Below are 72089 nucleotides of genomic sequence, written 5' to 3' on the forward strand. Positions count from 1 at the left end.
ATTTTTAAAATCTGACTGCAAATTTGTAATCAGCGACCCCGAATACCCCTATATACCAAGTAAAGTGAAAATACACCAAATTTTTAAATTTTGGCCGCCATATTGAATCCGCTATTTTGAATTTTTAAAAACTGACTGCAGATTCTTAATCAGCGATCTTAAAAACCCCCGAAAAACAAGTTTGAGAAAAATCTAATCAATTTTAAAAAAATTTTGTATTTTACATAAATTACATAAAATCTGACATGTTTTTTGAGGTTAGAAAAAAATCCTGACGTGATGGAGCAAATCTGACTTCGGATTCGTGTTCAGCGCATCAAAATACATAGGGGTATGGTACTGTGGGCTTTCGCGCAGGGTACTTTTCTTTTTTTGTGGGGCTGTGTAGTTAGACAGAATAGAAAGAGGTGTGAGTCGGTCGGTCGGTCGGTCGTACATTAACTTAATATAATATAGAGGATTTTTAATTGAAAATTCCACCACTTATAGTTCAATACATGTAATTTATGAAAAAAAATTGAACATGAGATTTTGTGCCTTTATTTTTTATTTATATCAAGTGAAAGTACTTGAATTTTTTTTTCAACCCTTGGACGGCGGAGTGGGGGAACTCGGTACGCGTGAATTTCGCCCGCCACAAACAGAATTCTTCTGTCAAATTCACAAAAATGGTCATAACTTTGTTAATTATTATCCGATTTTAATCATTTTTTTCTTAATTTGCCTTATTTTTTTACGCTGAATCCAAAAATGAGTTTATATTACTTTAAAATGCAATTTTTTTGACAGTAATAAAAAAAAATTTTAAAAAACAAAATTTTATTAATGTTTATTAAGTTTTACAAAAAAAAATTTTTCATACATATTTTTTTATTGACTTTAAAATAATATTATGGCAAAAAAAGAATGAAATTATTTATACATAAGCATGTAGCATTGTGTGTAATCGTTGTAGTAGTGAAAATAATTATTTTTTTTGGTTTAAAAATGTTATTAATGAATTTTTATTATATATACAAAGATGAGTCAAAACTGAAAAACTGGGAGTCAATATTGAAAAAACAGGACTCGGTCCAGTAAAATAACATTAATTCATTTCCATCAAGCATCTAGGGTATTGCGTATAGTGTATAGACGGCCTTAGTTCGAAATTTTTACAATAAGGGAACGCAGGCGCGGAACCTGTCAAAATAAATAGCCGACGCGACGCGAAACAAGTGTTTCCTTTTATTTTACTTCGTCAATTTTATATAAAAAAAACCAATAATTAAAAAAAGAAAAATATGTTAAATGCACTCTTTATATATATTCATATTCATTAATTCACAAGTTTTATTCTTCCCACATCCCATACTTACACAATTAACAACTAAATGCATCGGAAAATCTTACAATCATACGGGATTGAACACCTATCTAACCATACAACTAAATATACGCATCATAATTATAAATCGCACGATTTTACATTAAGCCTCTCGGCTACGCAATCGATGAGGGAAATTTCTTATTTAAGAAACATCCCTTACCAATAAAATAAATTAGATCATGCGTGATTTTTTTTGTAATTAATGTAAGTATGGATGTCAACACTATTCATAATATTGAATAAATAATATAAAGCTGTTGAATGTTGTTGTTCAATAATCCACATTTTTTTATTAATTTAAAAAGCGAAGCTTTTCATCCATACACGATGGACCTCATCAGGCATTTCAGTCACTGCAAATATGATAACTGTCAATACTCAAACAATAAATAAAAACTTTTACAAAAAATACATAGAAAGTGAAAATGAAAACGTATAAAAATATTTAAAATAATTTAACTTTGTATCTTTAGAGGCTAAATATTAATAACAAATTTTGGCATTTTGAAAAAGGAAATGATGATCGTACACATGCGAGTGCTCAACCAGAGCCGTACTTCTCTTATCTAATTTACAATCTCTCTTGTGCTCATAAAGTCTGTCCTTGATATACCTACTGGTCTCACCAATATAACAAGCCCCGCACTGGCACGGAATACTGTATACCACGTGATTTCTATGCTCAAAATCGGTAACATCCTTATTCTTTAGAAACACACCAAATGGGTCTTTCTCATATGTGGAAGACAACCGGACATTATATTCTTTAAATAAATTTTTATAAAAAGATTTTAATTCATTAACGAAAGGTAAAGCAATTATATTATTAGTGTTTAAAGGTTCTTTTGGAACATTGTTTTGGCTTGAAATATTATGAAATCTTAAATTTATATATTTTGATAAAAAAGAAGACGGATAATCATTCTCAATAAGGGTATCAAAAATGAATTTTAGATTATTATCGTGAAATCTAACGTCAGAAAATTTAACACCCCTGTCAACTAAGCCGTATATGATGGATATTTTATCTTTATCAGAAACGTTAGATTTAAAATTAACAAATCTGCCCGAGAATATATCCTTATGATACCAATTTGTAATGATACGGTTGTTTTCTCTTATGATGGTGCTATCGAGGAAGTTAATACAGTTATTTCGCTTAATCTCAATGGTAAACTGTATATGTTTGTTATATGTAGTTATTAAAAGCATTTAAAAGGTTATCAATGTTATTTTTCTCAATCATGACGAAAATATCATCCACATGACGATAAAAAGATATGGAAATTGAAACTTCCTTAATACCACCGACCCAAGCTTTTCCATCACGAGGTCCGCGATTATACCACACAGTGAGGAGCCCATAGGCGTACCAAAAACTTGTTTATAAAACTTCCCATTAAATGAACAATATGCGCTGTCAATACAAAATTCTAAGATTTCAAGAAAATCATTATCAGTTAGTTTAGTATGGTCACTAATTTTGCACCATTTAAGTTTTATACATTTGAGAACAAGAGATTTTGGAATATTGGTAAAGAGAGACTTTGCATCCAAAGAGACCAATCTAAAATTTAAAGGAACATTAAAACCTTTAATTTGTTTAATAAATTCAAAACTGTTACTTATATGTGCATCTGTTTTACGAATTACTTTTTAATAGGTATACTAATAAACTTGGAAAGATTATATGTAGGTGAACCACAAAAAGAAGTAACAGGTCTCATTGGACACTCGCTTTTATGTATTTTAGGGAGACCATAAAATTTAGGCGCAACAGAATTATAAGAATGTAAAAATTGTGAAGTTTATAAAATTTTTCAGAAGTAAGGAAGTCTTATTCAAATCTCTTTGTACTGATGGAGTGTGTTACGAATAGGATTTAATTTAATAAAAGTAAAATAGATAAATTATTTTATTATCAATTTAAATCTGTCGTGATAACGAAAAATGCTCTTCAGCAAATTAAATAAATTTGAATAGGTAGGGGACTTTTCCACTCTCACAATTATTGATATCAATTGTGTAGTTACAATTAATAAGAATAGAAATTATTGGTTAAATTAATATTTATTTAATTACCAGATTTACATATATTTTATAAACCTTTAATTTTCCAATATATAAATGTTCTGGGATTAAAATATAAATTATAATAAAAAAAAGAATGTGAATATTCTTTTTAGTAAAATCTCATGAAATCAACTTATGAAAATTTACGTATTTCTTTGAAAATTGATTTGTGTATATGAGTGTAATGTGAAATTATTTACTCACTTTTAATCGTTATGTTTGTTTCTTTTATTTGTATTTATATCGCAGCAATCTTCCTTTTCTCTTACTTGTATTTAGCCTCAAACTTGATATTCTTTAAAGTGGACTTAATCTCAATTCAATATTTCTGTTTTACAATAAATGGGGACTACGCCCTTTAATTCACAAAAGGATAAAAATTCTTTAGTCTTTATGACTCACAATATATATATCACGTTCAGGTACTTTGCCTGAATTAAACTGCCCAACTTAGTTTCGCCAAGTTTACGCGGGCAACTGCCTAGATTTCTCCTTGTCAATTCTTTTTATTGATTGACAATTAGGTGGGGAAATCCTCAATGCAGTTTATTCTGACAGCTTGCAGAATTTGGTACTTGCGAAATTTAGATTCTGACCACTTCGTTGTTGTGCAATAATTTACAAATAATTGAAAGAAACCCTGCCTTGCGATATTAACACAAAAAGAAAAATGTACTTTGCTTAATTTATTTGTGCTAATTACCCGATTAAAAGTGGGTTGTTAAGAATTTTGCTTAATGTTGGAATTTATTGGTGTTGCTAATAAATATGTATTTTTGTGTAAGAATGATAATTGTGTTTTTAGGTTACAAGTCAAAATTATTAAATGGATTCTATATAATTCAATTAAAATTCGTTGTTTCTATGTAAATATAAATGTTACGAAGTCATACGTAACAGAGTGGGGTCAGAATTTAGTTTTTCAATTTTTTAAAAAATTTAAAAATTTTTATTTTATTTTATTTTTTTAATTTATTTTTTTATAAATATTATTATCTTCAAGCAAGACTTAACATTTTTTAAGGTACTCCTCTTTGTCCAGAATGACCGTAACATTTCCCTTATCTGCCCTGCTTTATCCTTTCGTAAAAACGAGGTGCGTAAGATCGACTAACTTCAAGTGTAGAACTTTTTCTTGATTGGCTCTTTTTAAAAATCCTTTACTTTGATTCCTTTCGTAAAAACGAGGTGCGTAAGATCGACTAACTTCAAGTGTAGACCTTTTTCTTGATTGGCTCTTTTTCAAAATCCTTTACTTTGATTGGATATAATCGTGATATTACTTACTGATGTCAAAGCAGCTAACTTCAAGTGTAGAACTTTTTCCTCTTTGGCTGATTTTGTCCTTTCGTAAAAACGAGGTGCGTAAGATCGACTAACTTCAAGTGTAGAACTTTTTCTTGATTGGCTCTTTTTCAAAATCCTTTACTTTGATTGGATATAATCGTGACATTACTTACTGATGTCAAAGCAGCTAACTTCAAGTGTAGAACTTTTTCCTCATTGGCTGATTTTGTCCTTTCGTAAAAACGAGGTGCGTAAGATCGACTAACGGTGTTGGAGGTCGAGAACTGTCCAGTGTTGCCAACCCACTTTCTTACAGGTTCCTGTATTTTTTACTTTGAGAATTTTTTGTAAAAAAACTAAGCACTTAATCAAAAAAGTGGGCTTTCACTTGGAAGCGAAATTAAATGAAGAATTTATTAGAATTTATTTTGTCTCGATACGATGTTTCTACGAGCCACATTCTTATTTCCGCCACGAGAATTTACAACTGTAAGTGACTTGGCATAGGGAAAAAATGGCCGCACAACAGAAAGGTGGAGTAAAGCGGGTTGCCTACGTAAAGGCATAACAGTATAATAAAACAGGGCAGTAACTTGTAATTTGTTAAAAATTGTAAAACTATTATTTTGCAATAACAAAAATAAAACCAAAAGACATAATCGCAAGGCCGCCGCTAGAGGCGCCACTAGCGCTGCAGTCGGTAAATGGCGCGCATTTCAAATTTGTACATTATAGTTCATGCGACAGCCACCAACGTTGTGTCAGTTACCAACCCACAGTCGGTATTGCAGATTCCATCAGTATCAATGAATGGTAATGCAGATTCCTACCATAAATGTTGACTCGATCGGTAAAGTAGGGAACTGTTTTACCAACATGCTTCAACCCTCGTCTGTGTTATCAGTTGCATATGTGTTAGTGCAATTTGCTATGTGTGAATCTGTGTTATCACATATGCATATGTGTTAGTGCAATTTGCTATGTGTGAATCTGTGATTTGGGTATAAATATCAGGAATTCAATGGAGTTCGCATTCGTAGCAGCGTCTTCGAGTCAACCGGATCAACCAGCAGAAGCAGAGAGGGTCAACCAGCAGAAGCAGAGAGGATCAACCAGCAGAAGAAGAATATTATATGCAAAGTTGGAGAGAAGGAGAGAGAGCGAGAGAGAGAGAGTCTTAGCGTAGGAGAGAGGAGAGGAGAGCACCTTGGCGTGAGAGAGAAGGAGAGAGCGAGCGAGAGATAGACCCAGCGTAGGAGAGAGGAGAGAAGAGTACCTTGGCGTGAGAGAGAGCGAGCGAGCAAGAGAGAGAGAGAGAGGAGTGGAGAGCACCGTCAGAAGGAGTTGCCGTGAGAGAGAGAGTAAGAGGGAGATAGAGTCTCAGCGCAGCAGAAAGAGAAAGGCTCCACCGCTACAAGTCATGTAAAAGGAACTGAAATTAAATTTCGATTTATCAACTCTTTCAAATTCATGACATCATCTTTAGAAAAATTAGCATCATACCTTACAGAATATAAAACTGTCAAAGAAGCTTTTTCTAACTTCACTTTAGAGGAAATAAATTTATTAACGCGTAAAGGAGTTTTACCTTACGAATATTTAGATAATCTAGTAAAGTTGAAAGAAACTAGATTACCAGATAAAGAAAATTTTTATAGTACATTAAATGATAGTGGGATTTCTGATGATGATTATTTACATGCTCAACGTGTATGGTCTACATTTAATTGTTCTAATCTCGGAGAATATGTAGATTTATACATGAAAACTGATGTCTTGTTATTAACGGATATCTTTGAAAATTTCAGAGATCAATGCCTACTCGCTTATGGACTTGATCCTGCTCACTACTATACAACACCAGGATTGACGTGGGACGCGATGTTAAAATTTACTAAAGTGAGGTTAGAACTGCTTACAGACATTGATAAGCTAATGTTTTTTGAACGTGGTGTGCGAGGAGGTATTAGTCAATGTAGCAATCGTTATGCTTGTGCTAATAACCCTTTTATGGAAAATTTTAATGAGAATGAGGAAATCAAGTATATTATGTATTTTGATGCAAACAATTTGTATGGGTGGGGTATGGTTCAACCACTGCCTTATGGTGGATTTGAGTGGATTTCGGTTTCAGATGATTTTGATTTTAATATTCAAGATGATGATGCTTTTAGCTACATTTTAGAAGTTGATTTAGATTATCCGCAAGATTTGCATGACAGTCACAGTGATTTCCCATTTTGTTCTGAACACACAAATCCACCATCAGATTTAAAGCAAGCGAAACTTTTGACAACTTTGAATCATAAGCGGAAATATATTATTCATTGCAGGGTATTGAAACAGGTTATAGCTAATGGGTTAAAGTTAGTAAAAATTCATAGAATCATGAAATTCAATCAATCAACATGGCTTAAGTCATATATAGATTTCAATACTTCGATGAGAGCTAAGGCAAAAAACGAATTTGAAAAGAACCTTTTTAAACTCATAAATAATGCTGTATATGGAAAAACGATGGAAAATGTTCGGAAACATGTCGACGTTAAACTTGTAACTAAATGGAATGGTCGCTATGGTGCTGAAGCTCTTATTTCCAAACCCAACTTTCACAGTCGGTCAATATTTAATGAAAATTTAGTAGCGATTGAACTTAGAAAAACAGAAATTTCAATGAACAAACCAATTTACATTGGTTTTTCGGTACTTGATTTGTCAAAGACGCTTATTTATGACTTTCATTATGATTATATGTTAAAAAGTATGGTAAATCTTGCAAATTGATGTACACAGATACGGATAGCTTAATTTACAAATTAAAATGCGATAACATTTTTGCGGATATGAGGGAAGATATTCACAAATTTGATACGTCAGACTATCCAAAGGATAATATTTATAATATTCCGCAAGCCAACAATAAAATTCTTGGACTCATGAAAGATGAGTGTAGTGGAAAAATTATTACTGAATTTGTTGGCTTGCGGAGTAAAATGTATAGCATTCGTGTAAATGGTCAAGATTTTACGAAGAAAGCAAAAGGTGTAAAAGCGTCAGTTGTGAAAAAAATATAGAATTTGATGATTATACTGATTGTTTACATAACTATTCAATCCAAATGAGAACTCAACATGTTATCAGATCACGATTGCACAAAGTTGAAACTGTTAAACAAATTAAGGTAGCTTTAAGTCCGATGGATAACAAGCGTTATTTGTTACCAGAAAGTAGCGACACTCTCGCTTGGGGACATTATAAAATAAAGAGAAATGATGAATTATGAATGTCAACGACTTGTCAATGTGTGTATGTGTTTGTGTGTTAAAATGTAAATAATAATATTAAATAAACATATACTTGTAATATGTATAATTGGTTTTATTTATTTATAACCTTAAAAGTTTTACATTTATTTTATTAATTTAACATTGATGTATAATTAATTCATTATTAATTCATTGTTGATTCATTATTGATTCATTATTAATTCATTGTTGATTCATTATTGATTCATTAATGATTCATTATTGATTCATTGTTGATTCATTATTAATTCATTGTTGATTCATTATTGATTCATTAATGATTCATTATTGATTCATTGTTGATTCATTATTGATTCATTATTGATTCATTGTTGATTCATTATTGATTCATTATTGATTCATTAATGATTCATTATTGATTCATTAATGATTCATTGTTGATTCATTATTGATTCATTATTGATTCATTAATGATTCATTAATGATTCATTGTTGATTCATTATTGATTCATTAATGATTCATTATTGATTCATTGTTGATTCATTATTGATTCATTATTGATTCATTATTGATTCATTAATGATTCATTGTTGATTCATTATTGATTCATTAATGATTCATTGTTGATTCATTAATGATTCATTAATGATTCATTGTTGATTCATTAATGATTCATTGTTGATTTGCTTTATCTATCCAACTATTATGAGAATTATCAAAGCCTAACCATTTTACAAATATTTTATTTCCACGAGTCTTTAAAACTTTTTCTACAAGATATATATCCACATATTTTACTTTAAGAAGTTCTTCTTCATAGAATCCACCACTGATTGGTTGATCTTGGTAATCCTTGAGTTTGTAAGTCACAGGTGTAGTTGATGCAATTTTGTCAATGGTAAATATTTCAGTTGTCCAATTTGGAGTATAACCTTTTTCAAAGACGTTTTTGAATTTGCTGACTCGTACGTTATCACCAATTTTAAACTTTGGTCTTCGCTGCGGTATTTTCCTTAATTTTAAAAATCTTTCTTTTAAAGTATCAACATCATCTGAAGTTACATCTTTCGGTTTCATTCCAATTGTTCGATGTTTGGAATCATTATAATTAGCAATCAGATTTGATAATATATCATACCACTTGTAATTGCCTCGTAAACTAAACTGCATCCACTTTTTTCTCTTGAGTGTTCGATTAAATCGTTCAACAATGGACGCTTTCAGATTACTGTATGTTGAATAAAAATTAATTTTATGCATTTTCATTAATGCTTCAAATTGGGAATTGTAGAATTCTTTTCCCTTATCTGAATGCAGGTTTTTTGGAATACGTTTCTTTGCAAATATAGATTTCATTGCTTCAACAACATCTTTTCCACTTTTACTCTTTACTGGAACAGCCCAAGCATACTTTGAGAAAATATCTATAACTGTAAGTAAGTACTTAAATCCTTTATTTACTTTAGAGTAGGGTATCATTTCTACTAAATCAGCTTGCCAAGTATCATCAATACCACGCATTTCTACTCGACGTCGAGGATAATTTTTTCGAGCTTGTGTATGAAGCTCATGCACTACTGTTAATTTTTTATCATTCATTTTCCAAAGTTCTTAAACGAGCATCCAATTCACTAATTATTTCAGCGTTTCGATATGACAAATCTGGACTTATTTGTCTTTCAATATTTTTTAATTTCTCTGCTACGGAGTCCCCAAACGTCATTATCAACACTTGACTGTCGTCAACAATTAAAATATTTTTATTTAATTGTTTTTCAAGGTTTCTGATGTCACTTTCGAGAGCTCTTAAACGAGTATCTAATTCACCAATAATTTCAGCGTTTCGATAGGATAAATCTTGATTTATTTGTTTTTGAATATTTTGTAAATTTTCTACTGTAGACGATTCAATAATTTTTAACAAAACGTTACTCCTATCAATATCTGATCGTAATGAAGATGTGATATCATGCACTGGTCTTACTTCGTTTTCTATCATACTCCGAGCAAGAAATAAATTAACTACGTCTCCCTCCTCTTCAGCATTTGCAACGCTGCAAATTCTTCTTCCTTCAACTTCGTAGTCACCTTGTGAATTAATCTTAAAGCCAACTCCTGGTGGTCCAGGTGGTCCTCTTTTTGCTACAGTTGTTCCTCCTCGATTAAGAGGATGTCCGAATACATCGATGCTCATTTTGAAACTGATCTCAACTCGAGAAAACAATTACTAATATATAATTTTAGCTTCCCGTAACTCCTCAATAATGGACATAATTTCATTATTGTGACTTGGATTACCAGCTTCTTGAGATGCAGTAAGCAATTTTAAACGCTCAACTAACTCATTTGGATCATCCCAATAAATGTAGTCTTGTTGAAAATTTTGCTTTGTAATCATAAACTTTGGAAGAGATGTACCAGTTTTTAATTGCTCTTTAGAAGTTCCATTATTATTAGGAAAAAGTTTGGATATAATATTACTGTACTTTAAACTTTTACTTGTATTGATGGGTTCAGAAGATTTATATTTTCTTTTGTGTGCATTTGACATAATAAGAATTTGTTTATAACTATTCATGTCATCTTCACTAATGTATGCGTCTTTTGTTTTATTTTTAAATAAAAGTTCCAACAATCCAGTGGTAATATTAAAAAGTTTGTTTCCAACATTTACAACATTATCTTTAAATTATATTGGTGTATCACCCATCATAAGCGATCCATTTTCATTTTTGTATACTCCATAAATTTGATCCAAACATTGCTTTCTATTGTGATTTATCAAGTAAATATATTTTCCTAGTACTTTATCATATTCAAAGTCTGGAATTATTGTTTTATCAATCTCATTAGCATTCATAAAACCTATAAAATCATCTTCAACATCATCATAATCATTTTCACCATTATATTCCTCTTCAACTTTCTTTTCTCTCTTTTCTCTCTTTTCAATGTCGGCATTTTCAAGTTTAATATCATTTATAGAAATAATTTTTTGTAAAGGTTCAACTATAGGTTTGAATGTTGTAGTCAAGATATTTTTAGCATCTTCTTTTCCTAATTTAAACATGCGATGCTTACGTCTTATTGCCTCACTTGCTTTGGCAATTTGACGTAAATATTCTTTTTCTTTATTATACATCTTGATGTAACAAGGTCTCAACTTGAACTAAAATAAATTTAATAATTGTTCTTATTTATAGTGAAACAAAACAATCAAAACCTTTCCTATATCTTCCTTCATTCATATTTCTATCCTTATCAATTACAACAAAGCCATATTTGTCAGAATTCCAACAAGCTGAACACAATTCTCGAAATTGAGAAAATGTCATATCCGTATTTACATGATCATCATACACATGCTTTAAATTCTTTTCATCTTGACGAAAAAGAACTAGCAAATTAACATTATCTCGCACCAAATGCTTTGGAATTCTTGCATAAGTCTGACATAGATAGAAACTATCAACACTAACATGTCTACCCATGCAAAAGAAAGCCCTTATATTATCTTGTTTTTCACACGCAACATCATCAAATATAAATATAGAATTTGGCTTTGCATTTTGAGGAGAAATTACCTCTTCATGTTCACTAAATGGTAAATATTCAACCCCATCAACTTTACTCACAACTTGCTCCAAAAATTTATATTTTGGTTGTTGCAGTGATTTTGAGTAAAGATAAATATTGTCAAATCTTAAACCATTAGGCTCTAGTATTAGAGATAAAAGTACATTTGTTTTTCCACAATTAGATGGTCCACAGAATATACCGCGAATACTACCCGATAGTAAAATACCATGACGTTTTATTTTTTTCTCTTGTTGTTCAACAATAGTATCCAGATTTACAACTGGAAGTTTTTGAGGTTGTTTATCGAATCGCATCATAAGGCAGACTGATGGAAAAGTATAAATATTGGGTTTATATACTTTTCAAGTCATTCTAATCTCAACTGCCGTAGAGTACAGTATGATTGTACATCGCAGAATTCGAGGTAAAGGTCTAGTTAATAGTCTCATTAATAAGTTGCCATTTGAATTTCATCTGCCTGGTTATCAATACTGTGGACCAGGCACAAAATTAGCAAAACGTTTAGCACGTGGTGATCTAGGAATAAATCCTTTAGACGCAGCTTGTAAGCAGCACGATATTTCATATTCTCAGAATCGAGAAAGCGTTGAAGCAAGAAACATTGCTGATAGAGTCCTAGCGGATAAAGCTTGGCAACGTGTTTGGGCTCCTGACGCAAGCTACGGTGAGAGAGCTGCAGCTTACGCAGTAACTAACGCTATAAAAGTAAAATCTAAATTTGGTATGGGAATTGGAAGGGGAAAGAAGAAGAATAAGAAAAGAAGTAGAAGAAGAAACAAGAAAAGAAAAGGAATTTGTAAAAAACGAACTGCATTAACAAAAATTGTTACTGCTGCTAGAAAATCAATAATTCCTGGAAATGATGATCGAACCACAATTCTTGCTGCTGTTAAATCTGCTAAAATAGCTATCAAGGAAGCAGGTGGTAAATCGAAAATTTCACCACCTCGCATTTTATCAATACCTTCAAAAGTTGGTGGTATCTTACCATTAATTCCAATATTTGCTTGTTTAAGTGCTCTTGGAGCTCTTGCTGTAGGAGCTGCTGGAATAAAAAAAGCTATAAATGAAGCGAGTGCAGCTAAAGAACAATTGAAAGAAGCTCAACGTCATAATAGAACAATGGAATCTGTTGCACTTGGAAAAGGGCTTCATTTAAAACCATATCGACAAGGGTTAGGACTTCACTTAAAACCCTATCAAAGAGGACAAGGAATGCATTTAAAACCGTATCGACAAGGGTTAGGACTAAACTTAAAACCCTATCAAAGAGGACAAGGAATGAGAAAAAAAAAACGTAAAAATTCCTCAACGTGCATTAACAAACTATTATTTACTCAAGTACTCTAAGGAGTTCAATATTCCTTATTTTCGAGGTGTTTTTATGCGAAATGAATTACCAAAAAGAGGACCTCGAAAGATTGAGTCAGCCATTATTAACCTTGACGATAAAAATGGTCCTGGAACACATTGGGTAGCGTATAAAAAGGTTAATAACAATGTAGTGTACTTTGACAGTTTTTGAAATCTTCAACCACCATTGGAGCTTGTCAACTATTTTGGTGATGATATTTTAATAATGTATAATTATGAAAATTATCAAGATTATGGTACTTTTAATTGTGGTCATTTGTGTCTCAAATTTTTATGTAAACAAATTGAAGTGAATAAAAAGTCTATATAAATAAAGTAAAAAAGTTTTGTTAATCAGTTTTCAAAAAGACTTCATCATGGATGAATCGTTTACTATAACAATATCTGGTAGTTCATCCGTTTTAGAGGCTGAATATTTTCCACCAATTGAATTATTACCTAAAAAAACTATATTCTTGGACTTGTAGAACTTTTAACATTTAATTCAATTCCTAATATTGATGAAGGAAAGAATAAATTTTATATTGGTAATCAAGTAATCACTATTCCACCTGGCAGTTATGAAATTGAAGATATTGAAAAATATATTCAACATTCTGTTGCTAATGGAACTAAAGCTATAGGTATAAAACCTAATAATAATACCCTACGTAGTGAAATACGAAGCAGTCTTAAAATAAATTTTGAAAAAAAAGATTCTATTGGACAGCTATTGCGATTTGCACCACGACAATTAGAACCTAATAAAACTCATACATCTGATTTACCAGTATCTATACTCAAGGTAAATTCTATCCGAGTAGAATGTAGTATTACAACTGGTGCATATATTAATAATAAAAAAGTCCATACCATTCACGAGTTTTTTCCAATAGTACCAGCTGGATATAAGATTGTAGAAGTACCTTCACACGTCATTTATCTTCCAGTCGCCGTGAAGACAATACGTAATATTCAACTCAGAATTGTTGATCAGGACGGAGATTTAGTAAATTTCAGAGGTGAAACAATAACAATTAGACTACACGTGAAAACAACGTAATGGGCATTGTGTTTGACAGAAAATCTGGTGGAAGTTATATAAACGAGTCAAAATGTCAGAAAACATTCAGTCTCGATCCAGTTCGCAAGAGATTAACATCTCAGAACATACGTTTTCTGAATCAGCTCGGTCTGAAAATTCGTCAAGAGAGAAGAAGAAGAAAATAAAACCTTTTATTAGTGCACTTTTTATTTGCTGTTGTTGCAATCAAAATGGCAGAGACTTTGAATATACTAAGCCCTGTGAAATATGATGATTCATTAGCACATTATGAGATTCATTCTCATCAACCATATGTTTCATCAGCATTTAATAACAGTGATGAGATTAGAATTGCAGTACAACATCAAGATTTGTATATTTTACCCTGTAAAAGTACATTACATATACATGGAAGAATTTCAAAACCTGATAATACCAATGTGACAAACACAAAAATAACTAGCAATGGAATTTGTCATTTATTTAATGATATACGTTATGAACTTAATGGTGTTGAAATTGATGGTTGCAGAAATGTTGGTATCTCAACCAACATGAAATTTTACATTTCACAAACACCTAATCAGTTTATGTATGCTGAGAATGCTGGTCATCTAAATTTTGATGATACTAGTAGAGTAACGGATGATGCTGGATATTTTGATGTAAATATACCATTAAGCATGATTCTTGGATTTGCTGAAGATTATCGAAAAATTGTTGTAAATGCAAAACATGAACTTATTTTAACAAGATCTCGTACAGATTTTAATGCTGTGGTTAATATTCTTGGAGTAGAACGTGAAGAATTTAAAATTGTAATTAATAAAATTGAATGGATGATTCCATATTTGTTTGTTGGTGATCGTCAAAAAATTGAATTGTTGAAATTTATTGAAAAAGATCCACTTATAAGTATGAGTTTTAGATCATGGGAACTGTATGAATATCCACTTATACCTGCAACTCAGAAACATGTCTGGACTGTAAAAACATCTACACAGGTTGAGAAACCTCGATATGTTATCCTTGGTTTTCAAACAAATAGAAAAGATAATCATGCAAGATATGCAAACCTTTTTGATGCCTGTAATCTCGTGAACGTAAAACTTTTTCTAAACTCACAGTACTATCCATATGGTAGTTTAAATTTAAATTTTAATCAAAACAAATTCTCTATACTCTATGACATGTATTGTAATTTTCAAACGTCATATTATGGAAAAGATTCTGAGCCCATATTATCTAGAAAAGATTTTAAAGATTATGCACCATTGGCTGTTATAGATTGCTCAAAGCAAAATGAATTTCTTAAACAAGCTTCTGTATATGTGAGATTGGAATTTGAATCTAGTGTAAATTTTCCCGCCAATACAGCGGCATATTGCTTGATTCTTCATGATCGTATTATACAGTATAAACCAATCAGCGGTCTGGTTAAGAAAGTAACATAAGTAGTGGGGGTAAACCGCTAGTATAAAAGAGAAGAATTAACACAGAAATTCTCATTCTGCTGCAACCATGGACTTCATTGTGGACATCCAAGGCTTCAAGAAACCCTACAACGACTTCATCTTCAAGGAGCTGGCCATTATTCCTCTCGAAGAAGATGCTCAACCGATGGTATTCCTGTTTGAACCACCATGTAGTTGGAGTTCTCTACCTGGACGATATAAGAGTGAAAATATGTGGTTAATGCACAACTATCATGGACTAAAATGGACTGCCGGCGATGTGCCATATGACCAATTACAATCACTTCTACAAGATTTGTTAGCTGGTGCTCGTACGATTTATGTAAAGGGATTGGAGAAAAAGAAATTGCTTGAAAGATATGTAATTAATGTACGAAACCTTGAAGATTTTAATTGTCCTTCGCTTAAAAAACTTAAATTTGAATCATCGGCATATGTATGTACCTATCATACTCTATGTAATAAATGGTGTGCAGCAAGTAATGGATTAATGTTACGAAATTGGTTTTTCAAATCTGCAAAGGAATGTTTTGTAAGAAATGTTGATGGAGGTGTTGATGAAGTCGATAATGACAGTGAATATTTTACTGCGAGTTCTACTGAATCGCTTAAAGAATATTATGAAAGTTCTAAACATTTATATTAATAAAAAATTTTTTAAAGAAATTATAAGAATTTGTCTATAAATTTTATCCCATTATATTAGTTTAAGACTATTGCTTATGCGCAAAATATAAAAGTAGGGTATAAATTGAGTCGTCTTCAGTATATATGCTCATTAATCGTTAGACAGTTTATACAAAAACAATGAATTCTTCAAATCAACAAAAACCAGTGCCAGCACCAAGGCAGCCAAAACCAGTGCCAGCACCAAGACAATCAAAGCCAGAGCCTGCGCCAAGGACACCAAAACCTGTGCCAGCACCGAGAAAAAAGTAAAGTGGGAATATTTCATAGAGTGGGGATATTTCATAGAGTGGGGGTAACCGTGATGAGTGGGGATCAATTCTCTTGAGCATATAATTCTGCGCAATTTAGAGTGGGAGAGAAAATGAATTGGTGGGGTTATCTCGCCACGAAAGCCTTTAAAAGGGAACGCGAAAAGACGATTTCTCATTCAACTGCTCCAAGCTGAACGGCAACCACCTCCAAGGACAAGCCTGAGAAACAACATGGACTTCCAAAAAATCAATGCTGTTGGACGGATGGAGAGTAACTTCTTGCCCACGAAGCCGCTGTCCGAGCTATCTGCAGGAAGCGAATTCACTGTCACAAAACTTAAAAAAGTTCAATCCAAATATGGAGATAGGATTGTTGCTGAATTAAACAAAAGTTTCAACATTTTCCTGCCTGCCAGATTTCACAAAGTATTTGAAGTTGAGAGCGCCACCTGGATAGCAATGCAAGATGCAGCGGTGAACAATACTCTAACATTGGTCTACCTTGGAGGACCTTATAATAATATTGAATTCAAAAACAACCATTTAATGTAAAAAAAAGAAAAATTTAATTTTTTAATGTCAATTAATAAACAAAAACTATTAATTTAACAAAGTTTTTATTATTTTACCTCAACATAATCTTATTTTAGTAATAATAAAAGCAAACATTTCAAATATAAAAATTTATTTCAATAAAATATTTTTTTCTATATATAAACAGCATTTTGAATGGGAAAAAATTATCTTAACCTAATTTCAGTCTGAATTTGACAACAATAATACAGTTTTTTTTTAATAAAATAACTAATATATATAAACAATGAATCTTATTCTAATCTAAATATAACTTTGGTGTAAATAATGAAAAAAATTAATAAAAAAAAAAGAATTTCTTAACCTAATAAGTACACATTTGGTATAAAAAAATAAGTCTTTATAAAATCTATATAGAATATAAAAAAAATATATAGAAAAATACATATAAAAAAAACTATCATATAAAAATACCATGAGTAATACTAATTTTGCTTTCAAAAAAAAAAAATGGAAAAGAGAAGCGTCTCACTTTAAATCGTCTTTGGTTGGCTTTGGTTTCTTTAATTGTAATTTTTTAATTTTGTTTTTTAATGCAGTGATTTCAGTCTTTTTTATTTTAATTGTTTTTTGTCTTGGTGGAGTTTTTTTTAAGGGACTTATTGGAGCTGTAGGTGGAGTAGGGTGTGTTGGTACAATTAAACCGTCTATCTGTTCTTTGGTTGGTGTTGTTGGTGTTCGTGGAGGAGTCAATTTCTTAGAATTTAATTTTATATTTCTTTTCTCTTCTGTATAAATAAATCAGGTGTTTGTGTAGATTTGGATGTAGATGGCGTTGGATTTAATGGTGATGGTGGTGAGTCGGGTGCGTATGATTCTCGTAATGGTGCTAAATTATTGTCGATTTGTTCGTGGAGTGGTGCTGGTAGTAAAAATGTAGATGGCGTTAGTTTTAATGGTGATGGTGGTGAGTCGGGTGCGTATGATTCTCGTAATGGTGCTAAATTATTGCCGATTTGTTCGTGGAGTGGTGGCGACATTGGTGATAGTGAAAAGGTGGTAATTTTTTTCTTTGGTGGTGCTGGTAGTAAAAATGTAGATGGCGTTTCAATTTTATTATGTAGAATCAGTCGAGTACGATGTGGAAAAAGATTGTTGGATGAAACAAAAGATGAACCCATTTCTTCAGGAATCGGTTGAAAAATTTCACCTTCTACGGGTAGCGGAAATCGTGCAACCGGTTCTGCTACTGGAGGAAATTGGTCCTTGTCCTGTTAAAAAAATAAATTTTGTATGAAAAACGAAAAAAAATGGTTTCATAACTTTATTGCAGTAAAAGAACCATTATTCTATAAGAGTGAGAGAGAAGGAAACACCTTAAGATTACTCTTTCTCTCTTTAACACATTGCGTAGTCTTACGTTCACAGCTTGGACACCGCTTGCGTAGGCAACCGCAACGAGAGTAAGAGAGAGTATCTCTGTCTCTCTCACACCAATGCGTGCTGCTTTACGGTACACCCACAGCTTGTTACCGCTCACGCATGCATGCAAGCGGTTGCCATGTTCTGAATGCACCTTAAGTCAAACAACATAAGAGTCTACTCACTACATGTTACACTATCTATGTTTTAAAAATTTGAATTTAGAAAAACCAATTATTGTTTTTTATAATTTATACTATTAACTTTAAAATATATTTAACATTTAAAAAAAAAATCTTTTACTTACAATTTCTTTGACGTAGGCAAATGCTTTCGCTCCTGAGTTTATGTGCTCTGGCAATATTCTCAGGTCTGGTATGCGCGGTGCTTTCGAAATATACCTGACAATTTCCTCCTGTCGCAGTTCCTGAGGAATCTATAATATTTATGTTTTTATTAATTTTTAAAAATATTTACATCTAATTATTATTATAAAAAAAATGTTAAAAAATAATAATACATTTTTTATTTTCATTTGTTTATTAAAATTTGTTAGACTATAAAAATAATTTTTAAAAATATTACTTTAAATTTAAAACATAATTTTTATTATTATTTTAATTTTAATAATTTGTACTTTTTTCTTGTTTTAATATTTTCATTAAATATAACTAAATATTTTAAAAATAATTATTAAATACTTACTTCTCGAGCTCTCCTTTGAAATTCTTGTTGTAAAGTTGTTATTAACAACACATTAGCACCAAATGTAAATTTTGGTAATGGTAAATCCATTAGCTCTCTGTATCCATTTCCCGATTTTCTTGGATCTTTTAAAACAGTGTGTGTCACAGTCGAAGTCACTTTTGCTCTTTCCATTTTTTAAATTTTTTAATAGTAACTCTAATTTTTATAATAATTTTTAATTTTAATAATAAAAGAATAATTTTTTTAATAACAATTATAAATTTTTAATGCTAAATACAATAATATTTACGAGAATTTAAAGTTAAATAATTCTCCTATCAAAAAAAGAAAAATACTATTCCAGTTGAAAATCGCTTTAATACTGATTTTATTCATTACATCTCTATCATGTTGACAGATTTGTTTATGTGTTTCTCGAATTTGAAATTTGATCAGGCGCCACATACTTGAAAATTTTAGATGGTTTTGTCTATATATTTTTTAAAGGTATATTCGTATGAAAAATCATATACATGAAATGGACAGCGCATGTGCGACGGGCCTGATGCTTTAAGCTAGTCTCATGAGTATGCTGCCGCATAGCTTTAAGATAGTCTCACGTTGCTCTGACGTCACACTGGCAGCCGCAACTAGTATAGAGAGAAAGTTACTCTGTCTCCCTCACACCAATGCGCTGCGTATAACGGTAGGCTCACAACTTTGTCCAACAAAACTGCGCCACAGCGGTGATTTAGGGAAACACAATCGATCGATTTTTTAAGTGACAATCTATACAGTATAGCTACAGTCTTGATCTTTATTTTTAATGTTAGCAGAAGTCAATGTGCAATGTTTTTGTTTACAACATGAGTTTTTATTATTAATGATGAAACGTTTAAACGATAAGTATAATTTTATAAAAATTAGTTAATTAAAAATTATTATTTTAAAATTCTAAAATTATTATTTCCTTTGTAAACAAATTACTTCTAACCTTAAAAGATTTTGTATTATTTTCAATGTTTTGATATTTTCAATGGAAAATTTTACTTTTTTTTTATAAAGAAATTAATTGCAAATAATGAATTAATAATAGTTAAATAATTTGCATTCTTTATTTAGAAAATTATTTTAAGGTTATATTCTTCAAAATTTTTAATTAAAAATAGTTTATAAATTTGTATAGTTTAGTTTAAAAATGATTTTGAGGTTATGTTTATAAAATAGTTTTAGGTTATGTAAAATGTCAAAAGTATATATATTTTCTTGAAAAATAATTTTCTTTTTTATTTAATATTTATAGATTGACATTTTTTTTGTAGTTGAGAATTAAAAAAGAGTATTGTTATTTTTTTTTTAAAAAATATTTTAATATTTTTATTTTAAAAAATGTAAAAAAATATACTGAATTTTTTTTTCTTTTTTTAAATTTCAGATGAAAATTGAAAAAATTTAAATCCGATAATTTTGATGGGATCGATGATGATTACGATCGCGACGATGATGATTGCGACGATGATCATGACTCTGACGACTACGATGATGATTATCTCGAACATGATGCCTACAGTAATGGCAACGACGATGATGCCTACGGTCCCTGCGCCTACGCCTGCAATGGCATTTGGTACACTCCTCTGATATATTCTCCTTATCCTCATCAAATCGAGAAGTAGGAACTCGAATTGGAGAAATAGCTGCTTCCGGAGTAATTGGACGGACTGGTGACATACTCATTGCTCGAAGCTGAAAATTTTAAAATTTTTTATTTTTCATACTATACTCGAAAAAAGTATGAATTTTCTTTTAAAATTAAAAAAAAATTACATTTTCAGCTTTATCGTCTTGTTGATCCGTCTGTGTAGACGAATCATGGACCCAGACAACTCTCAAGGAGCCCGGAACATCATCAACAGCTCTCGACTCGTCCGGAACATCATCAACAGCATCGTCAGAGTCTTCCCAATTCAAAAGTTCCTCATCCCGGTACAGAGCGCTGCGAGATGGACTCCAAATATCGTCATCATCCGAAGTCAGGAGAATCGTTGTTGCCGGGCTGCTTTCCATCTCTGCTGCTGCTGAGTTCTGCTTGGTGCTCTGCTATCATATGCGAAGTGATTCGCTTCGCGGATCTCGCTGCCTTTTCATAGCACCGTCCACTCTCCCACCATTCGCGAAAGACCCCACCAGCTCTTGGTGGGTGGTGATCACAGCCCCACCACAAGTGAAAGGTGTAAAAAGGGTTAGGTAGAAATTTAACAATTTCAAATATACGCGCCATAACCGACTGCAGCGCTAGTGGCGGCCTCGCGAACTAATTTCAAAAACGCGCGCCATTCACCGACTGCAGCGCTAGTGGCGCCTCTAGCGGCGGCCTTGCGAACTATCACCGAGATCTCACATTGTCTAACTACTTATAATTATGCACATAATATAAAATATGTAAAATTAAATAAAATAAAAATAAAATTTTTTTTTTTAAATTTTGATATTTTATTAACATAATTTTTTACAAAGAATAAAAATATAAATTGCTAATTAGTACTTATAGAGGTACAATTTATTAAATTGTAATCAATAAAAATATTACAAATGACAAACATATAGAATTTTAAAAAATTAAATTATATCTAAAATTTATTAAATGTTTTTTATTGTTTGGGAAAATTAGTTAATAAGTAATTGGAATATTAGATAAAATTAAAAATAATCTATTAATTACAATAACTTAAAAAAATAAATCAATTTTTACCTTATATATTGGTTTAATTATCTTTAATCATGTTTTTTAATCTATAAAAATTTATTTACTTTATTTACTTTTTTAAAAATAATAAATTTAATTATTTCTTCTTATTTTTCAATTATATAAGATATTAAACAAAAAAAATGTCGCTAATTAATTTTTTATTCTAAAATAATAATGACCTATTCTACTATTGTAAAACCCCATTCTATAGGCAACAAGTGTAATAAGGTTATTTTCGACGGCAAAGCTGTAAATTTGTATGGCGAAAATAATATTGACGCTCGTAAAAACATCGTATTATTGCAAACAAATTTTTACTTAAATTCTCCTTTCATATAGAATTCCAATAAAGAGCCCTTTTTTCTAAAAATTTCTGCTTTTTTTCTTTCTTTTTAAATTATCCAACACTTTTGACTGATTTTTACAAAACTTTTTACATTTGACAATTTTTAAAAAAATAATTTGACGCTTTCTTTTAAAAAAGGGCTCTTTACTGGGAAGTAAAAATAAATAAAGAATTAATTAAAATTTATTTTGTTTTGATACGATATTTCCATGAGCCACAATCTTATTTCCACCATAAAAATTGAGAGCTGAATGTGACTTGTGGAAGAAAGTGTCTAGAAATGTTGTGAAGGTTGCCTGAGTTATCATAATACTCACACTAGTTTCGGGCAGGATATGAATATCAAATGTGATTTGATATCTAGTTTCCAGTTTAAGATATTAAACTGTCTCGCGTGCACAATCTCGGTTTTCGTCCCTAACGTTATCTAGGGGGTTAATACTAGTAACTACCCCTCGCGAGTATTTAGCGTCATTTATTCATAATTTATTTATAATTCTTTTACAAACATATTTCATAAATCATTACAGAGCGAACGGAGACTAACATCAGCGTTGGCGTAGCCTTGGGCCAGTAACGGCAGACCAATAATTTCTTTAACTTTCTTAATTGCTTTTTATAGTTTTCTTTCTTATTCAGTTTTGCATTATATCGAGTTTTATATTTTATATTTTTATATTTTATTGTTATCTAATTTTTACTACGTTTTATATTTTTCTTCATTACTTTATGTTGTTATTCTTTTGTTCTTTTACTATTTATATTTTGTTAAAATATACTTTCTTACGAAGGTTTAATTTATGTCTTTTTACTGACTTTACCTAACCTCATTGACGTCACAAATTCTCTCGATAAATTATTGTAATAATTTATATTTAAGTGTAATTTAATAATAATTTAGGGGAGGGTAGGCTACATTGAACCGGGTATTTTATAAAGTCCAAGAACTAATTAAATTTTACTAATTTCGATCAGGTTTTTGTATCAAAATTAAGCTGAAGTACTCCTTTAGTTAATACACACGTTACAAACACAAATTATTATCATTAAATAATTAAATTTAATTTTTTTCTAGCCAGTTACACTTTTCTTATTTTGAAGAATGTGTGTCTACATTGAACCACCTGTAATAAAACACTACAATTTACTTCAAAAATAATATTTCCACTTACACATTGTAAAAAATCTTATTTTCCACTCAAAAAAATAGAAAATTGTTATTTAATTGTTATTACTTGTTAATATAGGAGATTAATGTATTTTAATGTCAGGTTAGTTAGGTAAAGTGACAGTTTGAGTTTTTCTCGTTCACAATTGTGATGAAAGCATGTCTTCCAGTATTTTTCTTACTAATTAGTAGAGCAGACAATTTTACAACTCTTAAAATTGAAAATTCTTTGCTTTTTCGGGTGGTTCAATGATGCCGCACTCTTCACATGACATTCACAACAAAAATTGTTTATAATAAATTTGTGTAAGATTTAAAGTTCTTTATCACATCGGAATATTGAAGTTGACACCCTAAGCGAAATAAATCGCAAGTTTACTAATTTTTAAAACTTCCTACTTCAATAAAAAAACGTCATTATAATTCCACCAAATTTTTTGTTTTGTACGTGAAAAACAGTTTTTTTAGTTTTTCTTTGTAAATAATAAACCTACGTGCCCGAAATTTTTGGACATAGTTTGTTTCAGTAAAACTAACTTATATATTAAATAAGAAAAAATTTCACTCAGTCATTTCTCAGAAAATTGAAGTGGTTCACTGTTGACGCTGGTTCAATGTAGCCTACTCTCCCCTAATTGTAAGAATTTAACTATTCTAAGTACCTGGACTCCATCCGGCGAGCAAATCCTTTGGCAAATTTTAAGATCATTACAAATTTTAGATATAATTTAATTTTCCACAATTTTTTGACATTAGTAATTTTTTTAAATTTTTATTTCTTACAAATTAAGGGTATGTGGAATCAGCCAACTTCAATTAATACATGTATTAATATTCCCACCGGTTTTCTAAAAAAATATTAAATAAATCTTGACAAAATATAAGAAAAATAATATTTTATTTATTGAGGCATGGATCTCTAGTCCAATTAATACAAAAATTTGCTTTTAAATATTATTTTTCATTTAATAAAAAGTTTGATATTTTTTGAGAAAAAAAGACAATCAAATACAAATTAATATTGAAAAAGATGAATAAATTTATATTTTTCTATGTTAACATTCATTTTTTTTAATGGCAATTTGTATTCGATTGTCTTCTTTTCTCGAAAATTGTCAAAAAACATGAAAGTTTGAATAGAAAAATATAAATTTATTCATTTTTTTTAATATTAATTTGTATTTGATTGTCTTTTTTTCTCAGAAAATATCAAACTTTTTATTAAATGAAAAATAATATTTAAAAGCAAATTTTTGTATTAATTGGACTAGAGATCCATGCCTCAATAAATAAAATATTATTCTTCTTATATTTTGTCAAGATTTATTAAATATTTTTTTAGAAAACCGGTGGGAATATTAATACATGTATTAATTGAAGTTGGCTGATTCCACATACCCTTAATAAATCCCACGTGAAAAAGTTCCCGGGAATTGGACCGAGAAATTCCCGGGAGTGAAAAAAACAAATGAATAAAAAAAATTTCTTTTGTTTTTTTCACTCCCGGGAACTTTTTTACCTGGGATTGTACCTTAAGGGCATCCGGGAAAAAAATGGTTTCGTGATAGACATCTCATTTAAAAAGAAAAGAATATTTTGAGTCGGGATTTTTTGGTAAATATAGAGAAATGCTCTGGGACCAGCGGTCCTCTCGGAATTTAGAGAAATTTTGATAAATAATTATTGAAAAAAATTGTTTAAATATACGGAAAAAAGAGGTTTTGAACGGTTCAGTATTATAGACGTCTCATTTTGAGAGGATAAAATATTTCTGGTTCATATTTGGAGGGATGATAGAGGAAGACTCTCCGAGGAGCGGCCCTCTCCGTTTTTGCAATAATTTTGCGAGAAAATTATTTTATTAACGATTAAAAGTGGAGTAATTTGAGATTAATACATTTCCTTAGTTCAAGTCGCGAACACTTCCGAGAATTGGCGCCACCTCCTTGACAACTGACACATAGATCCACTTGTCTGTGTGCTCACCGCCATATTGTCTCTCACTTTGGCCAAAAATCCAACTTTTGTAATTTCGTTTTTCAATATTTATTTCAAAAATTACTTGCAATTTTCGAGCATATTCTTTATTATCATGAATTCCCCTAATTATCATGATAAATCCGAACTAAATATCTCTAATTATTTAGGAGTGAGACGACACGCAGGAAAACACTTTTTGGGCTCGATTTTTCCCGGATAAATTCTTAATTAGTACAATAAATAATTTTAAATTTCAATTATTATTAAAAAATTCATTAAACTCTCGTTTTCAATATTATTCATAAGAGATTTGTTTTAAAATTTGGCGCGCATCATTATGATTGGTTCGATTTTCTTTATCGTCAACTATCTGTATTTTTTCTGCGACGTTGCTATGTTTCTACTAAGACTTTTGAGAAACTTGTGTATCTTTTTGTATTTTTATTATTTTCTGTTAAACTAAAGTCGGGGACAAAAAAATAAAAAAAATAAATAAATAAAAAAATTTATGAAATAATATTTTTATCCAGAACAATTTTTTAAACAAAACGAAACTTTATACATAGTTTATGCAAAATTAATTTTGCATACTACATTTTTAAAAAGTTGCACTACATTTTTATAGTTTTATGCAAATTTGATGTAAAAAATTTTATTTTGCAAAATCAGTTTTGTAAAAAAAATTTTTTAAATCCAATTTGCAGTTTTTTTTGCAATATCCCAAGTAGAACGTAATATTACTGTAATATAACATGTAATATTAGTAATATTCCAATGTATTGGTAATATTATTAATAGCATTACAGTAATAATACATGGTAATATTACTGTGACATTACAGGTAATGTTACAGAAATTTTGCAGTAAAGTTACACGATAAAAATAAAAAGTTTCGAAAACTCTTCTTATACAGTATTTTGCGTACTTTTTCTAAAGTTTATAAAGATTTAACAGTTTTGAGTTTCTTATTAAAATCGCATTAGTGAAAGATGTCTATTACCTGGATATATATATATATACCTTTAATTTTATGATTAGTATACATATTAGACTGCCAATGGCGCCTGTGAAGCCTTCATATTACCTTATTTCTAATTATTTTTCAATTTTCTTTTGCTTGCTTTAATATTTTCTTTCAGTTTACTCGAAACTACCAAAACTAAAAGACGAGTTTTTGGCTTTAAGAATTGGATTTTAGTTAATTTTAGAAAATGGTGAAAACAATTTCTGTGAACGATTGTGAATTTAATGTAATTGAATTAGGTGGTGCTGGTGATTGTTTATTTAAATGTCTTGCTAGGATACGTGATACGCGCAGTCATTATAGACTTCACCAAAAAATTGTTTCACATGTCGCTTTAAATTGGTCGACTTATAGCACTGACGTAGCACAACATTTAAATTGCCATTCTCGTGAAAAATATAGAAATTTAATGGGTCAAAGTGGTGTCTATGGATCTCTTATTGAATGTCGAGCAGCGTCGGAACTTTTCAATATCAATATTTTTGTTGTTCGTTTATTACAAAACGGGGAACATTTTGTAATTGAATTTTTTATTGACGACGAATTTTCTAATGTTTATTTGCTACCCACATAACACATAATATTGCAGCAATATTGCCGCCACATTTTTTTTCAACATTTGAAATATTCGCATGTAACATTGCAATAATATTACAGGAATATTGTTATGTCCGACTCATTAAATATTCCAAAATAACGTTCCAGCAATATTTCAATAAAACTTTACATAACAAATTACTTGAATGTCTTAGGAATATTACAGTAAAATATTGCTGAAATGTTTATTTAAAATGTTATTAAAATAATGTTTATTTTAAATTATTATAAAATTTTTACTAAAAATGTTTTTCAAAGGTTTCAAATGATCATGTATTTTTAATATAAAAACTATTTCATTTTGATTTTGTTATTTCCACTAATTATCTTGAAGTGTCAAAGGAATTATTTCATTTACTTGAATTATATTAAAATTTTTGCATAAAGAAGAAATTTATGTATTTTTAATTATATTTTATATAAATTTGAAAACTATTTATTATTTTGTTGCAAAATATCATACTAAACAATATTTAGAATAAAAACATATTTCTTTATTAAGCAAGCCTCAAGTAATTAAATACAATAATTATAATAATCGTAGTAGATAGAAAAAAATTAGAAACGTGTTAGTATTGCAATTATTAATTTTCTTCATCGTCAGCATCAGAGTCTCTTAATGATTCTTTCTCTTCTCCATTATCGTCTTCTTCATCTCCTTCTTTTGCTCTACAGAATAAAATATTAGTAAATAATTATAATTTTAGTAAAATTATTATAAAATGAATCGGTGAAAAGTAAATTATTCACTCGCTAAACAAAATTATTACTAAAAATTTATGCACTGTAACTAATATTTTTAAAAGATGATTGTTTTTACCAATGATAATTGATTTTTAGTGAAAGTTGATAAAAAATAATTTATTAATAATATATATTTTTCTTTTAAGTGAGATGTCAGTTTGAGAATTTAAAAAATATATTTTATTTTGAGTGTAGAATAAATATTTGTCAAACTTAAATCCATAAAGATTATAAACAATGACAGCAAACATGACTTTTCTTACAACTCTCTCTTCAATCTTGTTTTGGCTTGAGCGAACCATTTAGAAACGATAATTTGAATTGCATAATCATCTTCCTTTGGGCAGGATACTTTCACGCTTTCTGAAAAAAATTAAATCCCTAAAATGTTAATTAAATGCTTCTTTGATTCTGTATATTTAAATATTAAAATTTCCTTGATTTTTGGAAAAAACTTATTTGATTTGAAGAAGCTTTCTTTAAATAAAAAAAACTTTTATGTTTTGATTTTTAAATTAACTGCGTATTTCGATAGCTTGTAATTATAAAATGATTTAAATTTTGAAAATAATTATGTATCTATTATGCCATACCAATAATTAAATTTGCAAAGTTGGTATTAATCAAAGGCAGTTTGGACTTTCTTCCTGACCAACTGTATAGGAGAGCGAGTTTATTTGTAAACAGCTTGCTGCACACGTTCGCCACAACATTATTAACATCTCTTCCTCCAATGGATCCTAATGCGTTTATCTGGAATAAATTATATTGTGTAAAATATTTTCTAAAACTAAGAGTATTCAAAAAAATTCTTAAAACTAACAGCTATAATCATTTTAATGTGTTTACAATTGGTTTAATTTAATACAAAACCAAAATGAGACAAGGTTTATCAGTATTTTTTAAATTAACTTTAAAAGCATTTAAAAATATTTAATAAAAAAATAATAAATTAAATAAGTTAATAAATTGAAAAAATAGAAAAAAACAATGTTAATCATTTACATACATTTTAGCATAAATACAAATACAATACTGACCATTTTAGTTTTAAAATTCTTATCATTTAGTTTGTCATTTGTTGCTATTAGGTCCTTTTTGGAATTAATTGGCAACTTCGGGCATTTTGTGGAATCAAAGAAAGATCTATTATTTGAAGTTCCGCAACTACTTTGAGACTGAATTTTCATGTTTCTAAAAAGTAAGATTATTTCATTTAATTTTGATAATATTAATTCGTCACTTGAAAGACCTGTATAAAAATAAAAAAATTTATTAACTCAAAAAATTTATAGAATCTACTTTTATATTACATTACCTGTTTTTGAATCTTGGTATTCAAGACTGGCCAAAGCATTCTCTAAGTTTGATGAAAATTTACTTTTGGATGCATTTGGATTGTTATCATTATCAGGTAAAGCCGATGCTGTGTTGAAATTATTTAAGCTTCGCATTTTTTCAGTTGATGTGCTTGGATCAAAAACATCTTTGGTTTTAAATCCTATAAATTAATAATAATTTTTTTAAATTCTAAACTATTAAAACTTTTAATGTAAAATATATTTTGAAAGATAAACTCAAGCAAGATCAGTAATAAAAAATGGTCTAAATTGTCTATTAGATTTCGTCTTAGTCAGATTTTAAGTATCATGTCAAAATCAATCCATTTTAAGACTATAATATATAATCATGTAAAATAGTTAAGACTTAAATTAAAAACTTCATTGTGATTGAAAATAATATCTTCAAATTTGAAAAAAAAATTTTAACAGCGAATCTTGTATTATTGAAATCTGTCTTAACAAAATCTAACCCTTATGCTTCGAATTTTCCAATAATCCTGGTTTTGCGAATTCGTCTGTATCTGTTGATGATTCATCAGAATTTGAATCTTTAATGGTAGAAGCATCAGTAGGGATTTTTTTCGGAAGAAGGTTGCTTGTGAATGTTTTGCTTCTAAAATCTGGTACAAATATCAGTAACAATAAATTAATTAAAAATAATTTAATTTATACATTGATTAAAAATAAATTATTATTAGTGAATATTTCAATACATTTAATTAGAATAATAATTTAATTTATCAATAAAGTTAACACAATGAATTTAATAAATATTTCATCAATATTTAATTTTTTGTTTGATAAAAACACTAACCGCTTTGTATTGAGTTTTTCGGTGATCTCAGTGTTGAATCTTCAGAAATTGGATTCTCAATGGCTGATTTGGCAATTCGAATTTCGTTTAGGAGAAGGTCATTTGTGGATCCCGGAGATCTTGTGTCACTAAAATCTGGCAAAAATAACAGCAAAACAAAGTTGATTAATTAAAAATAATTTATTTATTTTATACATTTTTTAAAATAAATTAATATTACTCAATATTTCTATAAAGTTAATTAATGTATTACTTAAATTATTCAATAAAAATACTTATCTTAAAAATAAAAGTTTATATTTTTTATTTGATAAAAGAATAACCTTTTTGTTTCGAATTTTTTGGTAAACTCGGTGTTGCAAATTCAGTCTCAGTTGGCCCAGCACGAATTCGTTTCATAGGTGGAAGTGGAATACGAGGCTTTTGAATTTGTTCATCATTTATTTGAGGTTTTTGCCGCTTCTTTTCTGATGTCGACACGATATTTTTTAATTTATTAACCTCTTTAATAGAAGCATTTTGTAAAGAAGGGGATGAAATCACTTTAGCACGGTTGTTTCTAGATCTTTTATAATTTTCGGAGTAGTTGTCAATCACGTCGCTGTCAATTTCAGACATTATTAATGCTTCGTGCAATTTCTCTCTGCCTTTTTCGTATGTGTCTACAAATAAAAAATATAAATGAATATAAAAATAAATTTGAAAAACCACTCTCTGATTTTATGAAAGAAAAATAAATTATATTATTACATAACTCAAAACAATTATGTAGAAAAAATTGAAATATTAATAGAAAAATTTATTAACTGCTTGCATAAATGGATGGATTTAGATAAAAAAGACGCGTGTGTGACATGTTTGTGTCATTTAATATTATTATAAACAGATTCTCTTATAAGAGGCATTATTACTGAACTGCCCCAAAAATAAAAAAAAGTTCTTGGATTTCCTTTATACTTTGGAAATATGTTACCCTAGTAGGTACAAGTTACTACACCAATTTACAGGTCCAACCCCCCACCCCAATCAAAAGGGTGGGGGGTTGAAATTTCAGCTTCAACTCGAACATGCATTCTTTAAACATTTGTAGTTTCTAGTTAAATTATTCAATTAAAAAAAGTAAGTAGTGTTTTAGAAAGGTTTTTTTGTGTACTTTTAAAATATTTTATTTATATAATAAAAAAAAAATTTTTTTTGCAAAAATTTTTTAAAATAAATAGTTATTTGCAATTTTGTGCAAGTTCGGTAGTTTTTATTTTCTTTTTAATAATCTCAAATGAAAGCTTGGGAATTCCCCTAAAAGAAGATATAAGTCTGAAAATGGGCCGAAACAATTTGCCAAAGATATAGTGTAATAAGTAAAATTTGTCCGTCCGCTCGCGCACTCCAGCGCGATGAACAGTGGGATTTTTTTTCAACTTACTATTGAAAATTGTCTAGAAACTACAAATTTTATCGGATGTTGATGTTCTTGATTTAAAATTACTAAGAGATCCATCAAAGTCGATTTTTGAATTTTTAATTGTTTATTTTTTTCTTGTTACTCAAAAATTTGACAAATTACAATATTTTTAGAAAAAATCATGTTAGTTTTTTTATTTTTCCATTACACATCATCGAAATCAATTTAAATTAGTCTAGTATGACCACCGGACAATTAATAAAGCATAATACAATTTATTTAAATTGTTGCAAACAATGTTAATTAACAAATAGATTACTTCGGACCTTCTTCATAGAAAAAATTGGTTTTTTTGCAGACAAGTTTAAATTTATGTCTAATTTAGTAAAAAACTATTTTACAGTTAAAAATTATCATTAATATTAACAATTATATAAACAATAATCAACTTCCTTTTGTATTTGTAAACATTTTCGTCATTTTTCAAACTTTAAATATTTATATCATATGTACATTCTTTCAAAAACTTAAAAAAATTTATTTGCTTAAACAATTACATTTGTTATAAACAAATTTTTCATTTTTAAACAAATAATTAGCTTTTTTTATCAAACAAAATTTTTCCCTTTTTTATATTTACTATCATAAAAAAGAACTCCTTAATGAAATGGGAATACTATAAATTATTCATTTAATTTTAATAAACATTATAAGTTAACAAATATTTAACTTCGTTCTTTTTTCACAGAAAAAATATATTTATTTATATGCATTTAAATGTAAACTGTTTTAACTGAATAATGGTTTACTTCATTAAAAATATAAATATTTCTTAACTTATAATGTTCGTTAGAATTAAATGAACAATTTATAGTATTCCCATTTCATTAAGGAGTTCTTTTTTATGATAGTAAATATAAAAAAAGGAAAAAATTTTGTTTGATGCAAAAAGGTACTTATTTGTTTAAAAATGAAAAGTTTGTTTATAACAAATGTAATTGTTTAAGCTAATAAAGTTTTTATGTTTTTGAAAGAATGTACATATGATATAAATATTTAAAGTTTGAGAAATGACGAAAATGTTTACAAATACAAAAGGAAGTTGATTATTGTTTATATAATTGTTAATATTAATGATAATTTCTAACTGTAAAATAGTTTTTTACTAAATTAGACATAAATTTAAACTTGTCTGCAAAAAAACCAATTTTTTCTATGAAGAAGGTCCGAAGTAATCTATTTGTTAATTAACATTGTTTGCAACAATTTAAATAAATTGTATTATGCTTTATTAATTGTCCGGTGGTCATACTAGACTAATTTAAATTGATTTCGATCATGTGAAATGGAAAAATAAAAAAACTAACATGATTTTTTCTAAAAATATTGTAATTTGTCAAATTTTTGAATAACAAGAAAAAAATAAACAATTAAAAATTCAAAAATCGACTTTGATGGATCTTTTAGTAATTTTAAATCAAGAACATCAACATCCGATAAAATTTGTAGTTTCTAGACAATTTTCAATAGTAAGTTGAAAAAAAATCCCACTGTTCATCGCGCTGGAGTGCGCGAGCGGACGGACAAATTTTACTTATTACACTATATCTTTGGCAAATTGTTTCGGCCCATTTTCAGACTTATATCTTCTTTTAGGGGAATTCCCAAGCTTTCATTTGAGATTATTAAAAAGAAAATAAAAACTACCGAACTTGCACAAAATTGCAAATAACTATTTATTTTAAAAAATTTTTGCAAAAAAAATTTTTTTTTTATCATATAAATAAAATATTTTAAAAGTACACAAAAAAACCTTTCTAAAACACTACTTACTTTTTTTAATTGAATAATTTAAGTAGAAACTACAAATGTTTAAAGAATGCATGTTCGAGTTGAAGCTGAAATTTCAACCCCCCACCCTTTTGATTGGGGTGGGGGGTTGGACCTGTAAATTGGTGTAGTAACTTGTACCTACTAGGGTAACATATTTCCAAAGTATAAAGGAAATCCAAGAACTTTTTTTTATTTTTGGGGCAGTTCAGGAATAATGCCTCATAAATGAATATTTACCAGTTCTTTTTAAATATTGGAGAACATCGTACTGTTTCCAATTTAATTCTGGCTCAACTGATTTTGATATCATCTCATTTATTTTGGAAGCTCTTTCAGAAGGCGGGTAGTAACATTTCCGTTCGTCATTCTCGAGACTGATTATCTATTTCGTCGGAACTAATACAACTCCGTCTTCCAATTCTACTACAGAAAACGGCATGCTCCTTTTTGTATTTTTAATTATGAAGTATAATTTAATTAAAACGCGTACCGAAAAATATTAATCTACGTCAAATCTGTAGTTTGTTTTAATAAAGTGAAGTATGCCAAACTAAAATAATTGAATGTTGTTTAATTGTAATTGGAAACTGAAAAACCGATGACAGCGCTTTAATGTCAATTTGTTATATTAATTTAAATTCTGATAACGACGTTTTAAAAATATAAAGAAGAATTTATTTGAAAAAAAAAATCAAAATGAATATTTGCATTATTAAAAATTTGTCATTTATTATTACGAATATTTTTTACAGAGGTAAATATAGTAATTTTCATACTGAAAAATATTTTTTATTGGAACAGATAATTTTGAATTTTCTATTTATTTAAATTTCGAATAAATTTTCAAACAGCTTCATTTGTGTTGAAATAACTTTTATAATAATAATTTATTTTATTTATTTATATAATATTATTGTTTAAAATAATTAAAAATAAAAACACAGAATGAAAAAATTTAAAATTAATTAATTTAAAAAAAAAGAGGTTGGATGCTATAAGGGAATGCGCATAGTTTTCGTTATCCCCTCGCGCAACCACTGTCTTGCTGTACGTGGAGACTTCCACTATCACTATCACTATCAATTGCATTATTTTTAATTTTTACATGTGAAAAATAAGATGAAATATTTTACAAAATTTGATTGAGTATATTAAAAAGTTACTAATATTTGTAATTTTTGCTAGTTTAAGAAAGCTTTTTAGTGTTTCTTTTTAAATAGAAGTTAACTTAATAGATTATCGATTTTCTCACAATTGTTTTCTCAAAAATGTATTTTTTATAATTATATACGTTTCTTTCAGGTTATGAATTTGTTTTTGTAGCTTAGTCTATCATGCCAAAAGTAAGCTCTCACAATAGTTATTCTAACAGACATATTCGTCGATTACGAGACAACCTAACGAAATTGGATATAAAACGCTTAAACTCTCAGAAATGTAACGCAGATTCAATCGAAAAAAATACCGAAGACTTAAACACAAATAAAAATGTTGCCTTTAGCGACGAAAATGACTATGATTATATTCCTACAAATGAGAATGAAAATGAATATATTCACTGTAATGAATATATTCAATTAGATGAAGAAAGTGAAATTAATAATACAGTTATTACTCAAAGGAAAGAAGAAGAAGAAAGAGTAGGAGTAGAAGAGAAATTACCAATAGAAGAAATAGTAGGGGTAGATGAAGAAGAAGGAAATGAAGAGGAAAATGAGTTGGAAAAGTTGTTGGATTTTGATTTCGAATTTGAAAATGAACATAATATTTCAGACGGTGATAGCGATTGTGGAAATGAATTTTTTGAATCCAGTTGCTCTGAAGATGAAGAAGAAGAGGAGAAAGATGAAAAGCATAATAAAAATAACAAATTTAAATCTGCTTTATGTCAATGGGCATTATTATATAATATCCCATTAATTGCACTAACTGCACTTCTCTTGCTTTTATTAACATTTACAGATTATGTACTTCCACGCACAGCTCGAACCCTACTAAAGACACCCATAAATACGAAAACAACAATTTTGTCTGACGATGGAGAATATTTACACCTTGGTTTATTGCGGGCGCTGCAAGCTATTTTAAAAACTCAAAAATCCAAGGGAATTAACAAGAATAATTTAAATTTGTATATTAACATCGATGGTTTGCCAATATACAAAAGCTCAAAGAAGTCTTTATGGTTAATTTTTTGTTCTGAAGTAAATTCAAAAAGTGTGTACTTAATTGGCGCTTACTTTGGTGAACATCATCCTGCTAATTCGAATGAGTTTTTGTCAGAATTTGTTAAAGAAGCAAAAATATTCTGTGAGTCCGGCATCATCTTCGAAGGGCGAAGAATTACTGTAAATATTTATGGACTGATTTGTAATGCTCCTGCCAAAAGCTTGGTGTTAAAAGTAAAAGGTCACACTGGATACCATTGTTGTCCCAAATGCAAGATTAAAGGAGATGGTATTCTACCTGAACAGATTGGAAAAAACAAGAAAAAAAAGAGACGAGTATGCTTTCCTGGTTTAGGGCCATTTTCTAAAAGGACAGACCTAGAATTTGCCAGTAATGTATACCTAGGTACTTATCAACAGGGAGAAGCAACGGTTTTAACTCAGATTCCTAGATTTGGAGCTGTCTCTAATGTCCCAATTGATTATATGCACTTGGTCCTATTAGGAATAATGAAAAAATTAATTCTCTTATGGTTAACGGGTCCAACTAAAGTCAGACTTTCTTCATCAGATATTGATAAAATTTCAATTAATTTAATAGAATTAAAGAAAAGTCAACCAAGCGAGTTTGCAAGAAGGCCCAGATCATTAAGGGACGTAAAATATTGGAAAGCAACGGAATTTAGAAACATCTTATTATACAGTGGTCCAATTGTTCTGAAAAATGTCTTGAACGAAGAACTCTATACTAATTTTTTAGCTCTTCATGTGTCATTAACTATTATTTCAAGCCCAATTTTGATTAAAATTCCAGGAGAAATCGATTATGCTCAAGAACTCATTGAATATTTTATTACAACTTTTGAGATTATTTACGGAAAAGAATACATGTCATACAACTTACATAATTTACTTCATCTTTGTGAGGATGTTAAAAAATATGGGCCTGTTGATGAATTTAGCGCATTCAAATTCGAAAATTATATGACCACGGTAAAAAAGAAATTAAGGAAAACGAATAAACCTTTGCAACAATTAGCAAGAAGATATGCCGAAGAACAAGCTGTCGAAGAAATGAATATTAATCAACCAGATATAGTGCTAAAACATTCCCATTTTGAAGGTCCTTTGATTAATAATGGTTTGAAGATTAAGAAACAATATAAGACACTTTAAATAAATCATTTTCAATTGATTGTAGTAGCACAAAAAATAATTGCGTTTTGTTTAAAGATGACTCTGTAGCAACAATATATAATATTATTGAATCAGAAGAAGGTACTATTTATTTGATAGGAAAAAAACACATTTCTAAGGGACCTCTATTCACAACTCCTTGTAATTCAACTGATTACAATATTCAAAGAATTTTAAACAATAACGATAAATATTTTTATTCATGGCCTCTATTCGAATTAAAATCAAAAATGTGGATGATTCCTGAAACAAGACAAGTAGCAGTTGTGTTTCCAGTATTGCACACAACTTCTTGAAAGTCACAAGTAATTTAAATACTTATATTTTTATATTTATTATTATTGAAAATAATTTTAAATAATTTAATAATAATAATTAATAAATAATTATAATTTCACATAATAATTGAAAATATTATTCTGATGATTGTAATAATAAATAATTATTTTTCGCCCTGAATATATTTTCGTGAAATTAGTCTCCAATTTAGATTTTACAGTTCAAATAGTTTTAAAATTCAAAAAAATTTAATATTTTATTTCAGATACAAACATTAGGATTCATGAGTGGAAGGAATTCCAAAAGAGATTTCATTCACGCTAAATGCTTTTTAAAGAAAATTGTTTATTTTATATAATACGTTAGGAATGAAGCCATGACCAGCAAGTCGAACAGCTGAATCTTACAGAATCGATAATAATTAGCGACATAAAATTATAGTTAAAATTTCTAATTGTGAATTAGTAGATTTCCAATAATTATATAATTAACAGGGAGCTATTAAATTTATTTTAGTTGATTTTTAATAAAATTCAACTAATTTTCTAATTGTAAAATGGTACTAAATTACTAATTTTAAAATGGTACTAATTTAGAGTGGAAAATTTACTTTCAAATATTGAAACTCTATTTTTTCCAAGTATTTTTGCTTTAAAAATTTTTGTATTTTATTCTTTAATTTTTCTTGATAAAATACTTATAGGTATTTTATATAATTTTTGTATTTATTAAAAATATTGTTATAAATATTGTAGTGATATTGTTATAAAATTATTAAATTGATTACTTACCTGAATGTAATTGAGAGTTGTCGATAATAAATAAATATGTTCACAGTTAAAAAATTCTTCTTTCTTAAATTATATCTTTTAGAATGAAATAGATTTGTTTTCTTTACAAACATATTGTTCCATTTTATACCTATTATTAAATGCTTCAGTAAAAATAAAAATCACAGTTTCTTGGAAAAGGGATTTCAAAATACAATCTTCTTTGTAAAAATTCTGTAATATTTCAACAATGTATAAAAATAATATTTCAACAACATTTCACTGTAACATTCCTGAGACATTTAAGTAATTTGTTTTGTAAAGTTTTATTGAAATATTGCTGGAATGTTATTTTATAATATTCCATGAGTCGGACATAACAATATTCCTGAAATATTATTGCAATGTTACATGGGAATATTTCAAATGTTGCAAAAAAATGTTGCAACAATATTGCTGCAATATTATGTGTTATGTGGGTATTTACTGGCAGCGATAGTGATGGACATTTTCAATTGTTAAATAAAAGATTTGAAGAAGAAAATCTTTTGCACCATAATCATGAGACAGGCAGCCATTCTCATTCAAATATTACTGACCAAGTTATTAATTCTACAATAATGTTATCACAAAACGCCCCTTTAGACACAAGAACAACTGAAAAAGAATTCAAATTTGTTAATGATGGCGATGAAACGAAGAAACGGAGATATTATGATTACAAAGATAGGTGTTTTATTGTAAATGCACGGCTTTATTTTCAATCTGAAAAAGATGTTGGTAAATCAGAAGATGTAAATCAAGTTACCCTTAGGACTTCGAAATGCTTAAAAGTATGTGAAACTTCAGTGAAACGTATTTTTAAAGAATGGCAAAGTGGAGAACTGAATGATCCTAAAGAAAAGTGTGGTAGACCGAGGATTGAGTGCGACGAGTTTGATCAAGGAGTGATTAGAAGGATAGTACACAATTTCTATGCTGAAAGGCAATTTCCAACAATTTCAAATATTTATAAAAAATTAACAGACAATGTTGATGATTTATCAGCCTTCAGTGAGAAAACTTTGCAGCGTTGGTTAAAACAGATGAATTTCTTCTACATGAAAATTCAAAAAAAGCCAATATGGATGGAAAGCTCAAGAATAATTGCTCAAAGAACTGAATACTTAAGAAGTATAAAGAACTATAGACAAAATGGTTACAACATTTTTTATACTGATGAAACATGGTGTGTAAAAAATCACACAAAACAGTTTGGTTGGGTTGAAAAAATAGTAGAAAAGGATTTATCAAATTTTAATTACTATTCTGATCGAGTACAAGAAATAAATGGTTATTTGGGTGGTTTTGTCACCCCTTCTGGTGCTGGTCAAAGACTTATAATCTTACATATTGGTAGTAAGGATGGATTTCTTCCGGGTGGTCTGGATTGTTTTATTGCAAAAAAATAGTCAAGATTATCATAATGAGATGAATTCTCAACACTACGAAGAATGGTTCATCAGAATTCTGCAAACAATTCCCTCAAAATCTGTAATAGTCCTCGATCAAGCTACATATCACAAAATGCTTGATCCTGAGTATAGGAATCCTACGAGAGCTTGGAAAAAACAAGAAATTATAGATTAGGCAACAAAACGAAACGTGCCTTTACCAGCAAATGTAACATCATTCCAAGAATTATTGAAACCCGAAATATTGAAAATGTGCAAACCATATTTCAATCCAAAGACTTATCTCTTAGATACAGTACCCGGCTGAAAATCCTTGCTCAAGATCATACGTAAGAACATGTGCAAGAACGTTGATAAGATGATCTTGCACACGAACTTGTGTATGTTCAGCCCAAGGATTTGGAACAAAGAACATGTGCTAGAACATGCATAAGAGTCCATACCGAGAGTAAGTAAAACTATCTATTAGACTCATGAACTTGTACAAATCATATATAAGTTCATATGCAAGATCCTGTACAATTTAATTAAAAACTTTAAAGGCTGCGCAGTAGTTTTCTATGGCTTCTGCAGCTGCGCAGTTATTTTTAGATCGTACATGTGGAGAGTGACTAAAGACAATGTTAAAAATTTCCTTCTATTTTGCATAAATAAAAAACTTAATAAAAGATAATAATAAGATAATATTATTAATTATACATGAACTTATACATGATCTTGTACAAGTACACAAGAGAGAACTAGTGTTTTTCGTTATCTTGAGTTATATTTGCAAGAACATATACATATTCTTGTATATGTTCATTGCTCCAAATCCTTAGGCCGAACGTGTGTAAGTTCATACAAAGTACTTGTCAATGTTCTTGCATAAATTCTTTCTTGCTCACTGTGAATTTAACCCAATTGAACTTATTTGGGCATATGTGAAAAACTATGTCGCGAAACATAATACTACATTCAAACTGCAAGATGTTCAAAATTTGTGTCTACGCGCAATGGATGAGTCGACAAAAATTTATGGGAAAAATGCGTAGAACATGCTATAAAAGAAGAAGGAAAGTACCGCTTAAGTGAACCCCAAGTACAACAAAATATTGACTCAATGATTATTGAGATAAACAACGAAAGTGATGATTCTGATGAAGAATTTGATACAGACTCGAATTGAGAAAATTGATATTATTTCATCTGTTTATGAGAACAATAAGGTAAAATAATAAAATTTATATTAAGTAACATATTCTTAATTCAGATAGCACAATAATTTTAAGCAAATTTTCAATAAGTTTGCAATGCAAAACTCGAAAGTTTGCATCGCAAGTTTGCAGAAAATAGCAAAATGTCGTTCAGTGGCAAGTTTGTAAACATTAGCTTCATGCGCAGTAGTTTTCTAAGGTAGCTAAAGCTTTGCACTAATTTTTAATTCCCTTCCCGAGGGGAAAGGTTTGCATGCTCTAAAGTACATATGATTTATAAGAAAAAAAATTTTCAAACTTTTTTGGAAAGTTTGCCAAAAATATTATGCAAGTTTGTAATGCAAACTTTCCACCCAACGACATTTTGCTATTTGACACAAGTTTTCTGCAAACTTGCAGTGCAACTTTCAAATTTTGCATTGAAAACTTGCTGAAAACTTGATTAAAATTATTGTGCTATATCTGGGAACCTTTATAAAATAAACTATTCTGTATTGTGTTATAGGTTTTTGAGTTCCTTAATGACTGACCTCCACGTGATGCATCTTTGGAACACTATCCTCCAATATGTTTTTAAGTTGTCAAAAAATTTTATTATTTGATACTTAATGTGTTTTATGTAGTCAAATTTTCCTTAGAAAAAATATTAAATAATAAATGTATAAAATTTCGCTTGGAAATATAGCATAATTTATTATAAATTAATAAGTAGATAATATTATAAATTACAAATATTAATTAATAAGTAGTAGTTTAAAAAATTGTTCTGGTTAAAAATATTATTTCATAAAGTTTTGTCTCATTTATTGGGAGCCACTGAAGGATTTTCTTTGTAAAGCGTAGAGACAGCCCTGAGTGCAATCCCACATCTGGCGATTTTCTTCTGGGTTTTCTATTGAACACTCGAAACTCTTTTTTTTTCTACAACTTTTTGCTTTATGGCAGACACACGTCGATTCTCATTAAAGCCCAAAATATGTATATTCATTTTTTGAGAAGAATATTCAATTTATTTAGTTTTTCATTTATGTAATTTTATCCTACTATAAAATTGCACATTTTAAGCTAAAAAAACGTCATTTTATCTCTATTTGTTTAAAAGATAGCATTAAGCTGAATAAAGCTGTGTAAACAATAAATTAACTATTATTTTTTAATTTCAAAAACAAAAATTAATTGTACACACCTTAAAGAATATCTGTGAATTTTTTCTTCCTACTAGCAGTTTCGCTTGACTATAGACTTGAAAAAATGGGCTGAAAAACTGTGTTTTTTGGCACATTTTGTGTCATAGCTACTGCAAAAAATTTTTTGTGGTCTCGAAATATACTTTGTTTCATTCTTTAAGACTTCAAGCTTTCATAAATTTTTTACCAGAATGTTTAGAGATTTTTTTTAATGAGATATAAACAAAAAAAGCCAGAGTCTCTTTCTTTTGTCCCCGACTTTAGCTTGTGAAGACACACAAAATTAATTATTTATTAAAACTGTCATCTTTAGCTTTCATATATATTTATATTAAAAAAAGTTGAGATTTTTAAACAGTATTTTTTCGTTTGTGAAGATCCAATTTGTTGGTTTATCCATAAGAGACCATGTTAAATTTATAATTTTATAACTTTTAAACTGTGCAGTGAAAAATTCTGAAATTTTTGGTACTTATTTATTATATCAAAAGAAAAAAACCTCAAAATTTCAAGAATTTCTGAGAATTTCTAATATTTATCCAGTTCCTCCTTAATAAATTGTACCTTAAAAGAAAATAATTAGCAATTTTAATTTTAATCATTTTAAAAAATTATTTTAATTGAATATATCAAAATTGAAAAAATAAAAAATTTATCAAAAATTTTTGTTTTTTATTTGACATATTTATATTATGTACATTTCTCATAAATAAGAATCCCTTTATTTATGTTTTTTATATTTTCTTTCATTATTACAAAATATCGTTTAAATTACTTGACAAATTGAATTACTATAATTCCTTGTTTTTTGCGATACTGTAAATATTTTACGTAGGCAACCTTCACAACATTTCTAGACACTTTCTTTCACAAGTCACATTCAGCTCTCAATTTTTATCGTGGAAATAAGATTGTGGCTCATGGAAATATCGTATCAAAACAAAATAAATTTTAATTAATTCTTTATTTATTTTTACTTCCCAGTAAAGAGCCCTTTTTTAAAAGAAAGCGTCAAATTATTTTTTTAAAAATTGTCAAATGTAAAAAGTTTTGTAAAAATCAGTCAAAAGTGTTGGATAATTTAAGAAAAAAGAAAAAAACCAGAAATTTTTAGAAAAAAGGGCTCTTTATTGGAATTCTATATGAAATGAGGATTTAAGTAAAAATTTGTTTGCAATAATACGATGTTTTTACGAGCGTCAATATTATTTTCGCCATACAAATTTACAGCTTTGACGTCGAAAATAAACTTATTACACTTGTTGCCTATAGAAAGGGGTTTTACAATAGTAGAATAGGTAATTATTATTTTAGAATAAAAAATTAATTAGCGACATTTTTTTTGTTTAATATCTTATATAATTGAAAAATAAGAAAAAATAATTAAATTTATTATTTTCAAAAAAGTATATAAAATAAATAAATTTTTATAGAGTAAAAAACATGATTAAAGATAATTAAACCAATATATAAGGTAAAAATTGATTTATTTTTTTTTTAGTTAATTTTTTAATTTTAATTTTTGATATAATTTAATTTTTAACAATTCTATATATCTGTCATTTGTAATATTTTTATCGATTACAATTTAATAAATTGTACCTCTATAAGTACTAATTAGCAATTTATATTTTTATTCTTTGTAAAAAATTATGTTAATAAAATATAAAAATTTTTAAAAAAATTTCATATTTTTATTTTTAATTTTACATATTTTATATTATGTGCATAATTATTGTTACAGCCAAACTCCGTAACTTATGAATCGTTAAAACATATTTTAAAATACTTAAATAAAAACTCTACACATTACTTAAATTAAATACACACAGATTGAATTTCCTGTACATCATAAATGAAATTGCATGTATCAAATAAACATCAACATTTGCACAAATAACTCTTTGTAAACTCACAAAAGAAACATTCTTTTATCTTGTTTCTTTGGAACAAGTTGTCAAAAACAAACATCCAAAATAATAAAACAATATTTGATAATAATACACATTTCAAGGGTAGAAATCTTAAACAAATTGCAAAATTTCTTGATATATTCTTTTTCTATTTTAAAGAGTTTATTAACCTTGCTTTTGAGGAAATAATTAAGAAATACTAAAATATGTGAATTGCCCAATATGAAGAGTGGTGCACCCAAGTCACTGAACTCGGAGTTCGCCACTGCCTAAAACTGCAAGCTTGCAGAATTGGCTTGGCAACAGTCAAGTGCAATGAACTTAACATGCGATTTCTCCTACTAAATTGTCATTCAATAAAATCAATTGACATAGGGAAATCGGGGCAGTTTAAACCAGGCCGTTGTAGCCGGCAGTTAGCCCAGGCAGTTTAGACCCGCAGTTCAGTCGAGGCATAGGTAGTCTGAAGTTCAAGACCGTCAATTTTGACCGTGTTGATCGCGCAGATCTGTTAAAGTTAACATCCCTGAGCAAGGGATTTTCTTGAAAAAAGTAAAGGAATAAAAGTTTATACAGAAAGTGAAAAATTAAAGTAATCGTGCAAATTAAATAAAGAAATAAAGTTGAGTTAAAGAAATATATCGAATACGTAAATTGAGTCAAGAAGCTAAAAAATTGTCTGAAAAGAATCTAGAAAAAGAAATCAAGTAAAGTAATAAAGTGAATAAAATAAAATACAGAAAAATAATCAAAGAGAAAATAAGCATTATGTTAAAAAGTCAAAGTCAGAGAAAAGAATAAATTCATCATTTTAAAAGAATATCTAAATCCTTGAAACAACTTTATTCAGTTAGTTTTCGCGTCCTTAAATTGTGTAAATTTATAGTTCTCGTCTAAAAAGTTCTTAGTGAAAATATCGATCTAGTGATCCTAGATCTGGTATTTCCCGAATTTTCGCGACAAGTTTACACACGAAGATATTTCGAAGCCCAAGGAGCCAAAAATTGGAATAAAGTAACTCGTGAACAGAATTATCCAGTTGTGAGTATCGTATTTCTATGACACGCCACACACATACCACTCTTTTTATACACACTTCACTCTCATTCATTCAAAAAGACAGAAATTAGATATTTTATGTATTAGGGATTTCTGGGATATAATATACTTAACATTTATCCATAAAATCAATTGTTTTTGTTCAATTTAAAATACCCCATAAAACTTCCGCTCTTTCCAATCCAAAGAATAAGGTTCTCTATCTATTGGTTGAATAATAACCAAGTAGGGAGAGAATCCACTACCTATACGATTTTTGTCCGAAGGACACGTTCGTTAACCCTTTAACGCCCAGTGGTACATACGCTGTACCACAAATGCATTAAAGTCATCATAACTTTGAAACTAATACATATTACTAAAAATTTTAAATTCTTAGCTCTAGTAAAACTCTTTCAGCAGATAATTAAAAAAAACAAAAGTAAAAAAATAATAATAAATAATTAAAATAGTAATAAATAAAAAAAGTGTCAAGATACATTTTCTCCTATGACGGACGAAAAAAATTAAAAAAATTAATCAGATTCGTTTAAAACTTGTTACTCGGGGGTTTTTGGGGTCGCTGATTACGAATATGAAGTTAAAATTGCAAAATTCAAAATGGCGGATCCAATATGGCGGACGAAAAAATAAAAATTAATGGGATTTATATGAAACTTGTCACTCGGGGGTTTTCGGGGTCGCTGATTACGAATATGAAGTTAAAATTGCAAAATTCAAAATGGCGGATCCAATATGGAGGACAAAAAAATAAAAAATAATGGGAGATATATGAAACTTGTCACTCGGGGGTTTTTGGGGTCGCTGATTACGAATATGAAGTCAAAATTGCAAAATTCAAAATGGCGGATACAATATGAAAAACAAAAAAATAACAAATTAATGGGATTTACATTAAATTTGATGCTTTGGGTTTTTGGGGTTTCTGAGGTTAAAATGTTAAGAATCATAATGGTGGATTTAATAGTGCGAATTATGTTTAATAAAAGTAAGAAATTTAATCCATTTGTGAAAGGAAACCTGGAACGCTTGACTCGAACGAAAAAGAACAAATGATAATCAGCTGGCCAATCAATAAAAACAATTGACAACCCTGGAGCGCATGACTTGAATGAAAAAGAATAAATGATAGTCAGCTGGTAACAATATTCAAGTAAATCCTATTTAATTTTTAATTCTTGTCCGCCATTTTGGATCCGCCATTTTGAATTTTGCAATTTTGACTTCATATTCGCAATCAGCGACCCAAAAACCCCCGAGTGACAAGTTTCATATAAATCCCATTATTTTTTATTTTTTTGTCCGCCATATTGGATCCGCCATTTTAAATTTTGCAATTTCGACTTCATATTCGTAATCAGCAACCCCAAAAACCCCCGAGTGACAAGTTTCATATAAATCCCATTATTTTTTATTTTTTCGTCCGCCATATTGGATCCGCCATTTTGAATTTTGCAATTTTGACTTCAGATTCGTAATCAGCGACCCCAAAAACCATTATATACCAAGTGTGGTTGAAATCGAATCGGTGGAAATAATTCGGGATTTAAAGGGTTAAAGTTTTGTATCGCAACTTTTGGAAATTATTCTTAAACTTCTTTTTATTAAAATTAAATTTCAAAACCCTACTTTAACAATTATAAACAAAAACCTCATTATTTATGTCTTTTGGTTTAATTTTTGTTATTGCAAAATAATAGTTTTACAATTTTTAACAAATTAAAAGTTACTGCCCTGTTTTATTACACTGTTATGCCTTTATGTAGGCAACCCGCTTTACTCCACCTTTTTGTTGTGCGGCCATTTTTTCCCTATGCCAAGTCACCTACAGCTGTAAATTCTCGTGGCGGAAATAAGAAGGTGGCTCGTAGAAACATCGTATCGAGACAAAATAAATTCTAATAAATTTTTCATTTAATTTCGCTTCCAAGTAAAGGTCCACTTTTTTGATTAAGTGCTTAGTTTTTTTACAAAAAATTCTCAAAGTGAAAAAATACAGGAAAGTGTAAGAAAGTGGGTTGGCAACACTGGACATTTCTCGACCTCCAACACCGTTAAAGGAATAAAAGACATTTGCCTGCTATTTTGATTTCTGAATGTAGAATATTGATTGATTTTTTTAAATTCTGATGTTTGTACATTACATAATTATATTATAGTGGTAATAATTGTGATTTAATATTGATTTATATTTGTTTTCTTAATCTTAATTATTGATTTTTCAACATTTTGGTAGTTAGTTATTATTATTTGGAAAAAACTTTATAAATATTACAGATAAGTACTAAAAATAACATGTGATTACGAGATACCAGATACTTGATAAACAGAGATTTAGTCAAGAGGTACTAGATTAACAGATACTAAACAGATACAAAACAGAAAAGCTTACAAAAAATACGCATATATTTATTGTTGATAAAATATATAAAAATTAAAGATAAGTACTATTGATAACATGTGATTACGAGATACCAGATACTTGGTAAACAGAGATTTAGCCAAGAGCTACTAGATTAACAGATACTAGAATAAAAGATAAAAAAATAAGAAATATAAACAGATACAAAACAGAAAAACTTTCCAAAAATATACTTATATTTATTGTTGAGAAAGTATAAAGAAATACATAACAAATTTAGATGAAAAGATGAATAGATACCTTCTTTTCATTCTTGAGATAAGACGAAATTAGATTAATAGATGAAGATACATTCTCTACATTCTTAATAATCTTCAATAAAAAAGGAAAAGATAAAAATTCCAGTTACTGTTAAATGTGACAGTAGTAACATTATTTACATGTGTTCTGAATTAATTAATTTTATGAAAAACTATTTTTTAGAAGCGATATCTTTTCAATAAATTGAAAGAAATCATGTCGAACAAAGAAGAAACTGTTAATTTAAGTGTTACAGATTTTAATATTATACTTACTGAAGGAGGAATGTTAAATGATACTTATATTGATGAATTCGAAAAATTATTGAGAAGAGAATCAAATTCTGCTTTTAGCATGCAAAGCACTTTGTATTTATATACGCTTGAATTTATTAGTCCGATTGAAAAAGGTAAAAAGCATATTCAAATACTTTTTAGTAGACCTATCAAGAAAGGTCATTAGATTTGCACTTATTATGATGGAATGAGACTTTATATTTATGATAGTCTTAATGAAGGATGTTTAAATGAAGATCAAAGGAAATATTTAAGTAGATTATATCCTTTTAAACCTCCAGTAGTTTTCACAACTGTTGATCAACAACCAAACAATAGTCTTGCTTGTGGAATATATGCAATAGCATTCGCATAATTAGGAGTGTCATCTTAGGAATCGAGCTAGAGAAAGAAGTTTCCAAAATGAAGAAAATAAAATTGTTGAAAATAATTTATCATCGTTGAATTCAACCAGCAATGTTTGTAAAAAAAATGTTGTTGATAGTTGTTTAGAAAATTTGCCTTTAATTCCAGCAAATGATGTTAATAATATTTCTATTGATTCAAGCTATAGAATAAAAGATACAAGATTAATAATAACTGAGAAGCAACGAGAAAAAATAGCTATAGTTCATTTTTCTGAAGAAGAAGAAAAATATAAAATCATAAAACGTCAAAAAAAGCTGCTTATAAAAAAAAACATCGACAAAAAAAGGGAGAAAATAATAAAATTGTTCGCTCTGAATCATTGGATTCTAATGAATTCATTAGTGCAGAGCAAACTTTAAATAGGAGTCCCCAAAGCACATCCACAGCTTTATCATCAGCAGAAGAAAATATTTCTACTTCTAAAGTTAAAACGTCAATTCGTGACAGAAATGTTGCTTACAAGCGCACCTCTCGACAAAATAAACATACTTCTGTTTAAAAACAAAATCAGTCTGATATTATTTCAAAGTCACATATAGAGACAGGTTATTGTAATGAAATGAACATTATACGTGATCATTCTTATGTAAAACTTTGTGAACATAAAGCTAACAGTGAATTATTTATAAAATCAAAAACTAATATAAATGAGGGAGAAATTATTATAAACAGAAGTTTGCAAAGTATGCCTTCAATATCAGCGCAGAATAATAATAATAGTACATTAGGAGAAGTAATACACAAAGGAAATTATAAAGACAAAGATAATGTAATTATTGAAAATGCAACAATTAATTCAAAAATCAACAGTTCAGAGGAAACTTTTAATAATAGACAATTACAATGCATGACTTCGAGATCATTAGATAATTGTATTAATTCAAGAAATGTTACAAAATATACTAATTTAAAAAATGAAAATCAAGTAAAAAAAGAATAATAATACGTTCTTTAGAGGAAGAAGAATAAAATCAAGTCATGAAACATCAAAAGAAAGCTGCTTTTTAAAGAAATTTTCGACAAAAAAACAAGATAATAATAGAATTCTCAATCCTCAATCAATCCAAACAAAGGATAGTATTATTACAGTGGATAAACCAAATACAAATTCAGCAAAATTCTCTACAACTGTTAATACATCTTTAGCAAAAGATAATGTAACTGTTACAGCTTTATCAAATACTAATATTTCTGGTCGTCAAAAAAATGCAGCTTATCAAAGAACTCATCGCCAAATAAAACGGAATTCTGCACAGAATCAAAATTTCTCTGACAGTATTTCAGTCTCGCATATAGAAGAACATTTTGCTGGTGCGATGAACATTTCATGTGAGCATTGTAATGCTAAACATTTCCAAGCAGAAAGAGTATCTAATAAAAAAAATTCATTTCATGATTGTTGTAAACATGGCGAAGTCATTCTTAAAGATCTACCTGCTCCTCCACTCATATTACAAAATTCATTTGATGGCACCCACGAATTATCTGGGCATTTTCTTCATAATATATACGACCTTACAATAATTCATTTGGTTTTGCTTCTTTCAACGCTAACTTAGTTAATTTTAACAATAGACGACCAGGACCATATTGTTTCAAAATACATGGTCAGGTTTATTATCAAATGAATACATCTTTGTATGCAGAAAGAAACGAGACGCATGCTTATTTCCGAAATCTTTTTTAACCAAATAGTTATTTGATATAAAACTACTTAACTTAAAATTCACATAATATGCACATTATTTGACATAAATTTCATTGCACACAAAAACCATTTAACATAAATATCATTTGTCATAGAATTCATTAAACAGAAATATTATGTTACATAAAACTCAGATAACTTAATTCCCATTTGACATAAAAATTATGTAACATAAATTTGTATTGACATAAAAATCATTTAACATAAATTTCTTTTGACATAAAACTCATTTAACGTAAATTCTATCCTTATTAATAAAATCAGACTTTTGTCTGTACATTGCATAGAATTCAAAATTTCTATTATATTCCTTATTTTTACACTCTAAGGAATGCGAAAATACTATTAAGAAAATTATGTGTGTATGTGTATATGTGTGTATGTGTGTATGTGTGTATGTATGTCCGCAAATTTTCGACCGCGTATCACGGAAAAAAGGTTCGATCGTTTGAAGTGAAACTTGGCAGTCTTTTAGGCATTGACCTAACTTAAAATCCTAGCGATAGTAGATTAAAAAATATTAATATGGACGAAAGTTATGCCATTTTTTCAAAAATTCGAAAATTCGAAATCTTTAGTTTTTTCATATACTTTAGTGAATTGTACTTAAACTTGGTACAGGGTTAATTTTAGTGTTTCTTATTAAGATTTAATCGTCAGAATAATAAAATTTTGAATAACAAATAAAAAGTGTTAGATTTAAATATTGAAAAATTAAAAAATTAAAAGTTTAAAAATTGAAATTTTTTTGTAATTAATTTTTATACGGTTGTATTTCTTAGGTCAACAATAAAAATTTGTTGTTGAAATCATAAGTTTACTTTCTTAAAAAAATTCTATTAGGTTAGAATATTAACAATATCCATATAATTAATATGAGACTTTTGTCAGTATATTGCACAGAATTCAAAATTGCTATTATATTATATTAATTAATGATCAAAAAATGAAAAACTCAAATTTCATTCTGATGACTAAATTGTAATAAAAAATACTAAAATTAACCCTGTATCAAATTTAAGTAAAATTGATGACAATAATTATTTCAAAAGATTAATTTTGAATTTTAAAAATTTTGATAATATATAGCACTAGCTGTTGTACCCGTCTTCGACGGGTTTTAGTTTCTACCAATACATTTAACAATGTTTCTACCAATCTGGAAAATCAAAAATACCCGGGAATTTAATTTCACCGGAAAATTAATAATTAGTAACCATTAGCTATTTCGGTAGTATAATTATACTATTTGAATAGTCTCCACCCTTTAGCAAAAAATCAAAAATTATCAAAAATTCGAGAAACCGAATTTCTTAAAATTTAACATTTTTTTCTTCTCTTTTATATCATTAAGCTTCATTATTTTTGTACTCTTCAAAAATACTTTACTTATATTTAATAGTCTCCACCCTTTGGTAAAAAATCTAAAATTATGGAAAATTAGCAAAAATTCAAAAAACGGAATTTCTTAAAATTCAACATTTTTTCTTCTCTTTTATGGCTTTTGGCTTCATTATTTTTGGGCTCTTCAAAAATACTTAACCTAATTTGTTATCTCCACCCTTTGGTAAAAAATCTAAAATTATGGAAAAATAGCAAAAATGCAAAAAAATGAATTTCTTAAAATTCAACATTTTTCCTTCTTTTTATGGCATTTAGCTTTATTATTTTTGTGCTTTTAAAAAATACTTTACTTATTCAATAGTCTCCACCCTTCGGTAAAAAATCTAAAATTATGGAAAATTAGCAAAAATTCAAAAAACCGAATTTCTTAAAATTTAACATTTTTTCTTCTTTTTTATGGCATTTAGCTTAATTATTTTGGTTTAATGTAGCAAATTTCTTACTTAACATACTGATCTTTAAATAAAAAACTTTAATAACTTTTCCTGAAAAGCTTGCTTAAAGATTAAAAATCACTATTTTCTTAGAAAAAAGTTAATCTAAAAAAACGAAAAAAAATTTCAAAATACGTCTTTTTTAAAAATTTTATTGTAGAAATGGGTTTTATTTATCTGAAAAAGTTAGCTAATGATAGTTTTGCATTTATTTTACAAAAGATAAAAAATTTGCATTTTTTTGATTTTTCGAATTTTTTGGAAAAATGTCATAACTTTCGTTCAAGTTAATATTTTTTAATCGGATAAGGCTATGATTGTAAGTTACGTTAATACCTAATAGTAATATAATATCTTATTTAAAAGTTTTTATTTCGATCTAATAAAAATTTATTTCGTTTAAATAATTTTATTTAGTTAAATCAAATAAATCTTAATTGGATTAATTAAATAAATACTTGACTCTAATAAATGAATTTATTTAACACAAATAATTTCTAAATTTTATATTTTTTTATGGATTGCTTCTAAACTTTCTATAGTTGAGTATTACATGTTATTTATTAACATTTTAGCATAATTTTGCAAAAAATAATACTTTGTAACTAAAATGGAAATATAAAAATATTTTTAAAAAATCGAAAATTTCTAAATTTTACATTTTTCAATGGATAGCTTTTAAACTTTATGTAATTGAATATTACATATTATTTAGTCACATTTTAGCATAATTTTTCAAAAATACTTTCTTATAACGAAGATGTAAGTATATAAATGTTTTGAATATCAAAAAATTGAAAAAATTATCTTGATACCAATTGCTATGAAGCTTAATTCAATAGTATTTGTGGGCTCTCTGATTTAACTTTTAGAGATATCTTGATCAATGTAAAGACAAAAGTTAAACACGGTGTTTATTTTGGTTTAAAACATTTTCCGGCTTTGTCCAAATTTTTCCTGGTTTATTCGACGGGTGTTTTTTAATAATACATTTAACAGGGTGTCTACCAACCAGAAAAGACGTAAAATATCAGGGAATTTAATGTAACCGAGAAAAACTGGATCTACTTGCTATACAATTAGTTCGAATTAGACTGTACTATAACTCAAAAAACTGGAGGAAATTTTAGATTGATTTTAATACATTATATTGATTGAAGTACTACAAATTGAGAAATATTGTTTTCTGCATTTGAATTAGTTAAAAATAACTAATTTGATAATAAAAAGTCGGTCACTGTTTCAAATGGTATTATTTTCCTAATGAAATAGACAATAGTAACTAATTATTATTTTTTCCCTGTCAAATCAAATTCCCGGCTATTTTTCGGTTTTCTAGGTTGGTAGATACACTGTTAAGTGCATTATCAGAAACTACAACCCGTCGAAGACGGGTACGACAGCTAGTTTGTTATAAAATTTATTTGACATAAATTTCATTTGACATACATGTCATTTAACGTAATTCTCAATTGACATAAATATCATTAGACATAAAATTAGCTTGACATAAATTTCATTTGACGTGAATATCATTTAACATAATTATTATTTAACGTAAAATTAAATTTATATAAATTTCATTTAGTATAAATACTATTTAACATAATTCTCATTTGACATAAAATTTACTTGACATAAATTTTATTTGGAGTAAATCCCATTTAACATAATTTTTATTTGACATAAAGTTCATTTGATATAAAAGACATTTAACACAATTCTCATTTGTCATTAACGTCATTTAACAAAATTCTCATTTGACATAAAAATCATTTCACACAAATTACATTTTACATAAAAATATCGGCGCCAATTTTAAAAGTAACCAATTAGATATTATCAACAACATTGTGATTCGCCAATTTTGAAATTCGCGCCTATATTTCTAGGTCAAATGATCTTTATGTAAAATGAAATCTATGACATCTGAATTTTATGTCAAATGAGAATTATGTGTAATCACTTATCCGTCAAATGAAATTGATATCAAGTGAACTTTATGTCAAATGAAAATTATGTTAAATGAGATTTATACTAAATGAAATTTATGTCAAGTATATTTTATGTCAAATGAGAATTATGTTAAATGGAATTTATGCTAAATGAAATTTATATAAATTTAATTTTACGTTAAATAATAATTATGTTAAATGATATTCACGTCAAATGAAATTTATGTCAAGCTAATTTTATGTCTAATGATACCCAGTAAACAAAAACTAATTGAAATAAATTAAAAAGAATTCACAAAGAGTTTCAGTGAATCCCGCTTTGTGACAAATACGAATTGGAGCTATGCTGCAATTTTCTTGAATTCGTCAAACTGTATTGAACTTCCAAACCTTCTATTCATACTAATTCAATGGACAAGTTTTGGGGCCTTTAATTTTTTTCAATTCGTCAGCACGAATTCAATGCATGCCTTGGTCATTTCTTACGAATGCGAATTCGTTTGCACAACTTCAGGCAAATTGAATCGAATTCAATCGAATATACAAAGAGCTTGAATGAATCCCGCTTTCTACCAAAATCTTAATTTATTTCAATCCGTTTGAATTAGTTTTTTTTACTGGGTATTTATGTCAAATGAGAATTACGTTAAATGACATTTATGCCAAATGAAATTGATGTCAAATGAATTTTATAACAAATAAAATTTACGTTGAATAAGTTTTATGTAAAAATAAATTTATTTTAAATGATTTTTATGACAATAGAAATTTATGTTACATAATTTTTATGTCAAATGGGAATTAAGTTATCTGAGTTTTATGTAACATAATATTTCTGTTTAATGAATTCTATGACAAATGATATTTATGTTAAATGGTTTTTGTGTGCAATGAAATTTATGTCAAATAATGTGCATATTATGTGAATTTTAAGTTAAGTAGTTTTATATCAAATAACTATTTGGTTAAAAAAGATTTTGGGAATAAGCATGCGTCTCAAAGAAACGGTACTCCTTCATTTGGACAGTTATTTATTGTTGATCAAAACGAAGTTTCCGAAATTCGTTGTAAGAATAATGTTTAATTAAACCGAGATATTGTTGATGGAATAGATACAGCCCTTCGGGATTGTAACCTATTTCCACAGTCCTACCGTATGATGCATGAAGAAATTAAGAAAACGATGACTGAAAATAATGCAGAAATTGAGCCTGAGATGCAATTATTATTTTCATTAAAGCCTGGGATGGATAGTAGACGTTATAATTTACAAAGTGTGAATGAAGTTGCAGCAATTTTTACTACAACTGCTGATGGTGATCTTGATTATCATTCTCATAAACATTTCTTTTTCAATTTTTCTTTAAAACATTTATTATATTTGCGCCATTATTCTCATTGTAAGTAGGGGAGACTGGGGTAAACCCGCTCACAGGGTAAACCCGCTCACTAGCGATTTTACGCAAGAACTCAACTTAAGATGGAGATATTGGTACTGTGAATAGTACTTAACATTCAACTTATATTAACGAACTTTCGTTTAGTTTCATGAATTCAAAACAGAATCAGAGACGATCAAATGTTTTTAGAGGTGTCAGAAAAAAAACTTTTTTTGGATTTTTAAGTTTTTCGATCATTATTTTTGAGTCTTAATTTATCTGGCAAATTTTTTTTGTTGCTATTGGATGTCCTTCATCGAAGTACATATATAGTTTTGTCTTATTTTAAAAAGATTTAATTAAATTTATTCTGAAATGTGAGGAATACACTCGGGGTAAAGTCGCTCACCTGAAGTCGGGGTAAAACCGCTCACTTAGTTTTAAATTTAAAATTTAGAATAAAATAATTTCACGTATTATATTTCAACAATAACACAATTTATGACTTACTAAAACCAAAATTGTAACTACATTTCACTTTCTCTTAATAAAATATAACACTATTTAAATCCATAGTTGTAATTCATGAAATCTATGTTCATTATTTATTAAACCAATTTGTTGTTTATAGAATTGTTTATATAACTCATAAATTATCAATAATGAATTATACTTAAGACGGGAATAAGACGAACTTTAATATTTAAAAAATAAAACTGTTCCGTCTTGAAAAGATAAAGTGAGCGGGTTTACCCTGAAAAATTGTGATTTCGAAATTTGATATATGTTTATTAAAAAGTTTCTCTAAGTAAAACTAAAAAAGATAAATCAAAAACTCTTTTTTATTTTTTTAGTAGAAATCATAAGCTTTCAAATGATATAAATTAACTTGGATTTAGAGAATAATTTCCTAGATTTTAGCCGATCTGAAAAAAAGTGAGCGGGTTTACCCCAGTCTCTCCTACTTTTGTTTAAAAAAATTAAAATATTAAAAAAAGGAATGCGCAAGAGAAAAAACACGCGCGCTGGAGCGATCGTTCTCGTATTAATTATTGAAATCCAAAAATTTCATTTAATTTTTCCCTAACCTTTTTCAAGTTTGACACTCCTCATGGTAAGTTTGATTATTCTTTTTTTTCGTGTACAAAATAGTGAATTGACCTTGAATGAAATGTATAATTAATTATTCTTACAGCAATATTTAATAATTTAATTAACTTAACTGCACTGCATAATAGTTGAGAGTAGTAAGAGTAAGTGAAACGGTAAGATAAGTAAACGACTATTAGTGTGAGAGAGAGAGAATAACTTGTGGTTTTCGAGTAGGTATCTACTTTATATGCACGGCGTTCATTTTTCGAAAGAACTGGACTGAGTACTAGTTGTTCAATATTCGCTTCTATTATTGACTTGTGTTTTGTACACTGCCGCGTTCTTTTAACAATTACATGAGAAAGTAATTTCTCATACCAATTCTTTATACTCTTATTCCCTCTTAGACTATATAAACAGTCTTGCTTAAGCTGATGAATGGGATAACTTGTGATGAGTCCCAAAGTGTTCATCTATGAAACTTCTAATACTATAGTGTGTACCTGTCACATATTATTCTATAAAGGAGTACTACACTAACTGCATAAATCATTTTTTCATTTTTATCCGTGTATATATATATATATATATATATATATACTACCGGTCAAAATTAATAGACCACCCATTTTCAGGTGATTGAAAAACATTTTAAAACATAAAATGTATGGAAACTAAAATATTTTTATTTTTTGAAAGATGATAAAATTTTGAAAAGAACAAGATCTTTTAGAAATCATTTGGCCAATATTTTATTTAGATATTTTTAAAAAATCGTCGTTTTCAATGTCTTACAAAAATTTTTAATAACCTCTAAAATAATGAAAGCTTTTTAATGATCTTAGGCTTATTTTATAGGTCATTTGCTACACTATAGGCATTAGGATGTAATTTTTTTCTTAGAAAATGCAGACCGTCAAACTTGGAACAAAAAAATTCAAAAAATTTGGAACAATTTTTCTGTACTAAAAACTATTTTAGAAAATATATGAAACATTATGTGGTGTAGATTTTTCAAGAAAATCCGTGTGTTGTTGCGCGCTTCGCGCGCAAATGGCTCGCTGCGCTCGCGATGGTCTACAATTGTTGTGCATTATTTGTGTTCTTGTTCTTGTTTCCTATTATATGTTTCATAAAACATTTTTTTTCTTAAAGTTACTACGATTTTAAGAGCCAGTTTCACCAACTTACGATTAAAAGTTAATCAATGATTAAAGACAGTTTAAAGGCTTCTGATTGGTTAATTGAGGATTTAATGATTGATTAACTTTTAATCGGTGTTGGTGAAATCGGCCCTAAGGATTACATTCTCATCACATGTTTTTGTTTGCTGATGATTGCGAGATTAAGTGGATTTAAATGTATATTTTTGTTTTAATTTATTTATTTATTTACATCATCTTTCCCGCAGTCCAAGATCGACTGGGTTACGAAAAAAATAAAATTAATTATTTAACAATACTTAAGTCTATAAAAACAAAAATTAAATTGATAGTAGAATTTGAGAACGACATTGTCAACAACAGTTGTCAATATAAATATTAAGAGCAGATTGAAAAGTTTTTCTAGACGAGAAAAACAAATCAAGGTCGGGCTTGATTTGTGTGAACATCAAGTTTATGTGATTGCACGAAAAATACAAGGGTGCGACTTCTGCGATTGCATTTAAGGTCCGGTCAAGGTAAAAGGGTTGTAGATTTCTAGAAGCAGGACGAGGAACTCTAAAAGGTATCAGGGCGAGAAGTTGTGGAGCGTTTATTTGGGAATTTAAGATTTTCCATAAGAACAAGGTCGCGTACAGGATTCTGTGTTGGGTTATTGTACGGAAATGAAACTTGTTACACAAATCGAGATAATCACAGCCTTGTCGTGGATAAATTCTATCAGTTTTAAACCCTAAGTACTTTAGAAAAGATTTTTGGATTTTCTCCAGTTCATCATTATATTTTTTGTAATATGGAATCCATATAAATGGGATATAATTTATTTTAGAAAGAACCAGAGATTTATATAATGCAACTATTGTTGACAAATTTCTAAAATACTTAGTTGACGTGAATAAACATCCCAAGGCCCTAGATGCGGAAGACACTACTTGAGATACTTGATCATTGAAACATAATCTATCATCGAATGTCACTCCAAGGTCTCATGTACTTGTTACTATTTCTATAGCGATGTTGTTTATTAGATAATCAGATTTATAAGGCGTCTTTGTTGTAGTAATAGATAAAAAGAATGGCATTTAGAAATATTCAAGGGAAGTTTATTTTTTACAGACCTGTTACGTCAAATAAACAAGAAACCTTTTTAAATATACCTAGCGTTTCTCGTTTTAAATTAGTTTCATAAATGAATCTAATTTGGGATGAGGATAAGTCAATGAGCCTACTAAATGTACTAAGAAAATAATTTATTTAAAAACCAACAGGAAAGAAAAGAATTGACAAAATACAATGAGTATAATTGAGTTTAGAAAATCTTACTTTTAAAGAATAACGATTACTGGTGTTGTTTGAACTGGTTGTTGTATCTGGTTGTCCGATCTCTAATGGTGTTGAGGGCTAGACGCAAAGGGGCCTGTGACAGTTGTCCTTAATGGTTGAGTGTTGATCCTCTTGTTTACACTAATGAGATAGTGTATTGTATTTTGAAAATATCTGCTTTCTTCCAGACAGTTGTCGCCTCTTGAACCGATGTTTCGAAATTTGTAATACTTCGATATAAGATTTGTTGAAACTTGGAACTGCGTTTCAATATTATACTTTCGTTGATACTTGAGTTTATTTTCAATTTAATATTTTTTAGAAATTATTAATTTGTACTTTAAAATACTGATTCGAACTTGGTTTCAAAATAAAACTTGAAGATATAATTCACTTGTTGATGATATACTCTTTATACTAGAGCGATGGTTAACGATGTGTACAGGTTGATTCCCAAAAAATTACTCTCTCTACTGAAGATGTTATGAGGTTGGCTTTAAAATTATTACTCTCTGTACTGAAGATGTTATGAGGTTGTCTTTCAAAATATTACTCTCTGCCTGAATGAAACTGCTTGCCCTTTTTATATTGAATTTTCATAACTGTAATGATCCCGAAAAATTGTACACGTGCTAAAATTTGTTTCTCCTTGTGCTAGTTAATAGCGAAAGAACTTCTCTATGTATTGTCGATATTTCCTCCGGAAGATTGTACGTATCGCCCTTTCGTTAAGTTTCTCGGCGTTTGTTGTTCACCTAAGCTTCTCGGGGTTTGCTGCTTTTACTTTCTTTCGTCCGGCCTACGTTTTTAGAAGGTTGTCGAATTGTCGCTTCATCGTTATTCTTTTTACATAAGTAATAATATTACTTTCCTTTCTTGGATTGTTACAGTTTCAAAATACGTAGTGTACATTTGTATAGTAATCAATATGCAAATAATATATGACAATAGAATACAATATTAAAATAGAAAAATGTATTAAATATAATACTAAAATAGAAATGTGTATAAATGATAATTACAATATCTTAATAGAGAAATATACTGAATATAATGCAATAATTCTGTGGAAGAAAGGCATAACAGCATAACTGACATTTTTATCAAATTTGAGATAACATCAGATTTGTATATATTTAATATTGCTCTTCAAAGTTCAATAGCTGAAAAATCATTAAAATGGTTATTAATGTAGAAAATAATGGAAAACATAATCGCATAATTGCGTTTTTGACAAAAGGAGACCAGCATAATAACATAACTGCATTCAGCTTAAAAAACAATTGACATAATTAAAAATGAAAATAACCTTTATGAATAAAAACAATAAGAATTTTGTAATAAAATGTTTTCAGTAAAATACATTTTTCGTACTTTAAAATAAATATATTTATTTTAATAAAACTGGAACAAATTTTTTATAGCATAAATTGTGCATTTAATTATGTACTAATTTTTAAGGGTATTTCTATTCTAAAAAATTTTGGAAAGTATTTAAAAAAATAAATTGAAAAATTCTTCAAGTTGAACAGTAAAGTAAATTTTTTCTTCGTTTCAATAAATTAAAAACATTTTATAAAAAATAAATTTTATAACTAAATAAACTCTTATAATTTTTTCTAACGAATTAATAGTTTAATTTGTCTTTGTATGAACAATTTTTTATTATGAAAAATCAAACCAAAATAAATTGTGACATTAAAAGTGTCTGAAGTTGGACTCATATACAATCTGAACTTGCATAACCGCATAAGTGCAATAAAACTCATGATTTCGATGAAAAATTATCAAAATTTATATCAAATCGTGTGTTTTATTAAATGTTATAAAAGAATTTTGAAAATATATTAAATAATAATACTAAATGCAAAAGACCGAACAAATCTGTTAATTTTCTGAATTGACAGAAGTGAGAGAACATTAAAATTAATTTATCTCGAAATCATGACAAATGCAGTTATGCTGTTATGCCTTTCTTCCACAGAATTAATACTTAGATTATAAGAGTTAGAAAATATATAAAAGGTAAATACAATATGTTATAAGAACACACATACATTATAATTTATAGAGTAATAGGTTACGGACGTAACAGACCAATCAAAAATTAAATTTAAGTCAGACTGGAGAAGGGATACATCATCGTAATTTTGTATGAGTTTATAAATTTTTACATCATCAGCAAAAATAAGAATTTTCGAAGCGATGTTATGGTTGATGTCATTTATGTATATATTAAAGAGAGGAGATCCAAGTGACGACCCTTGGGGAACACCGGATGTTGGAGTAAAAGGAGTAGAAAAGTAATTACCGACCTTGACCTGGTGTGACCTTCCCGAGAGATAATTTAACAATAATAAGTGAAGGTTGAAAGGTAGATTTAACAATTTTAGTTTATCAGATAAAATATCATGATTTATAGTGTCGAAAGCCTTTGCGAAATCTAAATAAATAACATCAACCTGATAACCATTTTGTAATGCTTAGTTAACAAATTGTGTAAACTCATAAAGGTTGGTCGCGGTTGATCGTTTACTTATACAACCATGTTGTTGATCAATTATTACATATGACAATGAATTTTGTATTGTGTCGACAATTGCACGTTCAAAGACCTTCGCAAAATTTTGGATAATGGCTATTGGTCGATAGTTCTTTATTACATCTTTGTCACCTTGCTTATAAACTGGGACGATTTTAGCCATTTTCCATTCCCTGGGAAAGTCTCCTGAGGTGAGAGCTATATTAAAAATTGTTGTTAAAGGTTGACACAATACGGTTCCACAATCCTTAATAAGGAAACTTGGAATGTTATCAAGTGTTTATCTCTTAAAAAAGTTACTCTTGTATCTCAGCTTTCTTTTAAAAAAACGAACGTCCCTAAATTACACTTACTTTTTTTTCTACAATGAACGGACACTTCGTCGGTATCGTAGGTTGCTCTTTATGCATAGCGTGTTGCATTAGCCAACACGCCCTAAGGGTACTTTGGAAATATTTTGTAATTTTTATCAATACAGTAAGTATGAATCAAAAATCTCAAATTGAACCTCAAAAAATGTTTCAAGCTTAAAACGCGATTTTAGTTTCTTTTTTAAAGATATTTTTAAAAAATTAGAACGAACAAATAAAAATTTTGAAAAGTTACTTTCATATGCGAAATACAGTTTTTCTACTATATTTCTTACAATAGTGATTGAATAATAAATAATCAAACTTTGTAGAAACTTGCAGTACATCAAGTTGTCTTTGGAGCGAAATCATTTCGATTTACAATTTTCAAAAAAATTACAATTATTCATTACGCCCCTAAGCCATTATGTCCCGTTCCCCCTATATACGTGATTTGTAAATATGATATTAAATGTATGATTAAAAACATGTAAATTCGGATACAGTGTATGTGATAGTTTAATTCTTATAAGAAAAACTTTTAATTTACTGAAGATTTAAAAATGAACAATTAGATAAATTTTCTGCATGATTTTTTTAAAAGAACGTCCAAGCGCCTAAACTTTCGGAAGGGCCTTCCGGCAGGACGCGCATTACGGCGTCTTGTCGGCAGTACAGCAACCGTCCTTCAGAAAGGACGAAATTTATTTTTGTAAAAAGATATTTAAATTTTATAGAATATTATAATATATTATTTTATACATAATTTATTAAATATATTAACAAATATTGTTGTTATATGTTATTTTGAGCTTAAACAAGAAGTTCAATTAGATATTTTGAAAAAATCGCCATTTTTAATGCTATAAAAATATTTGAATAACTTATAAAATAATAAACGTTTTTTAATGCTTCTCTTTTTATTTTAAAGGTCATTTTCAACAGTATGAGAATTATTTCAGGTATATTAACGTGTATTCTTTGCTTAGAAATTATAAGCAAAGCAAAGGTAGGATACCCAGATTAGAAAAAAATAATAAAAAATAGCACAGCTTTTCAAAAAAAATTTTGAACTAAGAAAATAAAAACAATCCTCCAAAATTTACCCGTCGTTTCCAGAAGAAAAATAAATCACCTCCACTGAGATGAGACAAAAAGTTAAAAATTCGAAAAAACTTGAAAAAAACTAAGTTTTTAAAAAGTTATTGTGGGAACAAAGTTTTTTGTCTACGGACAGACCAGACAGACCTACAGACATACGTAATCGCCGGACCATGTTTTTTTTTATTCAGGGCACCTCAAAACCCAAAGTTTTTATAAAATTAGCAAAATTCAATTTTCCACCAAATGTAATACTTTCTAATGTGATGAGAATGTAAAAAACCATTTCCAACAAGATAAGACCAAAAATTAAAATGTAAAAAGGGTCAGATCAGACCAACTGTGTTAAAAAAATTTCATTGATTTTCTAAAATGTTAAAACTTTTATGAATATATTTTAGTTATAACATTTTAGAAAATCAATAACATTTTTTTAACCTAGTTGAGCTAGCCTGACCCAAAAACTTAAAAAAAAAGTTTCTATGAAAAAATGTTGTAGAGAAAAGTTATTTGTATTTTCCTAACCTAAAATAATATAAAGTTGAAAATTTGAAAAAATTGAGTTTTCAAAATTTTGAAACTACTATAGTTTTTGTATTTTTCAACGAAAATGGCTGGTTAACGAACTTAGCCATCATTTTTGCACTAACTTTAAAAGAGTTAAAAAAACGATCCGATAAGGTTTTCAAAAGTTATCATGGGAACAACATTTTGTGTCTACAGACAGACATACAGACAGACAGACATACAGACAGACAACATCGCCAAACCATATTTTTTGGGTTTAGGGGACCCCAAAACGTGAAGATTTCATAAAATTTGCAAAGTTCAAAATTTGCATAAAACTAATACCTTCTCATATGATGAGAATGTAAAAAAGTACACGTTAATACCTATAAGTAATTCTTATAGTGTAGCAAAGGACCTTTAAAATAAGCCTAAGATCATCAAAAAGCTTTTATTATTTTAGAAGTTATTCAAATTTTTGTAAAACATTGAAAATGACGATTTTTTAAAAATATCTAAATAAATTATTGGCCAAACAACTTCTGAAATATCTTGTTCTGTTTAAAATTTTATCATCTTTAAAAAATGACCAGACAAAAATTTAAGTTTCAATAAATTTTATGCTTTAAAACGATTTTCATTCGTCTGAAAATGGGTGGTCTCTCAATTTTGACCGGTAGTGTATATATTAAAATGGCTTATTACTAAATTTTGAATACGATTATGATTAATATTGACCATTAACTACTTCAATAAATACTTGTAACCTGAATATATCATCTTTACAATTTACTAATTTACTCTTTAGGACTTTAACCAGTCGCAGCATTTTACTTACATTACACAGCTGATGTAGCTTTTTGACTTCTTGGAGTAGTTCTTGGTAGTCAGCAGCTCCGCTCATCTGTTGACTAGTTTCCTTCTTGCACCTTCTGTTGCCACTGAACCAAGCGTTGTTGGGTGTATCAGTCCTGTGTATTCTCTCCTCATGTTTGCCCAGATGAGGAAATTCTCTCAGCGTTTTAGTGGGTAAAGCTATTCTGGTTCCAGTGGGCTCAGGCACCGTCCTCGTATTCCTATGAAGAGTGCTTCTGCGATTCTGGATCTTGTCAAGATGCTTCAGGTATTTTGGGCATCCTGAGTAATTGTCTGGATTCGAGCCACCGCAATTTACATAGACGGCTGCATCCTTCTTCACTTTATCACAGTCAGTAGTAAGATGACACTTATTACACTTCACACTAGGTTTACTCATGCAGAACAATGTGCCATGACTAAATTTCTGACAATGATGGCACTGTGTAACCTTTCTTGAGTTTTTATATTTCTCCTAGCGTATCTTGATAGAGCAGAAGTATTTAATACTCCAGATGGTTTTTAAGTCAGCTTTTGAACTAAAAGTGACTTTGTAGATTGGATTCGGGTTGGTAGGTGCATCCTTTTACTCCAGAATGTTTATTTTTTTGACATTAACATGTTTCTCGATATCTTGAGTGATTTCTTTAGTTTCAAAATTTGGAAGACCTTTTATTATGAGATGTTTTGGCCTAAGCCATTCAGGACAGTATGTGTAAAAGGCCATCTGATCGATTTTAAAGCAGCAATGAAAGCCTCATAATCCTCTAGGTTTTGAGTGAAAACTTTGACTTCCGGTCCTGCATATATAATCATGGTATTTTCACTTTTGCACGCCTTCCTGATTGAACTGATACAATCCGAGTAGCTTTTGATTTTCCCAGTACAAAATACAATTTGTATTTTTTGGTGCTTATGTTCTTCCCAGTGTTGCCAGCAGTGGTGTTGTCTTCCTGGTCCTCATCAATGCTGCTGAGGCTATCATCCAGATCCCTTAAGACTCCAAATCTGTTTTGAGTAGCGATGCCATCATCTAGCTTTTGTTTTTTTGCAGTATTAACTGACGAAATTCTAAGTGCAAGCAAGGTATATAGAAGTATATATACATATACTCTCTGTTCGAAATAAAATTTCTCACGTTAGATTTTAAATGCTATCGTTACACATTGAAATAGTCAATTTTGTACTGTTTTTGACTGAAGTGCTATGACGTTTATAATTAATTTATTTAAACTCGTTTTGAACCCGAAGGTTTATACAAGCGGAGCCTCATAACAGAGAGTCTAAAAATATTTTTAACGAATACAGAGTTAATGACAATTACAGAGTTCTACTGATACGCTCTCTCAAAATTTTAACTATCAATTGTACAAATCTTTTTATTATAATAACATTTTCTGAAGACATAATATTGAGCCAAGCTTGAAATGAATCTGCAACATTCATCACTTCCGGAAAATAAAATTTACAAATATGCACACAAGCAGGACAATCAATTAACAAATGGAACAAAGAGTCATAATCTGTTTTACAAAACGCACAAACACAATTCTTTTTAAAGCAGTACACAAAATTCTCAGCTATAATACGACAAACATACTTATTGAGCAATCTGATCTGGGCGATAGTTCTCTTAAGTGCCAAAGAGGATCTACATTTTAAATATGATTGTGCAACTGGTTGAAGGGTAAGAGAAGAATAAAAACAAAGACTACTTGACGTAGAGCACCGCGCCTCATCCAAAGATCGAAGGGAACGCCCAAATCTCTCCAGGATTAAACCAATAGAATTCTCGATAGAGTCCAGGGAGATGTCCGACCACAAATCAATCATATTATATTCCACAAAAAAAACCCTTAACTGCGCGAACCAATTAAAACCGTTCGAGGGGTCGCTCAACGTCAAGCTCCTAAGCCTCTCAAAACACTGCCTGGGATATCTGTGAGATTGCATTTTCGAAATTTTTTTATTCCAGTTCAGCGTCAATGAGAGGACTCCATGAGCCAGGTGCAAAGAACCCGTCTCTAGTCGGACTGCATAATCTGGTGTGTTTAATGGCAAAAGCAAAAGCTTCTTATAAAACAACACTTGTATTCTTTCAATCTGATGTAAAAATTGCGGACCCCAAACCTGAACCCCATAAAATAACACACTAACTGCCAAACTTTGAAAGAGTTTAGTATACGTGTTCCAAGAGTCAGCACCTAGAGAGAAAATAGACCTTAATATCCCACCGATCGCCGAGCGCGCACCACTCGTCGCCACAGCCATCTGCTGCGCAAATGAGCCTGAATTTGAAAAAATAACTCCCAAATAATTATACTCCTTCACCACCTCGATAACCTCCTCTCTATACTTAAAAGAACTAAACTTTTTCGCCACTGACCTCCCAGACTTCGTAAAAATCACTACTTTCGTCTTATTAGTATTAACAATCAACTCATTCTCCATAAAATAAGATCGAAGCGCTTCTAACTTTTTTCCCAATTCTATTGGAGAATCAGACAGCATGACATAGTCATCAGCATAACCTTGCATTAAAATTTCAGTGAGGTGATTAATTGATATACCCCTACATCCCTTCTGAATTAAATAATTTTCTAAATCGCTATTGAATAACAAAAAAAGTAGGGGGCTAAGAATTTCACCCTGTAACACACCTTGCGAAACCTTTACAAACTCTGTTGCACCATTGGGACATTTTATACAAGTAGATGCTTGTGCATAAAAACTTCTTAATATATTAATTAATTTAAAACTTAGGCCAAGGTCAGCCAATTTTCTCCATAAAAGCGTATGAGAGACAGATGGGAAGGCTCCCTTGAAATCGATAAAGATCGCGTACAAAACTGCATTAGGTTTACTTAGATGAATCTGAATAACTGAAAGAAGTGTAAAAAGGTTGTCTAAACAACTTCTACCTTTCCGGAATCCTGATTGGGATTCCGGAATTAAATTTAATTCTTCAGACCAAGTTACCATTCTATTGTAAATTATTTGAGTAAAAAGTTTTGCAATATTATTAACTAATGCTATAGATCTATAATTTTCAGGATTTGAAATGTCACCCTTCTTATATAACATAGAAGTAGACATTTCACCCCAGTTTTCAGGCACCGTTTCTTTATTTAAAATAGCATTAAAAAAATGAGTAATATAATGCATCCAATTTTGTGGTAAATTCTTGTAAAATTCATTTGCAATCTTTATTGATTTTTTAACTTTTTTTTCTTAAATTGAAGGTGAGACTTAAATGATGACATCTATTTGAGTTTCAAATTTTGTCTGCAGTTTTTAAAATATTGCAGGAGATATATATTTTTAGATATATATATATAATTTAACGTAGAAATATATAAGCTTTCGAATGGTTAATCTTCTGACATTTGTTGTTACAAAAAAATCGTGATTTAAAGATTGGTATGTTTATGGGCCGTGCGCGTGGAGCCGTACCAATAATTTCCGACAGTAGTGTATAATATAAGAATATATATAATTTATATATAATATAAGAACAATTCTTATACGTAAAACTGTAATGTTTCATATATGTCTGTATTGTTTAAATTTTCTGTTTTGGGAGCGTTCACAAATGATGTCACGTTTTTGGGAATAGGGGGGGGTCTCTACTAAACGTGACACAATGTATTTTTCTCATGTGAAATTGCAAAAATTGCGTGACAGGGGGAGGGGGTCGAAAATCTCCAAAAATTGCGTGACATCATTTGTGAACGCTCCCTTTAGAAGTAAACATAAACATCAGTTATTAACATAGCCTTTAACAAATTCTTATTGTTTTTATAGATTTATCACGCGGCTACCTGTTTATACTCAACGTCTTCTAGTATTACTATTTGGGACGTTTAGAGTAGTTGCTGTAAATAGTGAAAGAGCACACACGGGGATGTCTAGTGAAGCATTAGGTGTTTCTGTCGCACCTTCTTTTTTTCAAAGTTGCGTAAGTGACGGTAAAACAGCAAAAATGGAAGACGTACTGCGATTTAAAGTAAGTTAATTTTATTAAAATGTCATTAATTACAAAATTAGAGTCTTTGAGAAGTACAAAAATAAAATGTGCATATTGTTTTGTAATAGGGACTTTTCGTCAAAAAATTTTTTTATTTAAATCGATAGATTAGGTCTAATTTATATAACAAATTTTTTTTCTAATAATTGTTTAATGAAAAATAAGTGTATAAATAAATAAAAACAGCTTGCATAATTTAAAAATATCGAAAACGGTCCGGAAATAACCGAGTTCTACCGAATGGACTATGACGTCAGAGGTGCTTATAGTTGTCTATGTTGCCATGAATTCTCCATGTAAAACATAGTAATTTACTTGTATAAATAGATTATCTTGTAAACCCTGTTAAAAGTAGAAAGATATAAGTAGATAAAAACTGATGGATAAAAATGAATAAAAGTTTTCTATCCTTACTAAGTACACTGCAAGCCCGATCAGCGGTCAGCTCCGGGGGTGCTCGACCGCTGATCGGGCGTAAACATGTAGGACCGTACGAACTGTTTTATGATGGGCTACCATTACTTGACTACTGAATTTTTTTTTAAGGGGCCAGAGCGTCTTTAATGTATACGCTACTGCCACAACTTTTCGACTCCCTCTTTGCCCCTCGCCCGCCCCATCTACAAACGACGTAAACAAGTGACCACTGATCGGGTGACCGCTGATCGGGCTTGCAGTGTATATACTTTGCATCTTTTAAAAATTATTTTTTTCTATCCAGAATTTTCCATCTATTTAAATCCATTCCAAAGGAACATTTTTTATCATTTTATATCTTTTAATTTCTATCAATATAGATCTATGATGAAATTCTTTCTTATTCATTTCTACCCAAAAAAAGTTTTCTTATTTTATCAAAGTAAAAGGATAAAGTGACTAGATTATCACTAGACTGCTATTTGAATACCTGCACATATCCTATATATAGCATATGTGCAGGTATTGAAACTTTGATTTGCTTTATAAAGCAAATCAAAGTTTAATTTTTTGCATTTTTTATTTATTTATTTGTAATAATCATTGGCGTTTCATGCTATGCATGACAGTAATTCACTTTTAAAAGTGAATAAGCAGAACTTGGACATTTGTGGTTCTTTTGTTTTAATGCACTTGTTTCTGAACAGCATTAAATATTATTCACTTATTATTTTTAACGGTTTTAACATCATTTTCTAAATCAACAGTTTAGTATGTACATTATTACTGCACATGGTCTGGCGCAAAGCCTTCAACTTCTCTCAACGAATGTAACCGAACGAATGAATCTCAAAATGTCGGACGCTATGATCAGCTGACAACGCTGACGTCAGTGATGCCAACTTTCATGCGCTTTATAACTCTGCTTTTAATATAGCATTTCAAATTTTTAAGATATTTTATTCAGATATGTAATAAATATAAATATTATTGGGAATATCTATGTTATTCGATTGATAGTAAAATTAACCATTAGAAACAATTATAATAGATAGATTTGGATACCATAATGTTTGAAAGTCAAAGATATATTTAGTTCCAGACTACTGAAATTAAATAAAATTAGCCTATTGAAAAAAATTGTTTGAGATTTAATTCCAGAGATTTATATAGATATAAAACTCTAATTAGATCATGAGATAGAAAATATTGAAGATTATTGAAAATAGATTATGTTTGATAAAAAATATGATTAAGAAAGATTGGTTTCCTTTTCGATTGAAACAGGTAAAGAAATTATTATAGATTAAGATAAAATTTAAGTGATTCGTATGGATGTGAAATACAATGGATAAATGTAGGGATTACAAGAAATTAACAAAGAAAAAACCAGAATAAATTTGGATAGAAAAGTTAAGATAAATAGTGATTGATTAAATTTTGAATTAAGAATATATTAATAAGGATTGGATAGATAGTGTTATGATTGGTTTGGATAACATTCTTGAGATTTATTTGTATACAAATTTATGTGGATGAAAAGAAGGAAACATATGGATTGTCATGGATAACTATAAAATAAAACAGGAATGACACGAATAAAATAAGATAGAAATAATTTATCTTTATTAATCTTTTGGATTAAAAAATATAAAATTGGATAGAATTTGTATCCATATACTTTCAACAGGGAACATACCCAAAATAATAGATAAAAATTGATTTTAAAATTTTCCTATGAAATGTCAAAAGTCACTACATTTTAATTACATTTTTCTAAAAAGTTTATAAATATTAAAAAATTTATTACTACATAATGTAAAGTACTTTCAATGTACTTTCATATTATGTGCAACTTTTTAATTTTATAATAAAAAAATATAAAAAATTTTACCTTTAATATTGAGTGTTTCATGATTTTCAGTGATTTTATTCACTTATTTCCTCTTAGGTGCAAGACTGAAAAATTCAATTTTTGTGTTAATATTTAAGTTTGACCTTCTTTTTCATGCTATTAAATTTTGGTGATGGAGAACGAGCTACTTTTCAATTTAAATTTAGTTTAAAAAATCTGCTGAGAAAACGAATTTGTTGGTTAAAATGCAAGTAGATTTTTGCAAGACTATTGAGATAGCCAACTTCAGTGTTATAATATTACCTGCATTTTAACCAACAATCTCGCATTTGGAAGCAGATTTTTTAAACATAAATAAAACTACAAAGTAGCTCGTTCTCCATCACCAATATTTAATAGAATGGAAAAGAAGGTCAAACTTAAATATTAACACAAAAATTGGATTTTTCAGTCTTGCACCTGAGAAGAAATAAGTGATTAAAATCACTGAAAATCATGAAACACTCAATATTAAAGGTAAATTTTTTCATTTCTCTTTATTATAAAATTAAAAAGTTACCCAGTGGGCAAAAAACCATAATTGTTTTAAAAACGTTTCAAAAACGTTTTTAGAACGTTTCATGACTGTCAAATAACGTCCCAAAAACGTTATATGTTTCAAAAACGTTTTAAAAGCAATGGAACGTTTTTGGAACACTATTTGGCTGACATAAAAAGTTCTAAAAACGTTTTTGGAACGTTTTTAAAACAATTATGGTTTTTGCCCACTGGGTAGTGATTTTTGACATTTTATAGTTAAAATTTAAAATCAATTTTTATCTATTATTTTGGGTTGGTTTACATAATAATCTATTTATACAAGTAAATTAGCTCATTTTTAACAAATATCATTCAAGCAATTTGTATTATCTAAATTATTCCCATGCTTCTTTATTAAATTTTCATAACTGACAATCTAACCTTCTTTCTGTTCAACTCAACTTAAAAATTAAAATTCTAAGTAAAGTTCAAAAAATTTTATAAAATAATTCTCAAAAATCAATTTTATGGATATTAAACATCATATTGACAAATTATGAGATTTTTTTAAAAATAGACCGCAACGACTTTAGATAATATGTTGAGGGGTCACCTCAATATTATTATACTATGGAGAAAAACAAAAGATATAAGACGTGTTTTATGCCAGAATTTATCAGCCAACAATCAAGACACCAGAAAAATTATTTTTTTTATACCACAAAAAAAATATCATGAGACAATGATTCTATTGCAAAATGAGACGACAATATGCTGTCGTTGTAAACCAAATTTTTCTGCTGTCAAGATCATTTTAATTTATATATTTACATAGCAAGAGTTTTAAATTATACTACTTATAAATTATATTTTGAGATATGCAAGAGTAAATAAAAATTTCTAATATTATTGTATAATATAAAATTGAGTAGTCAACATATCCTAAAAATAAAATAATAAATCGATATTTTAGGCAAATTCGATGGATCTGCTTTTTTAAATCCCAGGTCTAATGATCAAGGCATTTTTTGATAAAAATAAATCACTTATTTTCACTTTAAATAAAGTAAAATAATTTAAAAACTGTAAATCGTAAACAAAGATCATGCATGGATCATGCAGCTAAAGACGCGAGAATAAGCACCTGTGACGTCACGTTTCAGTAATCAATAAAAATTGTTTTTTTTCAGCATGGATATTTTCAAAAATCCTTACAATGTCTAGTAAAATATTAAGTGTTATGGAATTCACCAAATATTTAGGTCTATTATTGACATTAATGATTTTCAATATACGTACACTTTATTTTTGAAAATTATTTTAAAAAATTTTGTTGTAATCACGGACCTTCACGGAAGTCGAATTTTGATTTCGTTAGAATATTTTATAATATTTTGATTTGGTAACGAAACAAAAGTCCATTCCACTTTAGTTTTGTTTGGTGATATAGAACCCAAAATTCACTTTCTATTTTGATTTTGATACAGTAACGAAACAAAAGCCTTCTTCAAATTACATTCGGTTTCCATACGGAAACAGAATTTGATCCGAATTTCTACTTCTGATTTGGTATTGAATCAAATCTCAACACGATATTATCTTCTGATATATTTGATAAAATGCGCAACAAATTTTACGCATGTAAAATGTACATCAAATGTTACTGCGCATATTTACAGTGTATACAACATAACAACAGGCAACGTAACTGACGAATCTAACATAAGTAACATAACTAACGTATGTATGTTATATATAACATAAGTAACATAACTAACGTAACAAACGTAACTAATTGACGTACACTACCGTCCAC

The 72089-nt window shown here is 28.8% G+C and overlaps 3 protein-coding genes across 4 annotated transcripts; 2 read left to right on the forward strand and 1 right to left on the reverse strand.

The window, feature by feature from the left end:
* The first annotated feature begins 14224 nt into the window (after nt 1-14224).
* Nucleotides 14225-15448, forward strand: LOC122507573. The gene has a single exon (XM_043620367.1). The coding sequence runs from the start codon at nt 14225-14227 to the stop codon at nt 15446-15448; it is 1224 nt and encodes a 407-aa protein (XP_043476302.1).
* A 13274-nt stretch (nt 15449-28722) lies between these two features.
* On the reverse strand, nt 28723-58135 carry LOC122507584. 2 transcript variants are annotated; one of them, XM_043620382.1, is made up of 6 exons: nt 58101-58135; nt 30142-30480; nt 29819-29953; nt 29475-29624; nt 28980-29162; nt 28723-28855 (listed from the first exon to the last, which is right to left on the reverse strand). In XM_043620382.1, exons 2-6 carry the CDS (start codon nt 30434-30436, stop codon nt 28848-28850), a joined length of 771 nt encoding a protein of 256 aa, XP_043476317.1. In that variant the 5' UTR covers nt 30437-30480; nt 58101-58135; the 3' UTR covers nt 28723-28847. The 2 variants fall into 2 exon arrangements, with proteins under 2 accessions (XP_043476317.1, XP_043476316.1); XM_043620381.1 differs by lacking the exon at nt 58101-58135 and adding an exon at nt 33291-33663.
* On the forward strand, nt 28801-37186 carry LOC122507574. Its single transcript, XM_043620368.1, has 4 exons — nt 28801-28862; nt 28957-29075; nt 34356-36723; nt 36963-37186. The coding sequence occupies exon 3, from the start codon at nt 34388-34390 to the stop codon at nt 36395-36397; it is 2010 nt and encodes a 669-aa protein (XP_043476303.1). The 5' UTR covers nt 28801-28862; nt 28957-29075; nt 34356-34387; the 3' UTR covers nt 36398-36723; nt 36963-37186.
* Nucleotides 58136-72089: the final 13954 nt, after the last annotated feature.

Source organism: Leptopilina heterotoma, unplaced genomic scaffold (assembly GCF_015476425.1).
Source record: "Leptopilina heterotoma isolate Lh14 unplaced genomic scaffold, ASM1547642v1 Lhet_474, whole genome shotgun sequence".
In the NCBI taxonomy this organism is placed as follows: domain Eukaryota; kingdom Metazoa; phylum Arthropoda; class Insecta; order Hymenoptera; family Figitidae; genus Leptopilina; species Leptopilina heterotoma.

Coding starts and splice junctions, on each gene's coding strand:
- LOC122507584 (XM_043620381.1), bottom strand. CDS start 33,363: ATGATATCAAAATCAGTTGAGCCAGAATTAAATTGGAAACAGTACGAT. Junction 29,625..29,818: donor GAAAAACTCAATACAAAGCG/GTTAGTGTTTTT, acceptor TATTTGTACCAG/ATTTTAGAAGCAAAACATTC. Junction 29,163..29,474: donor GGAAAATTCGAAGCATAAGG/GTTAGATTTTGT, acceptor ATTAATTTATAG/GATTTAAAACCAAAGATGTT.
- LOC122507573 (XM_043620367.1), top strand. CDS start 14,225: ATGGCAGAGACTTTGAATATACTAAGCCCTGTGAAATATGATGATTCA.
- LOC122507574 (XM_043620368.1), top strand. CDS start 34,388: ATGCCAAAAGTAAGCTCTCACAATAGTTATTCTAACAGACATATTCGT.